We start from the raw sequence: 60,948 nt of genomic DNA on the forward strand, positions 1-60,948 counted from the left end.
GTTTACGCGGGGACGCAAGAGGATCACGTGCATAGAAAGGAAGGCACAGTTTCTGCGCTCATTAACTCGTCCGATTCCCAGTGAAGCTATGCAAATACATTGTCACTTCTACAGATTAGTCCGCATTTGTCTCTTTCTCTTGTTTTCCAGAAATCGCTCACTGCGAAGCGCCAGTAATTTCCGTTACGTCAAGTAAAAGACGAGGGAAGACCGAAAGAGGCGCGCGGTGCGCGTGAGCTCGTAGGAAAGTGAACCGATTCGTGAACCCGTGGCGTGACACGTTCCACCTATTTCTGGCTCGACGGAAGCCCACTTTTGTCCCGCCACGCGAGAACTTTCACCGATTTTCCAGGTTCGTAGATATCCTGCGCGGTCGATCGCCTGTCGACAGGTGATTAAACCTTTTAAGCTGCAGGTGTAATGGGGAATGTGGCAGAGGAACTCGATTTCTACAGAATTTAGAAGCATCTATTCTTGTCTAATTTGTGCAAGGGTGGACGTGCTTCGTAGGTTGTTAAGATAAGGTCACTGATGATCCAACTTAGATATAATCTCAGGCTAAACTCGGGTCTAATCTAGATCCAACAGGGCAGACACAGATCTAGCTCGCACGTAACGTAGATTAAATTCAGACCTGACTCAAGTAGCAAAACCCTGACCTAACTCACATTTAATTCTTGTGTTTCACAACCCCTAGGAATTTTAGAATATCGTTGGTACCCATTGAATACACGTAATGGATAAGCATTGGCTACTTTGTAAGTGACCTAATTCAGATGTATTGCGTAATTGTTATAAACTCTAATAATATTTAGCATAACGTTATCCACCTTGTAAGTTTCTTCTTAAAATATATTTGCTTCTTTAATTATTAACAGGCTAGATTAAATAATATATAGGATCCAGATCTTGATTTGCAAGTAGGGAAATGGTTAGGAATCGTGAAATAAATCAGACTCTCGTATCTTTCAAAAGCGTATATCTTATTGTCACTTTTAGAATGTTTTACGGCTGTAAATGGTAAGTGAAGAATCGCAGTTTCGATAAGTAGGAAGCAGGCAGAGATTGTCGGTCAGCGTGCTTGAAAAATCTGACTGCCGTTACTCCTTTCAAATCAGATCGCGTTGTCTCCGAAAATGCTACGTGCCGCGTGTATGAAGTGGCTAGTCGCGGAATGATGTGGGTCGACCATTACACAGGGTCGATTCTAAACCGTTGATGAAGAACCACACGCGACATCGAGGCACACATTTCGACGGGCAGCTTAATTCTAGCGCGCAGTCACCGTACGATTAATATACGTGTGTACACCTAATTTCAATGCGTACCACTTGCGTGCATTATGGAATCGTCGCCCACCGCTTCTTTCATTCAGGTGAGCTGACTCCCAGCACAACCGAGTTACCTCCGTGCTCCATTGAGATACTTTCCTCCCCTGAGAACATAGTTCCAGACGAAATGAATACAAGTGATTTACGGTGATATGTCAGTCCTGTAGACTGCGGTACAGGAGCATCGGACAACGTACGGCAGAGGCGGTAGCGATTGCACGTCGACAGGCGCACGTCGGTAATGATATTCAAACGCTTCTAACTGCGATATAAGACGTACCATGGGAAAATGCCATTGGGGAAACTTATTCACAAGATGGGCTTGAATTGTATTACCATGGAAATTAATTGCGTTACTTCGACTGTTTCCATAAATTGATATAAATTTCTACATATATGTTTCCATAGCTTGTTACCAATTTAGTATAAGGCATGGGGTGGCAACAGTTTTTCTGCGTGATGTTTTCCTATTCGACGTCCTTTAATAAATCTACGGACTCCTAAATTTTGCAGCCTTTGGGCGCCTGGCAGTAGGCAGTGAGGTATCCACAGTGGTATGTCGCAACCTAGCTTGGCGGGCTGTCTGCGACCAGGAGCGACAAACTCAACGGGTACATTACGTTTCACCAGTTCCACATTGCTTCTGTACCACTTTCGCAGCGCCTTTTCACTACTCGTGCATAGACACCGCACGGCATCTAGACTATTCACGTAATACTTGAATGCTATATGTACAGTATTTGAACTGTGTACAGTGTATTTCAATGTTGCAAATCAATTTCGACTAAATTACGGATTTTGTGGGAAAAAGGCAGTTTTTTTTTAAATTCGATTAGCAACACTGTTGCGATCAGAGGTAAAAAATCGATCTGCAATAATACTACAGTCCGAGATGATGCATGTCAGTTCGGTTGCTCCTGGAAGCACGCTGCCCGTCCAGCTAGGCTGCGACGACGCGCCGCTGTGGTTGCTCGCCGCCTATTGCCAGGCGCCCAAAAGGATTAGGGAAGAAAATAACTTACTGGGAAAAGAACAATGTGTTTCTCTCAATACTAAATTTTATTTGCAAGTTGTACAGTGAAAATGATCGATCCACGAGTTTCTCCAGAAAGATTTCAGCTTCCACGTAGAGAAGAGTCTTCAAGTTCTGATTTACGACCACTTCCATGCACCTCACTGATCAAACTCGATGGTTGAAGCTTCCCTTCGGTAGCTTGCCACTCGTCGCTGTAAATTGGCCGGGGCGCATTAGTGTCGTAGCTATTTGCAATGTAGTTTGTCGAACCAACGTGGTTTACATTATCCACGTGACTGCTAACTGGACTGGACTCGACCACATAGTTTCTTGGGTCCACACTTTGATAGGAGTCTGTGTCGATGGCGTAGGTAGTGGACCCTAAACGCAACAGGGGCTCGGCATCCTTAACATTTTCCACTCTACTTTCATTACTCTTGATATATTGATATCTTTGCAGGTCGTCGTAATTACTCAAGTTCCAGTTCGAAGACGAGAAGTTAGAATTGCTGAGAAGATTCCCATAATTCGGGGTGTCGGTGATGTCTCCATTGGAAACAGATTTTTCTCCTGCAGTGGACGGGTTAATTAAACCAGTGGTCTGATTTCTGTCGTGACTGGAGGTGATGAATCGCCTTCCAAAGCTGCGTCCCCAACCACCGCCACCGGATGGGGGACCATAGCTGCTAGGAGGAGGTGCACCATAACTGTCTGACGGACCGCAACAGCCTCCTCCGCCACCTCCACCACCGCCTCCACCGCCCCCACCACCGCCACCGCCTCCAGACTTCGTGAGGAGGACGATTTCCTTGTATTGACCTGTAGGTAGTAATGCTGTGTTTAATTTCGTTGTATTTTTTTTTATAAATTTAAAAGAGATAAGAAGAAAGTCAGTTTTAGTATTTCTCCATCCTATTATATTAAATGGAACAGTTAGTTAAATTCTATAGGGGCAATTAGTGTCTGCTATTGAGAATAATAATTCATTCTGAATATTACCTCCACCACCACCATGGCCTCCTCCGCCTCCGCCTCCCTTCATCCATTTCTGCATCAGCATCGCCATGGACACCATAAGAGACATGCCTGCCATCATCATCCCCTTCATCGTTGCTATTCCTGTTACGTGAAAGATCGATTAGACATGTTCCAAAGAGTATAGCTTGGTGGGAATACAGTACAAACGGGGGAACAGATAGCAAAGGGGAAATTTTAGTAAACGTCTTACCCATCAGCTTCATTTTCAGCATCATCAGCCCTCCCATCATCATCATCTTGCATTTACCGCCCCCTTTCCCTCCACCGCCTCCTCCGCCACCCTTCTTTCCACGACCTGCAATAAACACAGTTTTTTAATATTCGGAATTACTAATCAGAGCAGTATGGAAGGAAATAAATTTCAAACTGTCCTCCATGTGGACGATTACTTCCTACATCTTTAGCAATTTTTCCTGTCAGAAATAATTTATTAAGAGATAGGGACACAGCTTCTCAGCTTTTTGTATACGAACCTTCAACCAGTGCAGTCTCGTCCAACATAACGTCGATTTGGTTCTTCTCTCTTTTTCCATTCCATCTGGGTAACGTGATCCTCAGGGCGAAAGTGTCGAAGAAGTCATTTACACTACGTTCGATGGTGTAATTAGAGTCGTTGGTAAATTCACGATCGTTGATCACCCTGTTCTTCACTAACTTAATCTCCTGGCCCATCAAATAGATCTCGTTCAGTTCCCTTATAGACTCCAAGAATCTACTGAAACGATTCTTCGCGCAAAGTAGCGAGAAGTTGATGATACACCTTCCTATATCATTCGTTGGGAATTCTGGGAAGCCGTCGCTTTCGTTCTTTGTCGAATCATTTCTTGGCGTTGGCACTACTCTGATGTCCACTCTGACTCCATTCCTCCGGAAGTCGAATATTTGTCTACCGGAGCTGGTGGATAGATTGATCAATGAAAAACAGGATCTTGGCTAATATAATTTAAAGAATAAAGGAACATTTGACACGATATCAATTATCTAAGTGACTGAGAGCACTGTGAAGAACTTTAAGACGCGAGTAAAATCAAGTATTCTCTGCGCAAAAATTTACAGCTCCCCAATATCAATTGCAAAGACAAAAAAAAAAGACGAATCCAGAACGAAAGCACAGTACTATTGTCGAGCGGTGTTCCCAACGAACTTGTAAGGATCCACGTCCACTTTGTTATCCCTGGCGATCACGGTCCCATCGCTGCCACCGCCACGAACAATTGGCAGCAACACGAATCCGACGAACACGAGTTCACGCACGGTTCGAACGATCCTCGAATTCAGCATCGTTCGATACGCGGTTATCGACTACGAATAAGTCGACTTCTCACCAGCTACCGAAGACTGGTCCCTGGCAGCTGGTAATCGTTTATATATAATGAGATTTATGTCATTTATAAGCGTTTTTCAACGCCCGTCACGATTGTCATTTACCGCCGACCGGGCAAACAACTTAATGACAAGCTGTACCACTGAGCTCGTTCCTGCGGTGACCCTGCGCTTCGACGTCCGTGCTTCGGAACAGGATACGGCGTTTCGAGATTTCAGGGACAATTTGGTGACCTGGTGCACGAGAATCGATTGAAATTCGAGCGAAAAAGAGTCCTTTGAGTGAGAAAGTGATGGTCCTCCGAAAGATGGTGTCATTCTTTCAATAACAGTCAGAGTACTGCGTTCCATTTGTCCTTTGACACTTCTTAGAGACAGGAAGAGGGATTGCTACTTGCAATTTTAATAAAAAATTCGATGGGAATAAAATTGATAGCAATAGTAGGAATATAAAATGAATTTGATTTCCATAATTTTTGCAAATCGTAGGGTTTCAACGATTCGGTGACAACTCGACGAGTAGGAGAACGCCTGGCGCATGATCACCCCGGCTACTTGGGCGATGGTTCACCGCGAAGAAGCCTATCGCGCGGCGCTGCGAAGGTGAAGGGGACGACCTTGTTTCGTATCACTCTAATTGACTGCCATACTAATCTCGCAATTACCGTCGCCGCGTATAATTTCCATGGCGGGGAACCGAAGCGAAGCGCAGGCTTGACGTTACGCTGCCTTCTATTTTCTAAAACAGAAATTGATGCCCGAATCGATGGAAAAACGGTTACTTTCCGCGCGCATCGACGCAGCCATTAATTTCCTACACCGTGCTCCCCTTTTCCTGCCGGCAATCGAACCGAGGCGCAGGCTTCTCCTTTAAAATTACAACTGCTCCGAATCACCATCCGAGCAGGCATAGGCGTGACCCCCGATCGCGCGGAGGGCGGCATGAAGCTCGCGGGCACATTCTTAAAAAGTTCGTTTATTAAAAACTTTACAATGCATTAAATACGTAATACATAAATATAAATAACAGGGGAGGGGGGAGGGGAGGTCATGTACATGATTCGAAGATGCAACGACGGGCCAGCTGGAACGGTGGCGCGCGGATTAATGCGATTCGCGATAGGTGCCCGCGAATCTATGGATAACTGTAAGACCGGTGATAATGTGCAAGGACGATGAGAAATGAGAGCAGAGGAGAGGCGACGGGACAAGAAAGCGAGACGAATGTACCGAGAGATGTGGCGTGTACAGATGGAGGATGGGAGGAGCGGAGGAGGCGGCGGAGGAGGCTAGACAGTAGACACACGGGGCGATGGAGGAGATTCGTGAAGTGTGGAAGTAAAGGAAAGAGGAAACGAAGTGTGAAGTGGGTGAGGTAGAGACGTGCGGCTAGATCTCTCTCATGCGTATCCACCAGTCAGCTAGCTGGCGGGGCTCCTTGAGCGAGCAGATTTAATTCAATCGGAGCGATCGACGATCCCGCGCGTTCCCGTACTTCAGAACGGCCTGGTGAATGGTGTCCTGGATGGCGTCCAGCGATCTTCCGTACCCAGAATGACCGTAGCCGTGCCCGTGGTGCTCCTCGGAGCTGTGGGTGTGGGAATTCGAGTAGACGGGCTTGCTGACGATCTCGTAGGTGGTCTTCTTCTCGCCGCCGCCTGCCAGGGACTTCAGTCCGACGATAGCCGAGAGCATCAGGGCCATCAGACCCGTCATCAGGGCTTTACCAGCGAGCAGAGCTAGGGCGCCGAATCCAACAGCGCCCAGGGTACCTTTCATCATCATCAGACCAGCCAGGAGACCACCGTTCCCGCCCTTGTCCTTCTTGCGTCCTAAATATACGATTAGCTTATTCTATTGCTCGGGATTTATCGATTTATTGATTTATCGATGAGTTTGATTGATCCGAAGTCATTACTCACCAGTTCCAACGCTCTGTCCACCACTCAGACCCAGCTGAGCCAGCGTTTCCTCGTTGAAGTTCCTGGCAGCCTCGAAGGTCCTCGGGTCGAACAGCTTGATGGATATCGAGTGGCTGTTCAGGTAGCTTCCTACCTTGTGCACCAGGTACGCGTCCAGCCTCTTCTCCACGTCGTTGGGGAAGTCTCTGGCCAGGTTAGCGACCACTTCTGAGGCCGGCATGCTGGCGGACCCGTTCTCCTTGATTACAGACACCCCGGGCAGGATGTTGATGTCCTCCTGCTCGGACAGCCTGTCCAGGAAGGACACCACGTCCAGTTTCAGGCACGTGGCACTGTAGGACTTGCCGCAGTCCTTGCTGAGATTGGAGGCCAAGGTCTCCGGCGACTCCTCGACCATCTGCTTCGAGGTGCGTCTCTCGATCTCGCCGCTGGCGCAGCCGACCAGCAGAAGCAGAAGGAGGTACGCCTGCTGGCGCGACAATTGACGGTGAGCCGCGAATCCCTTCATCTCGCGATGATCTGCTCTGTCCTGGATCGTTGCGTTATCCTGCTGTACGGCGCGGAACGGAGAGGGCTAAGGCTCGAACGGAAGGACCTCGTATACTCGAAGCTGACGGACGGGACGCGTACCGTGCACTGGACATACCCTCGGATAGTTGCAGTATATATAGAGCGAGCCAGCGGGTAGTCCTTTTTCCTTTTTGCCTTTCGGGCCGCTTCCATACATTCTCCGTAGTCGAGAGCACGCGGGGCGGCGTGCTCTCTTCTTTTGCGGCCTTACAAGAGGAGGCGAGGGGCCCTCTCGCGGCCACCGCCACCGCTGCCGCGCCGGACGCTCGCACGCGGCGAGAGGGAGCGTCAAATAGAGCGGAGAATTCGAATCTCTGTCGAATTTGCCGGGGTAAAAAAGGATACTCTAATGAGAGCGAAGAGCCTGGCCGCCTCCGCGAGGCCCGCAGCAGACCCAACGGGACCCACGCGAATTTGTCTCCACAGGCACGCGACTTTCTTCACCGGCTATTCCGTTTGCTCCAGAAACCATCCAGCGCGTCAACACGGTCCATCGATGGGCGATCTCGCGTTCCAACCGCGAATTATGCTTCGTAGTTCGAACATGCGAGGGACCGATACGCTCGCGGGCTGTAATATTCTATTCAATTACACTCCTTGGGATCGGTATGACATGATTAGTAGCTTCGTAGCTTGTCTTCGGATACCCATTCGCTGAAAAATCTGGCTGGCTATCTTCCATCTACGTTTGCCTATCCGCGGATGCTTGCCATGCTAGTTGTTCGATTCCGTCGATCGAGGGGGCCGTGCCGGAGGAAATCCTCCATGGAGATCGATCGATCGTCGCCGACGGAGTTCACCGTGGCCGAGGCCACCCGCCAGGGAACCACTTTCCATCTCGACGACGAAATCGAGACGGCCACCGACTGGCCACCGTTGGTCCCCGAGATCCGGGTCGGGCAGACAGCGGAAAAGCCGGCGAGATTTCACGAATGCACGCGGGTGAACGCATTACTTCCCTCGGCTGAGCGAAACGTGACGGAGGCCTACTTCGAATCAGCCCAGTTAGCTCGCGGGAGATCGGATTTTCGCGCGTCACGCTCCAACGACCGGCGCTTCAGACGGATCTGACGGCGAGAAAGTGTGCGGCCAATTTTCACGGGCGCCTCTGACTTTGAAAATCGCGTGACGAGCCGCGAATGCGAGAAACTATCGACGCTCCTCCATCCTTCGGCTGCTTCAGCCGGCGGAGAAACAAAGACAGAGCGAAGCTCGCTTAAACGCGAATTTCGAGGCAGTCTCTGCAATTTGTTTCTTTATTTTTCAACGAGAGTTCCAAGCTGTGCTGTTTAGACTTATTTCTATCACGCTTGGTAGTCGCAGAAATTACTACGGGCAACGTTTCTACGTTTTCCACTTTCCATCCACTCTCTGCGCTATTTATTCTTCTAATTTCGACGCGGATTTTAATTTTCACGATATTTTAATTGTAACAGCGCAATGTTTATACTATTGCAGGCTTCGTTACCTGTACTCCATCGAGGGAGATATTTCACGAGAGCAGTCGGACTTCCTCCACTTTTCATCCAGATATTCATACACTAGTTTCACGTGCATTCCAGGCTAACGCATTCCTACGAAATTGCATTTAATTCTCCATCAAAAGGTGCGTACAGTCTTCGGGCGATAAACTCTCGGCGCTTAAGCTCGCGGTGTTTCGCGTGGCCGAGACGATGCGCTCGCATGCTCGGCCAGCAGGTGTGTCGGAGAAGAGCGGATTAGCCTTCTTCTTCAGGTATCTATTTCGCGACTTGTTACTTCCTTTTACCGCAACGCCTTCCTTTCGTTAATAATCGCGCCGATCTCCCGGCCAGCTGCTCCTCTTTCGCCAGAGTCGGCCATTCGCTAGAGAATCGCTCCGACCGCGCTCGATACACCTCGATCGTTAACCACCGAAATGCAGAAACGTTTCATCTGCTAATACCCAGCGCACCCTGCAAAAAGTAGAATATAATTTCAGGTAGGATCACCCAGTTTCTCTGGTAGAAAAAATGCTATCACCTTCGTGGAATGTAACAGAAAGTATTTTATCTCCTTCGTTCCGCGGATTGCGCTGGAATCGACGGGGTTTCGTTGATTCGCAGGCATGCCTTTCCAATCGCCACGATCGATACGAACCGTGTCGCGAGTGAAACGTGAATGGGTGTTGCTGTCGTTGCTCATAACTGCTCCTCCGATACTGTTACCATCTCTCGCTTATGTTTCATACGTGACTCGACCGTGCGTATCGAGCTTGGCCGAATTTCGCGGCCGATCGCCACTGAGCCGCGGCGTGCTTTGGACATATTCGAGGGCGGATCGTTCACGCGGAGCTTGAAGCATCAATGACCGACAGCGTCAGAGGCTACTCTACTTTCCAAGCTGCGAAAGCGAAAATTAAAACTGAGCAGAGGCTGCTTCATGGCCGATTTGCAATTTCATAAGTGTCCTTAATTCCCCTTGCCACGTTTCACCGACGATCAACGGAATGATATAACAGAAACGGGCGAGAACGACGGACGGATCGATCCCCTCGATCGAGGTTAACGCGTGCAGTGCTTTCAGCTTCTAGGAGGCACCAGGGAAACGTTCAATCGATCATCCATTGAGAGGGGAACTACGATTTTACGCGACTGTCCCTGTCCGCGCCGCAATCAGGCCAGGGGCATCGCAGACTTTTCCGTCCATTTTTCCTCTCTACTCCGCGCCGTATCCGCTTCTGTTGCACGCCTGAAACGGCGAAGGTAATTGCACGGCATTAGGCCGAACGATCGCCCGTTCCCTGTACGATCGAACGCCGCGGTTACCCCATTTTCGCTCGAAAATTGAGACGACTGCGAGAAAGTTACAGTCGCCGATCGGTTTAAGAGAATCCCCCGATGATCCATGCTCGCTCGAGGCCGCGCTAGCGATCCTCGGAGGAAACGATCGTATCCTGGGCAGGACGGCTGGTGAACGGCGCGCCATTCGGGAAACCGTGTCGCGAGGAATCAGGAGCGGAGATGTGTCTGACCATGACGTCTGATTCCACTGAGAGACCTACAATCTCTTAGACTTTGGGCGATATTTGAGTTATTCGGGGGTCTATGTTCGACTAAGTACAACATGAGAAGTGCGATTGAGAATGGGGAATAGTGACGTGTCTGACTACGAAGGACGATTCTACTGAAAGTTTTTAAATTTAACGGAAATGAGGTTGTTGTAGTTTGTGTTTGAAAGTCGTATTATATGAATTAGGATATGGAAAGAGTTAGAAGGAAGAGTGGCGGTGTGTCTGACCATGATATCTCATTCCACTGTACGAGCCAAGTTCTTGTAAATTTGCAGATAATAAGATTCATGAGGTAATTATCTTTATTATTACTAGCTCGTGGTAGGATCTTCACTACTGGGGGGTAGTATAAAAATTAAAACGTGAAGAGTGTCGCCGAATAGGAGACATCGACACGTCTGATCAGTGACCATAACGTCCAATTCTACTGCGTCTTACTTGAACTCGATGAAGCTAAGATTCCTGGGATTCCTAAGATTCCTAACAGTCTAGATTATTTGGGGCCTCATTATCTTCGAATTAGTGTACGAGGAGCGCTGCTACGGACGAAGAGCGCCAGCGTGTCTGACCATGACGTCTGGTTCCACTACGGTGCAATAAATTCAGAGAAAATGAGACTCCTGGAATTTGTAGCAGAATTTCAATTGCTTTATGCTTCGTACTACACGAACCAATGTAGGAAGGCTATTAAAAGAACATAGAGCCACGAAACCCTTTGCAGCCAAGGGAAACTTATTTCCCTTCTATAGAGAATCTTACACTCCAATCTCCTGCGATTTCCACTGCCTAGAATAACTACTACATTTCCAATTCCCTTGCGATGGTTTCCCTCCCATGGTATCTAATTTTGCATTCAATCATATTCAAATCTATCAGATCGCACACGATGGAATTAGAAATCCTGCGAGCTCCTGCTCGGTCCAGCGGATGGCCGACCGAGGCTCGCAGAATCAGGTCTGCGTTTTACATATCGGGTGGTGTGCTCGCGGAACGAATTCACGGATATCCATTTGTTCACGGTCGCGTGCATCCGGCCAGTTCACGCGTCTAATGTTCCCGCGACGCATCGCGCCCGGTTCCGTGCAAATGCACCCGCGTTATCGAGCCGTGGGTCCGGTGAAACGAGAAGAATATACCGTGGCGCATCTGAAACGGCTGATCCCGGTCGCTGGCCGAGACTGGCTGCGTAGACCTCGTTAATTCGAGAACGAGCATCCGCTATGCACTCGAAATGCATCCTGCCCATTCGTACTTTCGCATTTTTTTCAGGGTCAGCCCGACGCTAGTGTCGAATGCCTGGAATTCCTCGCCTAATGCCGCTCGAGGCGCTGCCCAAACGCGCTCGTCTTTATCGCTCCCTCCGACTGTTCGGGCACGTTTCAGCTGCTCAACTGCTTGGATGACCTGCTTCTCGGGACGTGGATGCTGCTCCAGAGAGCATTCGATAAGGAAGTCGGACTTTCGTGAAAGGAAACACGCTATCTAGTAGCTTTGCTAGCGGATGTTTGATTTCGAAGCGTCTGGGTTTATAGGATTTCAAGATTTCCTGTGGGTGGTGGATTTGGGCGATGTTGAACATGATTTCTTGGTAACTGGTCATTCTCTTGCAGCAGTACGTGGAATGTTTCATTCGAGAGGGTGTAGTTAAGAATTGCAATGTTTTATTCTATAATAGAAAGGTGACCACTGTCGTGGACAATGGATCTTCTAAGGATCAGATTCGTATCCTTCCAAATTAGCACTAAAATATAGACTTTGGAAACAGAAGTTTCTTATGCTTCCCTGCATACATCCAAATTCACCCTCGCCCCTTAGAAATGAAATAGGAACAAAGAATCAACGTTACAAAGCCTACCCACTTCTATAGTCACAGATTCTAGTGCTCGAAGCCTACTCGACGTTCCAAAATACCCAGTACCCTCAACATTTTAAACAAACCACTACAAATCTGAAACCTATGAAAAATATTGTACTAGGGGTCTCGAGATTTCCATTATTCCAGGGAACCATGGGGGCCTCAGCTTTTAACGAACTTCATGCATCAGTGGGACCTCAGCTGGGACGCGAGCTCCTGCAGCGTTCTTCTGCTCAGAGTTGAGCGGCTCTTGACGGTGCTGTCCTCTCGGTCGGTCTCGTATATACCCGAGGTTTCTGCCCTCTCCAACGCTCTAGGCCCGATCACAACCGATCCCGTTACACCGTCTCCCCGCTCGACGGCGGAGAGAACAGCCGACCAAAGACAGAACGAAGGTGGGAGTCCACGTGGAGGCAATGACCCACTGACCTTGATCCTGTGGATCCAGCAAGGTGGGGACCGAGATCCACCAATCGCTGTCGCGACCGGTTTTCCCACCTTCCTCGTCACAGTGACCCCGATTCCTTCCTCTTCCTACTCCCCCACCTGCTCCTTCCTCTCCCTACCTGTCGCTGCATTCTCCCCCAACCGCTACACCGCTTCTATTTGGGTCGTTAGCCTTCTCCTTCGGCTGCATGGCTAACCTGCTTACCGCCTCATTACGGATTTCCAATTATTTGTTTAATTATTTCACAGCTTGGCAGGTATCACGGGCAGGCCACGCGGTGCAAAAAGAATCAATAATAAGGGAAGTATTTCTGTCTGTCAATAGCTTTAAGGGTGGCCCATGACTGAGAATAAAAATGAAGAAGTATGTCTAATAAAGACGGACCAAAGTATGCAAGGTTGAATAAGTAATGGAGGTGCTAGATTATCCACGAGTCCCAGGTTCCGAATCAACACACAGGGTTGTAAAAAAGAGAACGTGACGTTTTTATTCAGCGTGCTAGTATACCAGAGGAAATAAATAGAATGACGGGATGAGGGGATGAAAGGTGACGAAGGGTTAATCAAGGGATCTCTTGGTAAGGGTACTGCTCAGGATTGTACTCGGGTGCCCAACCTCTGTAGGGTTGGTTCACCTCCTCCTGCGACCTGTGCCAGTGGTCGTGGTGTACCTCAGGCTTCACGATTCCGTAGCTAACCCTGGCAGGATACGGCGGAGGTGGCGTAAGGAGCGCCTTCAGGCCCACTGCTCCCGAGAGAAGAAGGGACAGCGTACCAGCACCAAGTCCAGTAATACCTATCAGTCCTATCAGAGTGATGACGATCGGCAGGACGATCATTGCCTTCAGCTTCAGGGCCAGCAGCAGCGGCAGGAGGATCTTCTTCAACTTCGTGCGGGCTGGAACGAAAGCGAAACGGTGCCGAGTCAAAAATCTGTGTATAATACTGTCGAGTGGAACAACCTCAAGGGCTCCGTGAGATTCGATTAGATCCCGTACAGTAATTTATTAGCAGCTCGTATTTGAAGAAAAAAAGGGGAGAAGTAAGTGTCGGTGCGCCCACGTTCGGAGGGTTCAATGGATTAAGTGAAATTCGTTATGGGGATTGGTTTGGATGGGCGGAGGGGGTTTCTAGGAGCCTCTAATGGCCACTTATCGCCGTGTCTACTTTCTTCGACATGTAGCACTCTCGTTCAAGGTCCTCCTTCGGCCTGTTCTCTCGCCAGCCGTCCCAGAAACCCGGAATCCCAGCGACGACCCACTTTATCCGGATCCCTCTCTCGCACCATCCGCGTTTTCGCGGATGCGGAGGAAGTGGGACGCGTGTTCGATGGCTTTCTATGCTTCGTACGTCTGCGTTCCCCCACCTCGTCCTTCCTACCGTTCAACGCGCTGCTCCCTTCAGGGCTCGCCCGCTGATTCGCCGCTGGAAAATGCGCGGATGATTCGCGCGAGGGAACGCGAAAAAGTTCGCCGGCAATTTAGACGCGCGAAAAGAGGCCGATGAAAGAGGAACGAGGGGCGAGACCAATCGGAAATCGCCCCACCGGAAGTCCCACTTACCGTCCAATCGTTCTTCGGCTTCGTGGCTTACTTCCACGGCATTGGAGAGGCTTTAGAAAGGCGAGGAACTATAAGTTCGGGACCGTTGAGGGATTCATTCACAGCGGGGATCGAGACGTTGAGGATCGAGAGACTTTGATCGCGAGAGGTTCCACCGGGGTACTGATCTTTTACAGCTACGTCGTTGGACGATGTAGAGGCTATGCATAAAATAATCTTCTCTTTCAGAATTATCGCGGAATCTCGTGGCAGCGCGAAGTTTGAATGTTGAATCGTTGAGGAAGGTGGACTGGAATGTAGTGTGCAGTGATTTCCTATTTCTTCTTTTCAGAGAAGTTCCGATGTATAATTTGTAATCAAAAGCTGTCGAAAATTGATTTCTAGAAATGAATAAAAAGAATGACAGTTCTAATAGGGTGTTTCGAATATTACATGTGCAATTCTTTCCCAAATCCAAGTTAATAATCATGATCTAGTTTGTCCATGTTTATAATGAATATTTGGTACTTGATTCTCAGTAGTTTTAAAACTCTAAATATTCTGAATGAATGTGACTATCAAGTGAAATGCTCTGAAAAGAGTTACTTCTATTACAAAAGAATAGTATAAGTTCAGAATCAACCCCCCAAAATTCAACAGCCTCTAGTCCAGACTCTTCCTAAAACCTTACCCTCGCGAAAAATAACTCAATCTCAAGGCTAATCCATCTTGCGAATTAGGCTCTTCCCACAACTCTAGCCTAATTAATGCCCCAACCACCCACGAAATCAAATCTCCACCTATTTGAAACTAAACCCACCTTCAGAAGCTCCTTTCGTGAGCCCCCTAAGCTCGACGCCGACGTCCTTCTGCCCCAGGGCGCGTCCAAAGAAGTCGGCAGAGGAGCCGTCGCTAGGAAAGTGGATGTTGATCCTGCGAGTCCTCAGGAACTTCTCGATTCTGCTCACTAAAGGGTCCTCGCTGGCTCTGGCCACTTCAGCGTCCTCTTCGACGTCCACCTTCTCCAGAGTGATCATGTCGCCGTAGATCTTGACGGTGCCCCCTTGATTCAGATCGTCCATCGTCCTGGACAGCTTGCTCTCCATCTGCTGCATGGTTATGTCTTCGGAGGCCACCATAGACGCCAGGTGCAGCGCCAAGACGATCAGCAACTTCGCGTTCGCCATTGTCATCGATTGGTATCGCGTGGTCGAGGCGAGGATTTTGACTGTTTGCCCTCAGGGGCAATTTTGCTTTTATACGACCGCCCGCGATCGATGGTGGGGCAAGTTTGAACCATTTGGCAAGCAACGTGCAAGGACCGCAGTGTCCAGAATTTTAATTTCGTCGCGTCTGCTCTCTCGGGACTCGCTGCACACTATCGCGGCCCCCTCGTGACGTAGCGTCTGCCGATAGAAACTAATTTTCCTTTTACCCGTGATCACTTTCGAGCGATAGATAATCGTGGACTCGTTAGTAATTTGAATCTCGTTTCTGGCAGATGGGTGGCGGATTCCTTGGCAGCGTGAGTAAATTGCTTTGGGGACAGGTAGAGGGTATTTGAATGGAAAGGATGAATGGTAGTTGGTAGATTATAGGAGGAAGAAATGGGGGAGATGAAAATTGTAGAAATTATATAAAGATACCTGGAGGGTAGAAATAAGGGTAGATGATACTTGAAAGAGGAAGTTTAAAGAGCTGATGGTCACCATGTCTAAGGCGCGCATCGTTTCACTTACGAGATGATAAAAATGAGAGCTTTACATACATTAAATGAATAATCTCTTGAGCAGTGGCTTGAGCCATAATATCATCGAATATATATACTATTCTCTTCTAAAGAGAGGCAATATTATTATACCTAGGCAGGCGGCCAAAAAGAGGCGAATGTTTGTGATTTTATTTCTGAAAAAGCGGAAGCATATATTTTTACAGAACTTCTTGCAATTATAAGAGCAACATTTAAAGAACATTTGGTAATTTTTTTGTCGAAAAATATTCAAATTTAAATAGCCGTCATTTTGTTTTAAATTAATATTTCAGAAATTCCCTCCGGTAATCAGAGGATACATTAATATACTAACGAAATTTGTTTTGTTTTTTGATTTTAGATAATCTGGTTCCGAATGGCAAAAACAAATTTTTAAAAAGGCTTCTTAGATGTCGGTTGTTACTTTATTATAAACATAAATAATTTTATACGAAAAAAATTACCAAATGTTCTCTAAATGTTGCCCTTTTAACTGCAAAAAGTTCTATAAAAATATATGCTGCCGATTTTTAAAAAAAATTCACAAACATTCGCCTCTTTTCGGCCGCCTGACTACTTAGGTATACCTTCTTAAGCAAATCGAATTGCACCACAGCGAGCCTGGAAAAGTGGACCATAGAATCGAACACAGAAGATGAAATAGTACGACGTTCCGTGACACAATAGAGCACTGCGTTTCGATGGAAGGGATGAAGGGAGACATCCGTTGGACAACTAACGCTCTTTTGTCTGCGGTATACAATACCGAGTTTCCACAAAAGTTCGCCTTTTCAAAGAGCCCTCCGCGACAATGGCCAGGAGAAACAGTGGCGCCCGTCGTGTCCATCATATTCACGAGGCTGTCGACGACAAGTTTCTGGTGAAAATTAGATTTCCGTGTGTGTTCGCGTGTGACACGGAATGGCATGCAAAACCGTCGGTGTCCCGAATCTTTCGGCGCACAGGAGCAAGGGAGAGGGACCGATGGAGCGCGTGCGGAATGAAATGGGAAGGAGAACGCGAGAAAAGAGAGTACAGAGCGGTCGGTGGGAGTGCAAACGAAGAGTATGTCCGATCGGAATCGCATATGAGCCTGTAGTAGACCGATCGTCGGCTTAAGCCGCGCGATAAAGGCGTCGATGTTCCCTCGCAGCTCAAACTAATCACGTACGACGTGTTTTCTATGCACCTGAGGCCGGGCCCGTCCCAGGTGCGCATAAATAATTTCTTCAAATTAGAAATCGTCCCTGCTTTCAACGGACAAACATTCGAAGCCAGAGCCACGTGCGGTTATGTCCCTTCGCAGCAAGTCACTCCGAGTCTAATTCCCCAACATTTCAGTGGAAATAATTTATTAATAGCCAGGGTTGTCGAATAATTTACGTGGTCCATAAGTTACATTCACAGTTACGCATAAATACACTAATCTACCAGTCGAGTGAGCCCGGCGGCCCTTAGAGAGGCCCAGAGGCGCGCCAGCCTCGAGAAATATGGCCTCCAGGTATCCTGGATCCTATTGTTCTTCGCGAACAAGGTCGTCCAGGTCGATTTCCTAGTTGGCTTCGTTCGTGGTCGGTGCCTGGGCGGAGTACGCCATCGAATGTGCGTCCATTTTCGAGTTCTCCTCGAAGCTTCTCTTGTAGTAGCCCTGAGGTTGAATAGCAGCTGCTGATCCAGCTGGCCAGCCTTGGCTACCGCTGTCTATCCACCCGGTAACTGGCTGTGCGTTCTTCCCGAAGAAGTTCGCGTACCCTGAGCCGTTGCTGCCGCTGCCGAAGAGCTTCTGGAAGGCCAGCACACCTGCCAGCAGCAGGGCGATCTTGCCTACGAACAGAGCCTTTAGGACCAGGAGGCCTAGACTTCCCAAGAGAATTGGGACCAGGGCGAATAACTTCACTCCTACGGCTGCGATCAGGGGTAGGGCAATTTTCTTGATCTTGGCGCGACCTGCAGAAAGAAGATTAAACGATGGGGTTATATTTAGAGTCATTGGCACTTGGGGATGCAGAGAGGAAGCTCGGGAAATCCATGGAGTTGAGAGGAGCGTCGCTTTTTGGGGTCTACTTTGGTAGACTTTGCTTAGAAGTACTTTCTTTGCTGAAGAAGATCAGCTGATGGAGCATTTGCGCTGAAGTAGAATTTCCTAAGGGTTTCTGAGGGTGAAAAGGAAAGTGGGAATCTCTCGAAGAGATCACTCCACGTATCCTCGAACTGCCTAGGTCTTCGAGAATGAGAAAATCTCAGCGAACACTTTTACCACGGATACCCCGAAGCATATTTACACGCGCGCGTTAGATTCCTACTTAATCCCGAGTTCCGAAGCTAGTCTATTCGTCGCTAGGGACTGAGCGCGCGTTATCATCGAGGCGCACCTTCTATTCTTCGTTTTTCAAACGGGGAGGCGTAATTTCATATGAAAAGGGAATGCGAGGTGAGTAAGAAACGGGTTTACACGGAACAGGTTGCCGCGTCGCGTATAGATATCACGAAGGTGAAAGGCTCGTTGAACCGTTTATTCGTCCATACCGGTGACGCTGCGGTTCCGTGACGTTGGACGTGTCTGGACGTCGTCGAGGAAAGGGAGGGAACGATTACGTAACGGGGACGTCTCTATCATAGCGGAAGATTGAAAGTTACCTTCGCCGAGAGCGCGGGAGATTGATCCATCTTCGGGCATGCTGAGCTTCAGGCTGTGCGACTTCACGAACGACATGGCTGATTCGTACAGCATGCTGACGAGCTTTATTGCCCTGTCCGACGTGTCCGCTGGCAGCTCGTTCATGATGTCCACCTCGGTCTTCAGGTCCTTCCCGCTGCGTTCCACTGGAATGAGTAATGGGACGTGTACACTTTCACGAGCAACAGCACGAGATTAGGATTAGCTATTATTTAAATCGCTGCCCCCTGAAGTTCACGAGCCTCCTGGTTCAAGTCCATAGACTTCTTTCTACTAAGGGGGTATTCTCGTCTAACAGCCCCAAAAGTAACGGGTATTTAAGATTTTTTTTTTAAAAAAACTGTCCGTCATATTGGATTAAACTCTTTTGGGATATAAGGAGGCATCTAGTTTACGCTGGGATTGGTCCACTTTAAAGAAAAAAAAATTAAAATTGAAAAAGTTATAGCGTTTGAAAGAAAAAGCAAGTTTTTTCCTTAGGCAAATTTTTCATATTATTCTTTATATCGACGACAAAAGTATTATAAATAAAAACTAGAATTAAAATTTTAGGTCCAGTCCCAACGTTAATTATTTAACTTTAAGAAAACTTTCTTCTTTTCGCAGTCAGATGACTGCGACAGATGCTACACCTGACGGAGATGCTACATCGTCGGAGAGATTCCACAATAATTAATAAATAATGAGAAGGATCGACATAAAAAAATATATATTCTGCAAGTTTAAAGATGCCTCCTTATATCCCAATAGAGTTTAACGCAATATTAGCAATGGTTTCTTAAAAAAAAATTCATAAATTTCGGGGGTCGTCACCCGAGAATCTGCCCTTAAATCAAGAGGTAGGAAAGAAGAGGCGACTCAAAGAACGACTACTTCCTGCCTCGAATTATAATCCCAAGGTAGTGATCCCAAAGTTAACTGCAAGTTCAAGTCCACGCGAACCCTCGTAAGGGAGTTTCCTGAGGAATTTGGGACTCACTCGGTGTCTCCCGTACAAACTTCACCCCGTCGACGATGTCGAAGTCGCTGGACCTGGCCGCCCTATCCAGCGAGCTGACCGCTTTCACGAAGATGCAGCTAAACAGCGCGTTCTCTTGCTCCAAGCAATCGAGATCCCTGTCCATCTGCGCGCTGCCGTAGTCAGGCGCGGGCACCGCCAACGCGGACGCCGCGAGAAGTCCCAGAATCACCAGCTTGTTCATCTTTCTTGTACCTTAGATCCTCCTTCGACTGACACGGCAGAAGACACGGCTGGTTCGGAAGACTGGCGGAGCACGTCCCTGGGGAGATTTTCGGAGCAAAGTGTGATCTGACCCTCCGTAGCTTCTATCTTTATAGGTGTGCACCAGCTGGGACCCTCCCCAATCTCCCCACTCTGATGACGCGTATGACGGCGACAAACGGACAAGGCACACGAGGTATCGTCATCAGTGGTACAGGTTGCCCACCTCCCCGCGGACAACGCGACTTTCTTCGATAATTTTTTAAACAAACCGCCGACTGTACTGTACCGTGAGTCGCGGAAGGTGTCGAGGCTGGGCGGACCTTAGTCTAGGCGATCCCTGATATTGGTGGTCCACCTTGGCCCCTGGATTTGGGTCAGTAGGGGAGGTAGCCATACCTACAGGCGCCTGGATCATCTGGGACCTCTCGTTGGTCCCTTCTTCGATGCATCTCGAGGTCGTTGCGGTTTAAAGATGCTACGCAAGGGAAGGGGAGTTTTTTCCATGGGCAATGTAGCAGTTGGGTAGTTTGGAAAGTGTTACACAATTTGCCTGAGTTTGAGCGTTGAAGAAAGTAGAGTTGCGTGGAAGGAGAATTAGATCTTATCGTAACTCCACTCGTGGATACCTCCAGATCACTTTCATTCTAGTTTCTGAGCAAGGTATACGGGGTTTCGTAGGGTTTTGGGTATGTTCTCTGTGGAGAAATAGGGGGAAATGGTGTTACTGTAACACAGGTATGAAATGGGAAGAAAATTGATAATGATAAATAACGAAGAAAAAGAGATTCACCTAAGCTGTAGTAATCAGAAGCCACATTTCTTCCCTGGTACACAGTCTAATTCTGTGGTCGAAATCTCTGCGTTTCGCGGCGATTCGTTAGTGAAATTCTTAGGAAGCAGGTTGAGTTTCACGCGACAACGAATTCCCTTTGCGAAGGCAATGGTTTTATGACCGAGTAGGTAAATGTTTGACCACGATTTTAAAAGCTGAAAGCGTGTCTATTACCACCTGACGTTTGCGATAGTTACTGTCTTCCACGACGAAGATATTGGGCAGCTGAGAATGTCGCAGCGTTCAAAGTAGGTTTCGGGAATACAATTCACCTTATTCTTCCCTGGTCTCTGAGGACACTGCTCTCGCCTAATCACGAAGGAGAGTTAGAATCGAAACTCATCCGCGGATGGGGGTCGGTGCATTCAGGTACCTCCACGTGCACCGAGCTGTTCACCTTGACCCACAGACATCGGTAATTTCAAGATGAAGATTACATCGTCGATGAGTTTTCTGATATAACTTCTTAGAACACTGGTGAAATTATTCCTGCCTCGTTCGTTCATAAGGTACATGCAACGTCAGGAAATCTAACGTCTACTTCGTTTAATTTCCACTTCGTGAAAGGGAGTTCAGATAAATAACCTAGTAATTTAAGTTTCAATTACAGCTCTGCGTACAATCTACAAAGCTGAAAATTCTTCTATAAGAATCATTTCATAATACTCTGTAAACCATTTCAGAATTGTGTGAACAGGTGCAGGATAGCCTCTTCGACCACTTTCTCTGGAAACAGGCAAGACTGGCAGTAAGACAGTGCCAGTAACCAGGATTCGAAAGAGTTCTGGTAGCTACTTTTCAATAGGTTCTATGTGAAACATGGACCGTGGAACTTTTTTAAAAATGTTTTCACATTATAAGTTCCCATGAGAACTGATAAAGTAAAAGTTCTTGAAAATAAAAGTTCTAGTTGGAATGGAACTTATAAAATATAAAATATAAATTTCTCTATAACAGGGACAGATATTTTGTTCATCAATATTAAATAAGTATTACAGTTAAATTGATATTCTGAACGTGTTAATTATTTGTAATATTTATCTACGTAGATTATTTCTACGTAGGTATTATAGAATTTCTGCGTATTTCGGTTCATGTAATTTATAAAAAAATGTTGTTTAGGTATTATTCTTGACCAATTCTCTTTTCTGTTCAATACTTCTTAAGAAACTATTAATTACTTATGTTATGACTTTCATACCTTTCATTAAATAACCACGAAGAATATGATATTAAATTGTTAAATAAAACTAGTACCTAATAGTTCAGTACTTTTCTTTATCTTATGGAACCTATTTTAATAAATGTCCTAATATAACTGTTTCCATGAAACTTTTATTATATAGGTTCTACAATATCTGTTCCATGAGAACACTTTCTAAAGAAGTTCCTGAGGGTAACATTTCTTTCAATAAAAATTCCACAGGAAAAGATATGTTCTTAAACGAAACATATAAGTTCTAACAGAATTCTTTTAAAAATAAGAGTTCCAGAACTTTTTACATCCCTGCCAGTAACTCGAAAGAAGTACAAAACAGCCCATTCTTATCACACACGAATCTTCCCCCGTCATTATTTCACCCTGAACTCAATAAACACCACCCACGCATTCGCTTCAACCTTTCAATGCCACTGCATTCGTAACCCAATGCCTAGGAACTACCTCAGCCACCAATTATCCGCAATCCTCTTACGATTCACAATTGATTAATGCATAAAAATGAGCTCATCGAGAGGCCAGTGCGAATACATACATAGCCAATCAGCTTGCCTCCGAACCAGTGTCGAAATGTGGGCCCACATTTCGATTGAAACATTCCACGAGCCACGCGAAGTGGCCCAAAGGCTGTCGTCCGTTCTGACGAACAATGTACAACAATGCGTATCTCATCGGGGACAGTTTTCGTGCGGCAACCGCCTCGGAATGGCAACTGCCTTATTCGCGAGAGCGGCTCCATTGTCTCGGCAGGTCTCTTTAAATATTTAACAGCCGCGGGGAACTTCGTCATCTCGCCGCGTTAACGGTATCCCCGTTCGAACGCAATGGATTTTCGCGATTAATTTTCTAGGTTACGCCCGTCCTCGAGGCTCCGCCACTTCCGACACCCCAGTTGCCTCCGCGCGGCTAACTCGGTTACCGCGGCCGAGGACCCAGCGATTCCGGAAACGGCGAGCGTATTCTCCAAAGAAGGGTACGGCCGTTTGCGGACAGAGAGAAAGGGAGAGACGGATAGAGGAAGAAAGGGAGATCCAGAATGCAAATAGCTAGGCGTTAAGCAGAGAAATTTTTTCGCGGCTACTCACGCTGCTTTCGACGATGATTCAATTCCGACGACTGTTGCGTCCGAATTACTTTCTTCTGATTCCCCTACTCCGGCGACACAGTTTTTCTTCCGTGTATAAGACACTTTTCATAGAGAATTCAGCGCGGTGACTGTATCCTGCTCGCTGGCAGGCTATGGAAATGGAAGAAGTGATTTTTGGGGGCATCTCTGAGTGTGCTGAGTCTTTGAGGATTAGGGTTAGTGACACAGCGGGCCTATTCTATTTCGTACTGACGCATTTTAGTCTTGGCTTCATTCGTATCTGACTTTGTTACGCCGCTATTCTTTTCCTGTTCCCTTTTGTGTGATAACAAAAATGCAGGATGGGTGGTATTTAATTAGTGTTACTGGATAATGCTTTATTTTTTTAGTAAATTGGATTTAATAATGTAATTAGGATACCGTACCACGATTTCTTTCTGTCAACGTTAATAAAGGTGCGGTAAATTGTTATGCCAAATTCAGAATCAATTTGGAACTGAAACTGCTCGTACATTTGCAAGGAAATGTTGGTTTGATAGCTTGGCGTTATGAGGTGGCTTCGTTACTTTCTAATTTTTACAGCAATTATTCATTTCCCGTGAATTCAGAAGCCAATTAGATCGAGGAATTTAGTAACGTTAACAGGTGACTGCTACTAAAAGAATATCGGTCCCGTTGACAAGAGAAATTCAGTGTTTTAGTCAACAACAATGAGAGCACGTCGCCGACAGTAGAATGAAGTTCAAGGCCCCTGATACTCGCCGCGCGAGTTCCTTATGTAGTTCATAATACCGGGTATTCGAAATGAACTTTCTCTCCGCGAAGTAGCGACGCAATTACGTAACCCGATGTCAAACTAGACGCGGTTCGAAGCAATTAACCACACACATCCCACGCTGCTCCTGCACGGTCACTTAAATTACTCCCAAAGAAACTGATCGCTAATTGTTGGAAACACTTTCTACAATCCACCCCGCCCTTCCTTTGCTCGCTGTATCCAAGCTCGATCGTTTCGCTTGCCGAAGCAATTAGCAGTTCCACCACCGTCGTGAATTTCACTGACGCTAATCTGAAAGATGAAACGAGTTTCGCAACGCCACTGTAACGTCGAAGCAATTAGAAGGATCTTCCTGAATGAAGAATCACTTCGCTAAGCTCTTCAGCTGAAGATCCATTTGCGATATTACAGTTTCAGAGCAGGAGTTCTTTAAACTGCCCTCTTCAATTTCCCGAGCTGAAAATTTGAAAACTAAATGTAGAAACGCTTCGAGCTTTCTATATTAAAAATTCATTTCCTACAATTTCACTTGTTTGAGAGTTAAAAGAGATGGGAATGGTGGGTAGGTAGAAGCCGAATGAAACGTTTACAATAGAGCCACAGATCTTTACTTCCTTTTACGCCGTTCTCTATAAAATTTGTAAGGTTCAGACTCCGGCGTGTCCTCCGCCATCTCGAACATATCCTGCCTCCTGTATTTACCGGCAGGCACGTTCACCACCTCGTAGCCCCCAGACGGGCTCTGCGCGACCTTCTTCAGGCCGACGATGGCTGCCAGGATCAAGCTCATCAGACTGAGGACCACTGCCTTGCCGCTGAGGATGGCTAGGGTCTTCAACGCGATGGGCAACAGGATGGACTTGATCAGCATGAATCCCACGATCAGGGGGATCAGGTACCTGTTCAGCTTCTGCTTCTTCTTCATGCGTGCTGTAACAGAGCGGTAACGATCCTTCACTAGTAGGAAGTCGTTAAATCTAACGCTTCTCTATTCGCGGAGAGTGCTGCCACGTATCCAGGTCAAATTCGTGTTCACATTGTTAACTCTTGCTGGATTAGCCTAGGAATCTGATTTCCCGCCAGTCCATCCTGGGATCTGCTCCAGTTAAAATCATCCAGGTTCATGAAAAATACAAGAGACTCGATTCCGAAAACGCCAGAAATGAAAAGACACCCGCGTCGAGCGATAAATCAGGCGCGCGCGTGGCAGAGCTTTTTGGAGCGAGGCTTGTCGTGTTAATTGCACGCGAGGTATTGCAGGACATCGGGAAGGAAATGGAAGCGCTCCTTATTAGACGCGTCCGCGAAATGAACAAGGAAATAGAGTGAACTGGAGTGGAAAGCACTTATGGTTTTTGTGCTGGGCGGGCACGTGCCGTGAACGATCAAGTATCGTGTCGCGATATGCATCAAACGTGGTTAGCCAGTGTAATTACACGGTTCTTTAACGCGCTTTATGATCTTCGATCGCTAGTGGGTCAGGGGAAATTTGACAGGTACTTTTGGTTGCACGAGAAACAGACGATGGAGAAGTGTTAACAATCTTCAAAGGTGCCGCGAAATATAGGTAAGTTTGCTAATAATATTTAAGGTACGAAGGTAAACTCCGCTTACCTTCGACTGAAGACTGCGACACAGGAAGAACACTGTCAACCACGCTCAGAATCCCCTCACTGATCCACTCCGCGGAGCTTCTCGTGTTCTCGAGCTGCAGCTTCCATCCTGGCTGCATGACCGCGGGCTGCACGGTCTCCGTCGCCGTCAACAGTGGCAGGAAGATCAACGGGTACAGCAGCAACATCCTCCTGTCGCATTTGACGCTGTCGTTCGCCAGCGTCACGCCAAGGCATCAATCCTCGATGAAGCAATTAGAGGGTACGTCTCAGGACTGGATGCTAGTTGCTCGCAGTTGCAGAAGGTGCACAGTGACGAGCGGTGTGTATCTATCGAGTCACTGGTTGAATGTGTCTATAGAGAATATCCTGGGCTGCGCACCTCCTCGCCGTCAACCGAGGAATGCTCCTTGGGCGAGGTGGACGTGGTGGTGAATAGACGAAACACAGAGGTGGACTGATTACACGGTCGACGTGGCTGCTTGTTGGGGAATAAACTGTCAACTGACATTGGTCTTAGGCCGGACCATTAGTTTATATAGCTGGATCGCGAAAAGCCCAGAGAAGGAGACCACCATCTAAGCTCGGTACTGACGCGTGACGAAGGATTCGCCGACCATCCCCGTCCGCCACGGTCTTCTGTTCTCTCCGATCATTGGACGACGTCGTTAGCGGGGCACTGCGGGTCCCGGCGAGCAGTTTCCTCTGGGGGGCGGCTGCTGCATCAACGTCGACGTAGACGACCATGGAAAGCTGCGAGAGTGTGCTCGCCGTCTCGATCATTGATCGTGGTTCGTTTCACACTCGAGTAATCGGCTGGAGCTCGCGGCTACCTGGGCCGAACGTGGCCTGCTTGCAGCGATGGGTTATGTTGTGGATTAAATGAAAACGGAGCAGAGGGTGACCGTCACGGGGCACGAGAGCGAGGTGGCTCGATAGGAATCGTACTGAGAATCGAGGGTGTTTAAAGTTAGTGGGGTGCTTTTAGATTTGGGAATGGAAGGGTCGTGTTGTTTGGGGAGTCTATGACGGGGGAAATATTTCGAGTTTGGGGGGTAGGAGTGCCTCGTGGGTTCGCATTGAGTATTCAGTGAAAGAGGGAGAGAGGTGTAGAGAGGGAGAGAGGATATTCTTTAGAGGAGTCACTTAAGGGTTTATTCTAATTTGATCGGCCGAAAAATGAAGCTATTTGTCAAGATATTTTTCTCAGTAAATGCAACATATAATGAATTAAATGTTGTTGGAATTTATTAAGCTACTCTTATATTATAAAAAAAATTAAGAATTTTTTAATTTGTTTTAATGTTTTTTTTACAGAGGCAATATTACACCTAAAAAAAGAAATAACCGAGATTTTTCTCATGGAACTTTTTTTCAAACCGGCGCCATTTTGTTTCTTTTCAACAAAAATTGTTGATTGAGGTAGGGGCTGTAGCGATACTCATACAGATTAAGAATTTTTTGGAATTTTTTGTTTCGGATAAGCCTGAGCCGGGACATCACCTACGCCATGAACATACTTCTTTTTTAGGTGCCATATTGACAGCAAATTGCGAAAATTCTTTTTAATTTTTTTTTGGTATAATATAAGAGTAGCTTAAGAAATACCAAAAAGATTTATTGCAGTATATGTTGCATTTACTGAGAAAAATATCTTTAAAAATAGCTTAATTTTTCAGCAGTACAAAGTAGAATGACACCTTAAATCATCTTTTCACAAGAGGGTAGATTCGGGGGTAGGTATTCTTTTGAATAGCACAGTAGAATTGGATTCATTTGCTGCACAAAATAAAATTCCAATTCTAGAAGATTAAACTCGACTCAATTGAAGATTCGATGTATCCACTAAGTTCGCGAGAAACTTAACCAGGGGTTTGTCTCGTGGATAATAAGGGGGTTCCACCTCAATCCCGTTATTACAAGCATATCTCGCGGAAAAATATAGAGAACAGCTCTGTCGTCGCACGCTGTGGATTGTTGTTAATTACTCGGCGCATCTCCGTTTTCACGGTGCACGTTCCTCGTGAACGTTTCAATTAACATACGCGAAACGTTCTTTTAATTGCATGCGCTCTGTTGATGAGAGGTTTCCATAAACCTATGCGTCGGAGAATAATCGCCTGAATGCCGTGTTCGTGATTCTGGCGATAAAGCGCGATTAGTTTAAGGTATAGCATGTTTCAATAAGCTAAGTGGTGCACTGTAATTTGAGTATTTATTGCTGGACACGATATGGTCACGGTGACTGCGATTGGCGAGGAGTTTGCTCGTTGGAAGAGCTCCATTCTTACGATTGAAGCCTGTAAGTAAGCTGCAATTGATGAAAAGACCTAAGCAAAATGATGGAGAACATTGGTGGGAAGATTAATGCTCCTCAATTCTAGATTTTATGTTTCTTGGGTCTTCGTTTTTAAGTTCCTAGATTTTTGGACTTCTTCGTTCCCCATTTCCTAATTCCTAATTTGCCCACATTCTACAATTCTAAAATCCACTCCCGAGGGCTAAGTTCTTACGATTCTGTGTTACCACTTTCTCAAATTCGAAATCCGAGGAAAACCAGCGAGCCGAAGTGCTTCTACGCGGACAAATAAGTTCAATACCTTTTCGCAGAAGTGTCCACGCTCCCTTCCCAACTGAGGTGGTCAAGACCGGACCGTTACCTTCTTTGAAAACGAAATAGCAGCGACATGCGATGCTCCAGTGTCGAAACAAAGCAACGAAACAGGCCTGCGATGATCATAGTGATTCTACAGTACTAGACTTTCCGTCTTTCTCTTCTTTATTCCAGCCGCGGCTGACCGTGCCCGTTTCTCTTGCAATTATTCCCGTCCCGTGTTCGCGCAGGAAGCCGCGAAATTGTCCTCCGTTTCCTCGAGGAACGACACAATGCTCTTTCTAGCTGGCACATGAATAAAACTGCTCGACAACCGGGTTCCTCGCTTCATACGCGAGGGAATCGAATAATACCCTAAGCGTCATCCTTTTCGAATAAATCACGGCAATTTCATTAATTTCGCTGCTTTGATTTCGTTGGAAATTCAGGGAAATTCGTCGCCGCGTTCATAGAATGAGAATCTAAACAGGAAATGCAGGGATCGACGCAAATCTGGCTCAAAATCTGTTAACATCAGATATCTGTGTAACTTCTAGGAATTCTTAATGAACTTCGAATCAACATGCGTCACTAATATTTTCCTTAACGGTTCTCCAGACGCCACGGTTTGGAAACAATTGGTGCATGGTTTATAACTAGAATATTAGATTCCACGTGCAATTTGAAAGGCAGTCGAGAAAGTACCTGTGTCAATGTAAACGCATAAATGAGTCCAGAAATGTATGACGATCTCCAATTAGCGGGCCTCGATACACATGACACCGAAGTGCACTTGAAAAGCGAGCATCGCCTTTGCCACGAAACCATCGTGGTATTCACGCACACGCGAATGATGAAGGAATTCAGTATTCATAAAATGCAGGTAGTTCAAAACACGATTACAGTCCAAGTCGACAGTTTTTAACAAGGGAACATCCCGAACTCGGAAGTTCAAAAAATTCTGAAACTTTGTGAATATGTAGGGGATTTCCTGCTGATTACAACACAATTTTTGTTTGCTACCGATATTCACACGAAGGAGGTGAAATTAACCCCTGGAAATTCGGCTATTTTCCGATTTTGTGTTATAACTCGCGAACTGTAAGAGATAGGAAAAATGTTTCAAGACAAAAGTTACGTCTTTTAATTAGATCTATCATTTGGCAAAAAAATATTTTACAGTTCACGAGTTACACTTATTTAATTCCACGACTAATCCCTTATTCTCTAAATTAACATCCCAACTTTTACCGTCTCTACGCTCTCCAAAGCAGAAAGAAACTCGAATAACTCTAGCAGATTCTCAGCCCTTCAACCTAAACCCTTGATCATCTACCCTACAGCTTCGACCCCTTGAAATACCGAGAAACCCTCTCCGATCGACCCAAATCCAATTGACGATCGATCGCCGCAGCGGACAATTGTCATCGGCACGAATGCCAGCGCAGCGTAACTCAAAAATCAGCGTGCTCGCCGGCGTACGTCTCCTATGTAATTACGTCCCTCCAGGGCCCCGTGTGTCCCACCCCCGTTCGACCGGCCGGAGAACCCGCAGCACGACGAATCCACGGCGACGAGTTGTACCGTTCGACAATATAACCTGACACATATATCGCCGTCGACAATTTGGATCATAGTGCTTGCTGCACGCATATATTGCCGGCTCGTCGCGCGGTGCTCATTTTTCACGGACTGTCGATCTTGCTGGCAACTGAAGCGTGCCCGACGCGGTACCCCGGCCAGCCCCCCTCGGGTCGTTGTCGAGGAATCAAGAGCGCATCAGTTAGTTCGCGGTCGCTCGCTGTTCAGTTCGTTCCGAACACCTGTCTCTTCGTCATTTGCATTTGCTAGCTGGAACTCGCGCAACTATAGGGATCCGCTCGACGAGGGAGGACGATCCTTGGTAATTCGCTGGGGTACCAGTCCGAGGGCCGCGAGAAGGGTCTGCGGTTTCCTTGAGTGACAGCAGCTGGAGTCTCTGTAGCATCGTGAGTTGGTTTTTGTAGAGATACTGACTGCTTGTGGTAGCTGCTGGTTCTTTGGGAGATCTCTGTCAGGAGTTGGTGCAGGCTTGGAACTTGTTCGTTGAAAGGATAGTTCTGCAGTAGCTTCAGACTCGTGTATCGTAGAATGCTGTGTTTGAAGGGTGTAGCTTTGAATAATTCTTTGTACATTCGTGAGAGTTTGATTGTTCGGATGGTGGGAGATCAGATATTTCTTCCTTTGGTGCCCCTTTCTTTTATTTCTGCTTCTCTTTGCGGTGTCTGTTTACTGTTACTTCTTCTCTTGTTATCTCTTCCACTTTTTGTCCTTTACGTTTTATTTATTTCTGGATTTCATTGAAACCGTGTTATCGTATACCGCAGCTGACGTTTTCCATTGTTTCACCCTTTCAGGGAGATCTGAAGGGAAACTCCCAAGAAGCTATGCCGCGACTATCAGCAAAAGGAGCAACCTACTCGTAATTACCAAGAAAGGGTACCGAATACCCAGAGGGGCGGATGAGTTTAGGGCTCGTGGAGTCTGACGGGTGCTCCGCTACCTGGAGACCACGTGAGAACCTCGAGGATGTAATTGGTAATCGTGGATAATCGTGGAAAGAATTCAGGTGACCTCGCGAGACGAGAAGATGAGATCGAGAGTGAATCTAGTCGTGATTCTGTTAACCCTGTTCTGTGTGGTCCGTGTGCTGGAAAGTTCGAGGTCCCATCAAAAGCAGGCGGTCCAGAAAGTGTATCCTCTCGGGAAGAAGGTCTTCAAGGATGCTTACACCAAGGCCGTGTCGCAGAACGCAATCGCTGTACGCGGAGAAGACAAGACGAAGATCGTCAAGACACAGGCGAAGAACAAAGTTCTGGCTCTGTCCAAGGACTACGGAATGGAACATGGTAACGTGACATGGAGGATACAGAAAGCAGCGAACACTTACGATACTCGGTTGCTCTATTCGCTAATTTTAATTTGCTGTCCCGTCGACTCCGATTTAGAATAATAGAATAGGATTCTCAGAGTCCCAAGAACTTCAGAGACATTTCCACTGCATTGCACTCGTTAAATACATTTTATTGAATTCAAGAGAGACACAAGTGTACAAGAAGCATCGAAGGATAGGCAGGAATCACCTTTTCAATTATTTCTAGAGCGTCCAAGGCGAAGGAGGCGAAAAATGGACCGCACGATGATAGCCCTGCTGATGGCCTACAAGATGAAGTTCATCGCTCTGATTCCGACGATGGTCGGAGGGCTGATCCTCCTCAAAGCCACCGCCCTTCTCGCGGGCTTCTTCTTCGCCCTGTTCGCAGCAGTTTTGGGGCTGAAAGTGCACTGACGAAACGAGCATCGTCCCGACAATCTCCGCGACACTTGCAAGAGGGAAATGCGAGGCTGATGCGTCGACTTCTCTCGCCTCTGCTTGCACAATCGCGAGAAATTGCGCGGGTATAGTCGATCAGTCGGATCTCTGATCCCTTCTCTGATCCAGCATCACAAAACCAGCGCGTAAGATTGTAACATATAATGTATCATTGCTGTAGCGGGTGAATGAGCGATAATCATGAAATCATTAAACGACCCTTGCCTTCCTTTTCTCGTGTACGCTCCTTTATTCGATCAGTCTTCGCCTGCGTACGAAACCAGAGGCGTCAGGCTCAGGGGTGAGCTGGTAGCGATAAATACATGGCGTTCGAGAATAAATACTTTCCCACCGTGCTTAAGTGACTAACAATAAGTTACAGGTATGTAGAAGGTGGGAGAGGAAGGAACGACTGCAAGTTTGTCCCGTGGATCTTCCCCTAGATCGTTCTCCTCTCTGCCAGTCGTTCCGATCAACGCGAAAACGCTTCGTCTCGGGTTCCGTTAGAAACTTGCGTGCGTGAAAACAGCCTGCGTCCCTATTATCCTGTCGAACTGCTCTCTTCAGGAGCGAGGAATATAAACGAGTGACGGTTCAGGTACCCAGCTCGATCTTACGTGACGTAGATATCCTCCTATCGACGTGTACGCTATTTAGTTGCTAATGATTGCACTTATTCGACGCATTCTTGGCACACCTTTCGCGGAATGGGACGGCAATTACGTACGCGGTAAGTTTTGCTATCCGCTCCCTTTGCTGATGTTCGAGGCTATCAGATTTATAGACAAGGCAAACACAGATTAATAACAAAATTTCCAGTGTAATAATACCATTTTAGCTTCAAGAGTCTCAACAATTCGAGTTCCTAATCCTAAACTGGGAATTGGCAACTAACCGTTGTGAATATTCTTCGAAACAAGGTTTGGAGTCACAATATCCTTAAAGTTCCCTCGTGGAAAGCTATGGAAGCTAATAATCGATCCTTAGGATCGCTTTAGACTACTTTAACGACTCAGTCTACTAGAACTAGAATACCAACAGTCGTAGGTATCAATAAATATTCCTTTCCACGAAGAACTCCTCCATACCCTGCGATCAACGAACACCCAATTTCCTAGCGAAGGAAAAATCGTCGCCACTATAAAATATCAGTCCAATAAATCTACTCAAGAAGTCCTCCGTCTGAAAGGTTGATAGCTGGCCCTCGATATCCACAGACGTCGTTTGCGAACAGAACCCGAGATTCTTCCTCTTCCATCCCCAGGCGTCAGCATCAGTGCTGGTGTCGCGCGGAGTAAGCTAAGCTCTGCGCGTACTCCTGCGTTTGCTCCGTCGTGGTCGACTCCAGGGGTCCGAAGCCGTTCTTCAGGCTCCTGTCCCAGCCGCCGCCACCGCCCTGCTGCCAGCCGCCATGGTCGTGGCTCTGCTTCTGACTCAGAAGCTTCTTCAGCCCTATGATCAGCGACAGCACGAGAGCGATCTTGCTGATGATCAGCGCCTTTCCAGCCAGTAGAAACAGCACTCCTAGCCCGATAGGCACCAAGGCCGCCATCTTCATGGCTACTCCCATCATCATCATGCCCATCATCTTCTTCATCTTGCCGCGGCCCTCCTCCATGCCCCTCTTCAGCTCACCGGAGCTCGTCCTAGGCAGGCGGATCTGTATATTGAAGCTGTTCAGCAGCGAGGCGACTCTGTCGAACAGGATCTCGGTAAGGATCTCGTCCTTGCTCGCGGCGTTCCTGCCCATGCTGTTCTCCAACTCGGACAATGAGCTCTTCGGCGCCTCGTCGGTGGTTCTGATCAGCTCCAAGTTGTCCGACAGCGGCAGAGTGCGCATTCTACCGAGCCTCTCGAAGAACGCGATGGCTTTCTTCTTCAGGCAAGGTGATATCGCGATGTTCCTGTGCTGGCAGTCCTCGTAGACCCGGTACATCGCCCTGAACCCCCTGTCCACTAGGCTGTCGTCCTCCTTCGTCGCCGTGGACGCGTGGCCGACCGCACTGCACGCCAACAGGACCAACACACACTTGGACAGACCCATCTTCGATCCCCTCAGGTAGCCTGCACGGTAATCCAGACTACGGGCGGTGGGCAAACGTGAAACTGGTCACTGGAACGTTGATCTGAACACTACCGCGAGCTTCAGGATCCTCGACTAGAGAGAACTGGCGCCAGGACCTGGTCCCCGTGCTGATATATACCATCGACCTATCCACCGTCCTTCGCGAACGGGGGTGAACCGTCTCCCACGTAAGCAACTGTACCAACGAAACGCAAGCGGCGGTGCATGTCCCCCGCGCACCTTGCTTCATCCAGCGCCTAAACGAGCGTTCTCTGTCCTCTATAGCTCCGCAAGGCTCCGCGACAGCGATCCTTTACCCTTCCCGCCCGCCCCCCGAGTCGAGGCTGCCGTAGGATTCTCTCATAGCGCGAGCATGTGACCCATCCTGACACACAGACCCACTGAGGATCGAGGCAGAAGGCTGGCGGCCCCGGGTCGTTAAGTTTCACTGATGCTAGCTGGGATTCGCCTGGGAAACGAGGGGAGGAGAACGATGCACCAGGAAGCATCCCATTGGCGTACCTGGCACCGTGACCCAGCCTGACCTTTCCGATGCATTCGTGACAGTGGCAAGTAGTTTTAGGTCGCGGACGGTCCGCGTCCTTACTCTCGCGAGCCCTCCTACTCCCCCACTAGCGATCCACGATCCAGATTAGATCGAGCGTAAATCCATCGGCGTTAAATTGACGGCCGCGGTGGGATCTCATGAAAACCTACCCGTGTTTGGGGAACAGATCAGAGTTTCTCCGATGGTATCGATCCGCTCGCGTTGCTTTCTGTGCTGATGCTGCGATGTCTTCGGCGAAGCAATTCAATTTCGTTGGATTTTTTTAGCCCACTCGAAGAGAGGCTGGTGAAATTGTCTAGGTTTCTTCCGATGTTCTTCTGTTTCGAGGCGGGATGATTGGAATGGTTCGCACACCGTGACCAATGAATTCAGATTTTGTTTAGATGGCTACGGATATAATCGCCGACTCATTTCTTCTCATTCAAATGGCTCGCGGGCACTCGAGCAATTTCGAGGCGTACACACCGCGACGGAACACGTAACAGAACAGGAGATTACGTCCGCTAAAAGTGAACCGCATCGGTTGCACCTTTTTTGCCCGTTGCACCAGGCTGCAGCTCCTCACCTTCACTTCCGCGGACTTCTTCTTTTTCCGAAGCCTGCTGGGCGTGTCCACGCCGATGAAAACGAACGCCTCGCGCGGCTCTAGGAGTTATTAGGTCGAAACGTGTCAGAGGAAGATTCGATGGTAACCGTCAGATCTCAGCGCGGAATATTTCACGAGGATGAAGCTGGTGCTCGTGAGAGAAGAGCGGAACCCTTCGACTCTCCTAGTACCTGGAGCTCCAAGGTCCCACACATTTAGGATTTAGAGTTCAAAGGAATTTTAAATCTAATTCCTCGACGACTGTCAGAATGTGGCATTTAACTCTGCGCCAAAAATGCATAACAGTTAACACTTGTTGTACCCTTCTGCATCCATCAAATGGAATATGTCACTATGCCGATCTCACGAGCGGCTTAACGCTGGCACAAGCTCGATCGAGGTTAACGCATCTCTAATGCGACGACGATGCATCCTCCATGCTGGCTCACCTACTTCGCGGTTATCACATAGCCAGGCCCGCGACGGACGGAGTTGAACAGTGTTAAAGCGCGTGCCACATTCACGGCACGATGCAGCATTCACACGAGCGCCGCGAGGAACGGATTCCACGGTGAACAATGCGCGTGAATTACGTCGGAAGCTGAATCGGTTGGGCAGGTATACGCGCGAACGAGGAAGATTCACGAAACCTCTGAAATTATGTTTGAAACCTCATGTACCTATGTGGTTGAAGGTACACGGTAAGACGAAGTTGGGACAAAGTTGCGGGGAGTATAATGGCTAAGAATATGTAATCAAGAAATCTCATCTCCGAAGATGGAGACACATATGAACGTTTCTGAAATTGGGTGGCCACGTTTCAGGGCAAGTTTCCCATTGTTACAAGAGAAAGTTGATTTGTTGTCCAACGAGGGCAGCGCGAAGACATGGATGAATGTATTAGTGTCAGAATGTGAATACCTAAGTAGGATACTTTTCGACCCTCCCTGGTGTAATCAAGTTTTATCTCAGACGATTGGAAACGAACAAGTCCCATTCAGAAATTGCACCAAAATCTTCGTAGAAGTCACAGGACACTTAACAAGCCAGCTTGAAAGGCAAGACGCGTCGTGCAAATGGGAACTCGTTTCCATGGAACCCGCGCCTCTCATTCACCGATAAACTCCCCTAAAGTGACACTTTCGGTCTTCCGCTCGTTTGCATTGCCACTTTGCGCGGCTTTACGCAGCGCACGTGCCGCGCAGGCTAACGAGCCTACGGAAAAGTGTTTCCACCTTACGCAATTGGATGCACCGCGCGGAAACGTGACCAGCAGAAGGCGGTTTCAGGGATAACGTTTCAGGGAAGCGTGGCAATGGGTTAGAGAACAGGAGATGCTCGGCTGAGATGAATCTCGATAAGAAGCTGGCTCGTTTCACTTTGTTATTAGATTCAGGTCACCGATCCGCGACAGGTGGCCGCGGCTCTGACCTAGCTCATTACCGCAGCTCAGAGCCGGGTAAAAAGTTTGTTTAAATGAAAAATTCAAGTGACGAATAAAAGATACAAACAATTTATTCGGTATTCAAGGCTCGAATAATTCAAGTTATCTTTATTACGAAGAACAACGAATAAATAAGTTTATACGATGAATGAAGATAATTTTTTTATTCGAAGAGCGTTTCATCCGTAGCGCAGAATAAATTTTGTATTATATATATTTTATATTTTTTAATTCTATAACGAATAAAGATAAAGCATCTTTTACTCGACTCGTTATTTAAATAATTTTTTACCTAGATAATGCCCGACTTTGGCGCAGCTACAGACGCACGAATTTATGCGCGTCGTTTTAACAAATTACTGTTCGGTTTCGCCTCAGGAACACTGGTGGCACGATGCACGCTTGATCTTAGTTGCAGTGCCCTCGTTTGAGGAACACCTCTTAGAAGCAGCAGAGAATTTCACATGGAAGGCTTTCACCAAGGATTGGCCATCATCTGTGATAAATGTGATGGATTTGTCCCTTGATGGGAGTGAATCTTCTGCTGCTTGGTTTCGGATAGGATATTTGTAAAGGGTGCTGAAAAGCAGACGAATGGAAAGCTTCAGGATTAATGGTCTCTGACAGTTCAAGTATCTTCTGTGAAGTTTGCCAATGAGAAGAAGATTACAGAGACGGCTTTTTCGGGTTGCCATCGTCGCAAAAATGTTAAGAACAGTAAGGAGCGTCGAAGATAGCGTTCACAATGGCGCAGAAGCTTGTTCCCGCAGTTTCCAGTGCGATTGTCGACCTTCGGAGGCTGCGATCCTGCAACGAAACAGTGAATCGAGGATGCTCGATCGGCCCAGTGGCACACAAAGCGGTGGCAGAAAAATACTCAGCCTTTTAAACCTTATTCTCCACTTCCCAGCGTATGAGCAGCAGGGGAGGCGGAGCTAGGAGAGCATCCAGGTACCTTCGGTTTGTGACAATGTTTTATTCAACCTGCAGAGGCTTCTGTTGCTTTCTATCCGCGACTTATTCATCCTCACCCGAGTTAGTAAGTGTTACGCGTGGCTCGTACGAGTCGTCCTTAGGAGATCCTGAAAACTCATGCTCAGAATTATGTAATTCCTCGAAGAAATTAAAGGGTAGAGCTGAAAAGAAACTCACCAGTCCATGATCACATGCACAGTTACTCCTTCCGCAAAAAAAGAACCCAAGTAAATCTGAAAACATTCACCAACGATCTTCCGTAACAGGACATTACCCTGAATCGGGAAAACTCCGAAGCAAAGCTACACTTTTTCACCGCTTCTTCCTCAACAAAGTGCATCCATAAAAAAACAGTGCAACTCTTTTTTATCACAGCGATCATCATGCTTCCGAGTACACGTAAACGATTCACAGCTGCCTGGGCCCGCAATTAGCCCAATTCCTTTTCATTTCAATGCGCGTTTCACACTCGCCGCGCACACCGGCAATTAACAGGCACCGTAGACCATGATCGAGACGCGAACGCGGGCAATACGTTTCGTCCGCGAACGCCTTAGGATGCCCCCGTGATCCACGACGATGGATCGGCCGATCCCGCAAAACACACCACGGGAAGGATGCACCGCGGCTGGATTCACGCTCTGTATGGCGTAACCGCTAATTGCTTCTGCCCCTATAAAAATGGCCGTCTGTCCAGCCGGCCAGTCTGCGTCGAACATGTTTCGACGTACCTTGGCAGCTCTGCAGCTTTGCGGCCTTTTAGCCGCCTGTGGCTGCGTGGTTATCCGCAGGGACGCGTACCCCGGCCCGTCGATCTCGATCGATTGCAGCAGGCATGGCAATTCGACCGCGTGCGGGACCAGCAGCGCGCAGGGGATTCGGTCGACAAGTGGTCAGACGGCGCTGAGAGTGGCGAGGCAGGTGGAGGGAGGGTCGTTCGGGAGTGGTGGGGATGTTGACGAGGGTGAGTTTTGGGAGGTTCGAAGGTGGGGATTGGTGTTTGGATCTTCAGGGGAATTGGCAGGTTTTGGGCAGACGCAGTGCAGGGACTTGGTTTCGGCATCTCGTGTGTATGAATGATAAGGGGAAGATTGTGGGCAGTGGATATTGTGGAAGGAATGGGAATTACGTGGGAAGTTTCACTTCAAGGGGAATTGGCAAGTGCAGGTCAGACGACGTACCAGTGTCATCCTTGTGAACACCTTGTGATTTTTTACTGATACCTTCATTGAATAAGAATCTCCAGTCATTTATCGAGGCACTGTGGAGTTTAATTCTAATTTCTCTACTGCCGGCATCTCTACTTAACATCTATTAAAAAGGAAAAGGAAAAAAATTGGATTTGCATTTTCACACTTGTAGCACAATCACAAACGATGCAATGTTATAATAGGTTACCTAAACCAAATTTAAAACTGCATTGAACATAAAAAGAAAGAAATTTAAGTGTTAATCTAAGTTCAAATGTGGTAAAACTTTAACTTTTTAGTGCTATTTATATATGATGTTTCCGGGTAACATTGGCAGATATTTAACATGTATCAAAGAAGGATAAGGATTAAAATTGGATGCATTTTGACACTTGTACTGCATTCGCAACAGATGCAACGTTGTGATAGGATACTCAAAGCAAATGTAAAAATGTTAATCTTTATATTATATAGCAAAATATTCCAAAAACATGCCAACGTTCCCCTGTGTGCAGGTCAGGCGGCTAACAAGTGGAGTTTCGATTAATTAACTGTGTAGCATTTAGGTAGCTTACATCTGAATCGTCTTAACACTCTCGAACAAGGAGCGTACATCCTCGATAATGTGGAGTACGGTTTCGTGGGAACGCTTCTACGGAGTTGCTCGCGTTAGCCGGTAATTATTAAATTACTCGGTGAACGCCACAAATTAGCGCCACTTTGTGTTTCCTTTCGACGCAATCTTCGCGAACGATCTTGATTCATTTTCTAGCGGGGACTCAGGTTTCCAGCTGCATATCGCGTGACAAGGCAGCTCTTTTATTATCTGCTGCTTATATCTTGCAATAACTGAATTGAAGCTTACATTAAACGGTGCTGCTAATTGCATTAACGCGGAGAATAACAAAACGCGGCTTCTATTTACAGTCACCTCGAGGAAGAAGAAGGACAAAGGTTATGGGAAATTGTTGCTGTACTTCCTGGGAGCTGGAAAAGTGACGATGCTTTACGTTATGATGAATGCCGTCGCCGCGATTGCTGGCAAGGCTCTGATCGTTGCTAAAGTCGCCCTTACCATCGCTACTGCGATTGCGTTGAAGAAAGCCTTTGGTGAGTGTGCTTCTTCCATCTACCTGCGTACTTCAATTATTCTATGCGTACGAATTTAATTTCTCGGTATGTAACTACTTAGCATTTCGTTGGGGGGCCTTTATGAATTCTCATAAGTTTAAGAGTAGGAAAGAAGTGGAAGTAACTGATACCTTGAAACTTCTTTTTCAGAGCACAAAGATAAGGTGTCGTACGAGATAATCAAGCACCCATATCACAGCTACGACAACACGCACAGTTCGAGCATCGATTTCGATTCTCACGGTGGTTTCGGAGAGAACGATGTCGCTTATCGGAAACGGCGGAGGATGTACCAGTAGAGAAGTGTCTCGTTGCGGAAAATTTCATGTAATTCAGGGACCACTCGTGAACTCTGGGTTATACACTCTCGAAGTACAAATGTATACCTGAAAAAATATGTGACTGTTAATAAATAAGATAAATAGTGAGAATACGAGCCTCGAATTTATATCCAGACTGCTGTGAATCTTACACATTTCACGAATGCAAAATGCATCACCAGGAATGATGTTTCAAGTTTCTCTGAAAACAGGCAGTCTTTCATTTGACAATCTTTATTCTTCAGTCAAGGTGCATCGTTTTTACAGAATGTACATGAAAATGAAGCGAACATTACATTCCCTGCACGCCGCACTCTCGTGGATGAAAATAAATACAAGTATCGTTAATTTTTGGTAGAGTACGCTTCGTTGACCATCAAAAACGAATGAAGATCAATTTATACAGCCACCGACGCGGGAACGATCCAAGTCGGCAGAATCGGTGGGCGCTCACTGATTTTCCACCGTGCAAGCATCAAATCGACTCGAATTGTTTTCCATATCGGTGGCTGTATAAATTCACCTTAAGTGACCAATTACCACTAATTAAATTAAACGTGCCTCCATTTGTTTGGGATTTATAATCAGCAACGCTGTGATACCCGCGTCACGTACCCTCCAATTATTTCAGCAAAGTCATTCGCAATTTTATGCATCTGATTTAACTACGAATGTCCTCGTACTTTATTTTACAAATAAATAATTAGAAAATTGTATTGACTGTTCTTAAATATCGTACACTTTACGTCTCGCCGTTTCATACATAAATACTCGCATTCGTCGTTTTATACAATAAGACTAAGTTTCCTATCGTCCGTTCGATTCAAGTGGGAGGAAGCGAAGCGTCGAGAGTCCTCTGCCAGCCTCCGTTGTACCCGCCACCATAGCTCCCATGGTGTTCAGATCCCGTAGCGTAAATCACTTCATGGCCACCTCCTCCCTGGTTGGAGACCAGCTTCTTCAAACCGACGATGGCGCTCAGTACCAGCGCTATTTTGGCAGTGAGCAAAGCTGTACCCGCGATCATTGCGATTTTTCCATAGGCCAGCTGCGCCATCATTGCTGCAAAACAGATTACCCGTGAGCACCTTGAGATTCAGACTCTAGGAGAAGTTCCCTCGAAGTTGCAAAGTACTTGAGGCTTACCTCCAACAGCGAGGGCTCCCATCATCAGCGCCCCGTATCCCTTGTCCTTCTTCTTTCGACCTGAAACGATGAAAATCGCGAGACTTTATCAGTTATTCAATTTCGATGTGGATGCTTATTGCACCAAATCTTAAGGAGGTCTCTAAAGATCTTTCTCCTTAAATCCAATCGAGTGCAGTGTTCCATACCTTGGAAGGTATCGCCGGGAATAGTAAGCTTGAAGCTCCTAGAGGCCAGATACTCGTGGAACTTGTTATCCAATTTCTGGTCCAGGCTCAGCTCGGTCCCATTGCTGTCTTGGAGCGATCTGTCTGTGCCCCCAGCTGCTGCGGCGTTGTCCCTAGCGATGGACACGTAATCGTTGATCACGTACACTGAATCGTCCTTGATCGCCGTGTCCAGGATCTCCAGGGCCCTCTGCTTCAGACAATCGAACGCGTTCTTCTCCCTGGAGCATCTGTCGAACAGTTTCGTGTACTCGTTTCTGCTCTGCACCAGGTGGGCCATCAACACCAGATGAAGGAGACACGTAATCCCCGTGGCTCTAGTCCTTCTCATCCTGTCCAAAGCTGAATGATACTCCTCTGTTACGGGCTCGCGGCTTCCAGCACTGATCGATTTCGCGGCACGCTGACCGCTCGTAAAATCCCGCGGACTAATTCGAACCGTTCCGTGGCAGCTCTTTTATAAGGGTATTTCGCGTTCTCCTACCATCAGCCTCTGCTCGTCCTTACGGCCGTCGGCTCACACCTGATCCACGCGCTGTTTAACGCCTCCTCCTTTCGGAGGAGGGACTCCTGAACCAAAACAATGTCGTACAGCCCCGTAAGTAAGTATCCCTCCGACCTGGTTGCCAAGTGAAGCTGAAACCACCTCGGAACTGGCCGCTGAATGGGAATCAGAGGCCTGCTCTAAAGAGAATCGGTGGCTCTAGCTCTGGAATGTTTGTGTGCCTTGTTTCCTACTTCCTCAACTTTTCTAGCATTCCTCGAAACAGCCACGGTGTACGGTGAAGTAGAGTTTGGATCGTTTTCAAATGATTTTTTACTTGCAATTAGCTTCGATCCTCTGTATGTGTGTTTGGTGTATCGTTCAAATCTGGCAACTCAATTTTCAACCACTTCCACCAATACAATTGTTTTGAAACTTTGCAGGCGAGCATTGGATGACAATACAATTTAAAAAGAATGTCTGAAATAAAAAAGTATAAAAAGAAATGTATAAAAAAATCCACAAACACTAAAAAGCAGAAAAAAAATTTTAAAAAACATTAAAACAATTAAAAAAATCCACAAGTACAAAAACTAGAAATTAAAAAAAAATGATGTTAAAAGATTTTACAAGAAATGCACTAAACACTAAAAAATACTTATTTTCTTGTGCTACAAATTCGATGGCGTTTTCTCACTTTAAATAAAATCGTGGCGCTGTTTTAAATCGATTCATATTCTGTTATGAAATAACCCGCGCCACGATTTTATTTAAAGTGAGAAAGCACCATCGAAATCGTAGTATAAGAAAATAATCATTTTTTAATTTTTAGTGCATTCTTTGTAAAATCGTTTAACATACAAATTTTCTTATATATTTTTTTATTGGATGATATTGAAAAATTCCTCCAAAGGAAAACAATATTCCTTGAGGAATTCTTTGAAAAAGTTTTATCTATCTCATACCAGAATCAAAATTTGGTCTAAGAAGAGCAGTAGATAAAGATTGCACTTCTTCGAGGTGAACTGATTAAGAGGCTTAATGAGGATTTTTTTTTAAATAGAATGAAGGTGAAATTCAGCAGCCTGAGACCCGTGGAAACCCGTGGCTCGAAGGCATTCTATTTTACAGCGAAAGTCCGCGTCTGCATTCGTTAATATCGACGTTGAAGCCGCCGTGCATTGTTCTCCTTAATGGCGCGCAGAGGATGGTGAAACGAATGGCTGTTGGGTACGCATTAATTAATACCGTGGAGATACTGTTAATCCGACACGGATTACAGACCGTGACGCGCCACATCCGACAAACGACCGGGACAACAACGAATTTTATTAAAAATTGTCCACTGGCTCATGGTGACTCGAGGTCCGTCTGAAAATCCAGGCCGCTCTTCTCCGCGCTCATCGTTCCTGTGACCAGGTAGCCATCGCAATTACCCTACTTCGGACAAAAAACAGGATGCACATTAATATCATTTCCCCGGGAAGCTGCATAATTGCGCTTGATAGCAGCAGAAAAATTTCAAAACTGTTCCTAATTGGGAAACTATGCCTGAATATGCAGGGCGATGCTAACAACGTTAATCGCAATAACAATTCAAACGCTAATACGATTTGTACCGCAACAGCGTTTAAAATAGTAAAAGATCAGCCTCCAAGATGCATTCGTGTGAAATAATTGCAGCCCAAGGAAGAAGAGCCGATAGTCGCCATTCACGCGACAAATTCCACGAGAAAGAAAACCGAACCGTTACGTTGTAACGAATCCGACGGTCACGCATGTCCGACGTCGGCCAGGCGAGCGCAGAAACTCAAACAGCGCTCGTGCGGGCTTAGGGGCCGTGAAACAAGGAACTTTTACGGTCGACCGTCTCCCCGTTGTAATATATGCTCACCTTGATTGTTACACTTGACATAAGGAGTTAGGAGCACGTGGCGTTACCGGGGCGATCACGGGACCATGAACGCTGTTACGAGCAGCGGCGTTTCCCGGACGCCAGTTTTACGCTCGCCACGGTTCCACCTTCTTCCGTACGAAGGAACCGGTACAGTTAGGCGACCGGAAGAGAGGGCGTCGCGATAATGGAGTGAGACTAATGCATTCGTCGAGTGAAAACAGCCGGGGGATGCGCAGGGCGACGCTTCCTGCGAAGCTGACGCGCGAAACTGACAGTGACTGAGAGAGACCTGCTGTTTCAGGAAGAATTTCATGATTGGTTTAAGTTTGTCGAAGGATTTTAGTGACTCTTAGTCGGGCAGACACAATAATGTGCATTGGATTGGGTAGCTCATTTGGTTTCGATTGGCTGCATCCCTTCGTTGTAGCTCAATGTCCGAGATATCGGTTGCTTGTACTACTTTGAAGACACGAGGATCTTTTCTCGGTTAATTCGAAGAAAGTGGATGTAAGTTGACATTCTCTTTCTTACGAATTAATACATAATTAACGATTACAGCTGTAAATTGCAAGTAAAATGATTGAAGAAGGAAGGGTGAAGAAGAAGATTGCTCTGTGGTTGTGGTCTCTCCTCGAGGTCCAGTTTTATTCGATGGGATATGATAGAAGCAATATCACGATCGTAAATTTCTGTGCCATTCTAATTCCTATAAAAAGTCATCTGTCACTTGCTATAAATCTACATCTTTGGATTATAAGAAGAATCTACCACCTTAAAGGTACACGTTGCCGCAGTTCAACAAGCTCGATACCCCAATCACAGTTGATTGTAACGTTCACAGGCAAATTAGCTACTCTTCGCCCAGACGAAATTCTTCCCACTTCGTTTGTTCTTCGCGCCCTCCTCCGTGTTGTCATAAACGTCGACGACTTCTCTGATCACGTGCTGACTGTAGGGCCCGAAATCGCTGCTCTGGTAGCCTCTGTAGGGTCGATGCTGGTAATTGTGATGATCGTAATAAGGGAATCCTCCGATTGGTGGCTCCTGACCGTACGTATGGAATCCATTAAATCCACCCCCTGGATAAGGCGCCGAAGCAGTGGAAAATAACGTGTTCCAGCCTAGGAGACCGCTGACGATCAGAGCTAGCTTCGTGAGTAGCAATGCTTTCTTCGTTAGAAGCAGCAGGAACCCAAAAAGTAGTGGAATGAGGGAAGCCAGGTTGAACTTGAACCCCAGGAGGAAAGGTAGCAGCAGTTGCCTCGTCAATTGTCTTCCTGGAATAAAGAAACATCAGCACGAGTCATTTCCAATGGACTCTGAAGCAAAAATAGTATCAGAATTGCAAACTAATCATCAATGAATGATATTAGATATTAGGTAAAAAAAAAGTAGATCTAGATCGTGCTAGACGTACGACACGATCGTAAGCCTTCGAGCGATGCAGTCCCCATAGCTTCGTAACTATGCTAGGCCTCGAGACTTCAAGGTCTCGAGTCTGCATCGCGAGTGGCCTTGACCGTGCTGCCTACTGGAGGTAGTTCCAGAAAGTAGCTCGTGGCGAACGCCGCCTCAGCAAAGATGCGAACCCTGGAGACCGGTGGGTTCGTTTCCATGCTGACGCTACAGTTTGACGATACCTTTGTAGCCTCGATTTCACGAGGCAGGTATCTTGAACCCACCATTCGTCGCAAGATCGAACAAATTTAATATTAATCTACTTGGAATCAACCAGCTCTATCAGATCCTAGAATTTGATCCCCCACCTTCACGAATCACTAATGGATACATTCATCAATGAAATCCTTCGAGAACACCCCTCACTCACCTGCTCCAGCCTGTCTGTCGCCGAAAGTCGTCGGTCTCTCATTCACCACGAATTCCAGCATCCCATTTCCGTTCAACATCGGCCCAGCCCTGAGCTGCAGTCCAGGATACAAGTTGTCCAGGTTCCACTTGAGGCTTCTGCGTTCCATTAACCTGGTCGCCGCTTTCACGATGTTCCCGAAATCCTTTGGGTCGTAGTCCCAATCGAGAAGCTCCCTCCCATAGCCGTCAGCTCTCTCCAGGTGCACTTCGTCGAAGTCCAGGTCGTCCTTGTGGTTCAGGGACTGAAGAGCGCTCAGAGCGCCACGATTCACGCACTCCAGGGTGCCGAACTCTTTTCTGGCTAGACAGGCGCCGAAGGCTTCGTTGAAGCTCATTGGATCCTCACTGTTCAAGATTGGATCCTCCGCTGGCTCCATCATCACCGTGATCCCCGTCGAAACGAAGATCAATAGGCACAAGCTACGGAGTTTGCGCTTCATAGCGACGTAGCGAGGCTCTCGGGCGATGATCGATGCACAGCGGATGGAAATAAAGTTGGAGGAAGATCGTGGAGAAAGTTGATAAGCTTCGGCGCGATGAAAGTTCCACGAGAAAGAGGAATTGCTAATTAAGCTCCGCTCTGGGAAAAGAGAAGTCGCGTCGAGGTGACTGGGTTGAAGAGAAGATTGCTTTGAGTGGACGAGATCTTGGAATTTGCGTACCGGCAATGGGAAACGCAAATGCACCAGAATTTCGTTTCCCCTTCTTGCCTGGAAAGAAAGAAACTAATATTTATTTAAAATTTGTGAAACTGGGTCAAGATCCTTTAAACCATCCCTGAGGCTTCCCGAACTCTTCATACTTCTAAGAACCACCTTGTCACTATCACGATCAACATCCCCTTCCCTGTATTCTCACCTAACCACCCCTCGTTATTCACCCTCCATCGTGTCGCACGCACAATCGGACTCGCTCCGTTTCGACATCGAATCACGACTCTGTAAAGCGCTCCACGAAAGCCGTACGAAATGTGGCGGAAGAAAAGTGCCCGACTTCTGAAACAATACTGTTGATCCAGCACCCACGATCAGCCGGCTATATAGGCGTCAAGGGGGCGTTCACACACGACGGAACAATCGGTCTCACTCGACGGATCTTACAAGCAGCGAAAGTACAGGTCGCCTGTATTTCGCGCTGGATGTACGTGGCCCCTCGATACACCGGATGCACCCGTGGAGAGCAATTTCCATTGGCCAGGGAAGGGCCCGGAGCCTGGGCTCGTTACACTGTCAAAACGTCGGGGCAACGTCTCCCGACCGAAGAGAAACTCCAGCAAGCTGGCCTGCGATAAGAAGAATCCAAAGAGGACGAGGAGAAGCGACGATGTTTGCCGTGACGAGAGCTACCAAGTGACAGTAAACAGGCTGTCCAAAGAAAGCAGTGGGCTAACCGGGCAAACATCGGCGCAGCGTTAACGTAGTTATGATCAATTAGCGTGCTCTACGGGGAGCCAGCACTAGGTGCGTCAGCGGGATGTAGGATAAAGTTGGCGTGGTGGGCGGCCTTTCATATAAAATTACGATTTATTTATAAATAATGCGATAAGTTACATGGCGACACCCGGTCAGGGTGGTATATAAATAATCATTGGATTGAATCTGGTGGCCCAGTGACCAGGTACTGACTAAGAGGCCGAGCGCTGTCGACCTCCGGAAGCCTCGGCTTCGACGAGATCGCTACGGAACGTCGACCCCTGAAGGGATACCGCACTGGATGGCCAAGGGTGCGCGACTACCACCTGTTCACTTCTTCCTGCTAGAGTCTGTTCGATGTCTCGGTCACCGTGAGCAAACCGAATCTACGCACATTAGTTCTGCTATGTCGGGGCTGAAGAGTCTCGTCAGTGAATCGGTCCGCGGTCACAGTTCGTCACGTTCAGTCACTAGTCACGTACAGTACATTCTGTTCGACGAAACGGGTCCTGTGGTGGGTTAGCTACTGGGTTAGGTTCGACACGGTCTGCACACGGTTCTCGGGGGCTCGAGTCGCGCAGCCCCTGTGTGATCGTCAGCGGCTGGACGATCACTTTGGCGAACGAAGGTGGAGAATTGAGGCGAGGTGATGCTGGATGAGGCGTTCAAACTATTCGGGGGGCTTGTACGCGTTGTAGGCGAGATCAGAGCCAGCCGATCTTGCCCAGCCGTGGTGGTCGTGGTGCTCCTCGTGGCCGTACGAGTGGACAGGGTGAGCCACCACCTCGTAGCTTTGGTGGTGCTTGTTGGCGAACAGCTTCTGCAGGCCGATGATGGCGCTGACGATCAGGGCGATCTTGCCGATCACGAGAGCCTTCAGGGCGAGGAGGGCCAGGGCACCGAGGGCGATGGGGATCAGAGCAGCAGCCTTCAGTTTCAGCAGCAGGAGGATCGGTATCAGGGATTTCACGATCTTCTTCTTCTTTCCACGAGCTAGAATAGAAACGGACAGTTATGGTTAACACCTTCTGTTCTGTGGATAAATCAAGTAAAGTGTCAATGAGCTGGGCATTAATTCCGGGGGGTTACCTTCGTCGAAGCTGCGAGAGACTTCCTCAGGAAGGCTGAGCTCAACGGTATGCGTGGAAAGGAACTTGGCAGCCCTGTCGTAGAGAGCCTCGTTGATAGCCGTTTCCTTGGCTTCGATCTCGGTTGGCAGGGTACTTTCGATATCGTTGAGGGACCTGGCATTGTCAGCGCGGCTGGAAAGTAAAATCCCCGTGTCAGGTCGGCCCAGCTGTTCGCGATTCCCTTTTCATCGACGCTAGCTAAGCCCACGTAATCACCGACGGCATCACGCGGCGCGGTTCGCATTTCACTGAATCAACCCCCAACGCGTAGCAGTCACTTTCCCCTGACGATTCCTTACCTGTTCTTTGCCTCCTCGGTCTGCACGATCTTGAACCCGTCGACGACCTCTATGTCGGCCGAGCGAGCCGCCCTGTCGACGAAACGCAGCGCCTTCAGCTTCAAGCACACAGCGAGATCCTCCTCGCCGGAGCACGAGGCGTACACGTCGAGGGCCTCCTCGAGGATAGACGGCTGGCTCGCGTCCTGCGCCGCAGGGGCGGCTAGAGCGGACGCGACCAGGAGCGTAGCGATTACCACGTACTTGAACATCTCCGTAAACGGTTCACCAAAGATGCAACTCGACGAATCAAACGGAATTACGTAGCCTCCTGGATATTCGACACTCCCTACGAACCGGACTGCTTACTCGCACCGTGCTACTCGAACTACTGCGGCGATCGTATCGACACTGGCCGAAAGAATCACGATTGCTGCCTTTTATCCTCGTCGCGAAAGGGGCCCGCGTACGTTTTTGAAATTTTGATGGCCCCCACCGGCCAGGCCCCCGCCCGCCGCCGGGTTACAACCCGTACGAGCTATTGGTTCTCCTCCGGGCGGTCGTCCAGCGCGCTTCTCTCTGTCGTCCTCGTCTCCCGTTGACGCGCCTCCACACGCTCGCACACGCGTCCTTCTCGCTTTTCTCCTCTCCTGTGCGAGGCTGCTTCGCTCCTCACGGGCCCATGTTCGTTCCCGCGGGGCACGCACACGTGCACGGGCCCCCTCGATCATCCGACACACGGCCCGGGAGGGAGAGTGGAAATCGCAGAGTGGAAGACGCTTGCCCACGCGTCGATGCCCTTTTCCATCCTCGCGGAGGTTCCACCGCCTTGGACCAGCGAGACCAGACGCAGGTCAAAGTGGATTCGAGTTTCACGCCTTTACTACTCAAATGGATCAGAACATCTCTGCTACCAGGCATTTTTTCTCATTTTGTCTTTGCTTGCAGGGAAAATGTATTAACGAGTAGGGACGTTTCTTCAAGTACTTCCACCACCCTCTGTGTCCCCTCTGATAAAGCTTAATAGACTTTCGCGTTCTATCGTACCCGGATCACCATTGGAATCCAGCGGAAAGTCGCGACGATAAAGTCAGACACGTTATCCGCCGCGGTTTCGCTTTCAACAAGCCGTATAATACCGCGCATTATGTAGAAGATACTTCAATCTCACGCCTCCGCAACTTTCATCGTCGCGTTACAGCCTCCCATCAAACAGGACGCGCGTTTTCGAGCCGCGGAGCTTTCAATCGACACACATACTTGAGATTCCTGAAACATCGTCGAATCCTCATTCCTCGAGGACCACGTGCGCTATCTGGACGAATTGTTCGTCCAATCATCGGTCCCGAGCAGCTCGACGAGTTTTCACGCTAACTGTAATTTGCAATTTAATCGAGTCCCCGGCGTTTCCCTGCCAATTTCTCCCATCCGTTGCCACCGTGCCCTCTCGCTCTCTCTCTCTCTCTGCATTTCTTTTTCTCTCTTTCAGTGGAATCGAATCGTGGCGGCACGCGGGTTAAAGTCATCTTCATTCAGCTTAAAATTAATATATGCCCGCTAGTGTCGCGAGCGACGCGTTTAACGGTTTTTCGTGGAATGTTCACGCGAACGAGTCGTGTGCGGACGAGTTGGGTCCGCGCCAGACCTCCTCGAGGAGGCCTGGCCGCGCCTCGGCTTGACCCCGAAGACTTCTCGCCTAGAAAACCGTGGAGAAAGAGGAAGAAGAAGAAGGAAGAAGGAAAGATGAGAGGGCAGAACGGCGCGAGTCGGTTTCCGATCACGGCGGGGAAGGATCGCGCGACTTTCTCCGCGGGTTTGAAGATGCTTACACTAGTGTTACTTCGAATTCTTCGCTCCTCGGTCCTGGTCCTCTTTCGCGTCTCAATTTTTATACTAGCTGGAAGTTAATTCTACCATGGATTTTTTAATTGAATGGCATAATTAACAACCCTTGAATAAACATTATCTTCTCTGATCCTTCCTACTGACCACAGTACCCCAAATAAATGACTAGATAAACAGTCTTTCGATATCTCTACTATGAAAACACACCTCGACGTCCAAAAGAAGATCACCGCCACCGCAAACGAGTTCTAGAAGATCGCCTAACCGACAAAACGAAAGTGTCTACGAGCTGTCCCGTGCATCGATCTCTCGGACCAAAAAAACAGGAGAGGAGAAGAAAAGAACCGTCTGCGTTACACCCCGCAGAAAACTTTCACTTTATCTCCATCCGTGGAGCGAGTAACGAATGCCAATTTTAATTCCTTTTTCGACGGTCGCTGCCGCGAAGCGCTCCTCGTCGATCAACCGATCGCGATCATCGATCCGTGTCACGATCGCCGAGTGTGTTGGCGCGTGACACCCCGATGGAATTACGAGGAGTCGGGCCACGAGCTATTCCCGTGGACCAAAACGCTAATCCACGGTGGCAGAGGGAGGCGGGCACGAGGTGCGCGCGGCTGGTAATGGAACACTTTCCTCTCGACGACGCCGGCGAGAGTGAACTCGCCTCAGGATCGAGGTCAGGTCAAGGCCCCCACGGATCGAAGCCTCAGGATTCTCCTTCCTCTCTTTTCTTCCCTCTTCCCGCGTCTCTCTTCCTTCGCGATGCTCCAGCATGAATTCCTGCTCGACCTGTCGGCGAATTTCGCTGGATGCGACGAAGTGCTTCTCGGTGAATGAATATCATCTGTGGTCGCAGATATTCATGGTCGAGTAGCTGAGGTTCGTGCTCGTTGAATCTCTGTTTGGTCGGCTCTCTGAAATCGCGTGTCCCCAGGTGTATTTTTGGCGAAGTTTGCTTGACCCACTACTCGTCAGTCGCTGAATTCAACTTCCCTCGGTCATCGGTGAAATTATGCTTGACCTTCCACTTCCTTCTCATTGAATTTCACTGAAGCCTATCGCGTTTCGCCGTGACAATTTGTTTAAGTTTCGCAAGTGGGTCAGAAGAGGCCTCGCGAGATTGGCCAGCGAACAGGTGCGCGGTACACCTCTGGAGCATCTTCGGCGCTGTTAACGCTGCTGCGAGACTGCTCGAGGATCTAGCTCACGGCAACGGAGCAGAAGCATCGTATACAGGAGCGAGTGAACGCGATTCGCAAGGATCTATTTCCGTTTTGCTCGCGAAAGGAAGATTGCTCCCTTTACGAAAGATTCGGTGGGCAAGTAGTACGGGTCAACGGATTAATCCACGAGACACGCGCATTCCGCGACTCCCCTACAGGCCTACAAAAGGAAAACGCAGCCATCGTCCACCACATATTTCCATCCCACCGATAATCACCACTATACCCACTCTGTCCCACATAAAAACTCCTGACCCACATTCTATAAATCCCAAGCAACTCATCGATCATACCCGACCCTCAAACTACACCTGCATCCACGCTGAACCAGATAATTATTCCTTCCCCAGCATCTCCTACGAACCCGTCAAAGTAGCCTCGTCGAAACGCATTCGAGCAGATTGAGTGGTTTGGGTGGACAGTGTAGAAAGAGTCGAAGGATTCGAGGAGTCTCGAGACGACTTTCGGAAGTCGGGAAGGGCGGCATCTCTACAGGAACCGGACCACCTGACCCGAGGATCGATGAACCACGACGCCTCGGGTAGGGAGAGATCGTGGCGATCGTCGGTGGGGAAACACGGACGGGGGCACAGGGGGGAGGAGACGCGGCTTTTCTCTCGTGGATGGTAGAGAGTGTTAGGCGCACCTTGAAAAGGCTCAGCGCGGATGCTGACCGGCCTGGTCGGTCTGGTCGGCCTGGTTTACTTCCCGACCAGACGTGTGTGGCCGCCCGTACGTGGCTCACGCGCACGCGTGCAGCCGAGCTTCCAGGTCCCCGACAAGTGCGTAAAGGTGGCCGACGCGTTTCCAGTATGTAGGTAACGCGACTCTGCCTCCCTTCGTCTCCTCTCGGCGGCTTCTGCGCCGCGGAGAAGAGGAAGAAGCCGGAAGCGCGCTCGCTCTGCTGGCCTGCATCGGCCGGCGCACGCGTGATCGACACGGCGATCGCCCGTGGACCCGACCGATCCGACGATAAACTCCAGACGATCTCCTCTAATTGCTCAGCCCCGTAGTGTTTCATCGAGCGTTACTTTCGATGGAGGCTCGCGATTCGAAGCTGGTCGATCGTCGAGCTCTGTCTCTTCTGCGCGCTATGGGCCGCGAAGACACGAATTCCTCTGACCTTATCTTCGTTGGTTGTCGTTAGAATTAGAATGCCCGAATCTTGCGTTAGGCAGACACAGAGCTTCGGACGTATTAGGCGAGGGAATTCTGCGGGGTGGTGCAAGAAGAACTCCTCGACGACGGTACAAACGTTTGTCTTAATATATTTCCATATCTATAAATACACATAGCTGACTTGCAGCATCGCGCGGGATAATAAATACTGAGGATGATACGGTCGAATGAGCGTTCGTGATTCTCGGTTGAAAGAAGCATGGACAGGTGACTCGTTGGTGAACCGGAAGACCGGCGGAGAAAGGCGCGAGGGACGTATGGGTGGGGAACGAAGTTCGAAAGAGTCGCGAGGATGAAGGACGATCGAGGAGGAAAGCGACGCTCGGCGTGAGCCGCGATACGTGAAAGCGAAGCTTGATGAGACTGAGGGCACGACCCCGTGGGGTGATCTGTTCCCTGTTTTCCTAGGTGGACGAAGGTTTGTAGGCGGAGTAGGCGAGGTCGTGCCTCGATCTCGCCCATCCGCTGGACCCGTGGCCTCCAGCTACTTGGACGACCTCGTGGCCGTGATCGCCGCCGCCACCGCCGGAGACTAGCTTCTTCAGGCCGATGATGGAGGCGAGGACCAGCGCCAGCTTGCTCACGATCAGCGCCTTGCCGGCTAGAAGGGCCAGCGCGCCCAGAGCCAAGGGCACCAGCGTTCCGCCGATCAACAGGGGAATAGCCAGCAGGCCGCTCATGTTCTTCTTCTTCTTGCGACCTGGGAACGGCATGCAATTGATTACCTTAATCAAATTCGCTCGACGGACCAAGGATAATGGAGTAATGGCTCTATAGAGAAAAAGAGTGGGCCACTCGGTCTAGCGGACCGGAAAATCGAATACGGAACTTCGTCTTTCGGACGGATGCTTGAACGAGTTACTTTAACCGAATCTATCCACCCCTCTCTTTCGTCCTAACCCAGACTGTGGATTCCTTAACTTCAGAGATATGCTTCTCACCTTCCTCCACCAGACTGCGTTGCAGGTCTTCGACGTTCGGTAACTTCAGCTTCAGAGTGCGACTCTGGAAGAACTTCACGACCTTGTCGAAGATCATGGTGTTCAGGGCGTCCTCCTTGTCGTCCAAGGCTCGGGGCAGGCTGGCCTCGATCTCCTGGAACGACTTGGGCGGCTCGCTCTCCTCGCTAGCCACCGGGTCGTCTCGGACGAACGTCACACCGTCGGCCAAGTTCAACTGAGAGCTCCTGTACATCCTGTCTATCGCTGAGAGGAGTCTCACTTTCAGGCAGGGACTCAGCTCGTCGTCGGCGCACTCTTTGTAGACCTGGTATATCTGTCGCAGGTCACCGAGCACGTTGCTGCTGCCGCTGCTCGACCTTGCTGTCTCCTCGTCGATGGAGTTGGTCGTCGGGTTGGTCTCGGCTGACCTTGACGAGGCCGTCGCCAGCAGGACGGCCAGGTACGCGTAACAGTGGGCGAAGTGTCTCATCTTCTGAGCAGGGCAGCCTGGAAGCATCGAAACAATAGTAATGTGATTTCTGCACGTGGACCCACGGGCATCGTTACTTAGTTCACGATCCTAATTTGCATCGAAAAGTCAATGAATTTTGTACGTGAGCTCAGTGCAGGACACCATGCTCCGAATAATCAACTTCGAACAACGAAAACATCTACGGATCATCGTTTGTTTAAATCGCGAAGGATGCCAGGAAATTGCACCACTCATCTAAGATTCTCATCTTAATAAACACCCTTCAGGACCCTAAGCTCCTAGACGTTTCCCAGCTCACTCGCAGCTCACTATACCTAGCAAGTGGACGTCGATCACGCGACTCAGAACAACGAAGCTCCTGTTCCTCCTTCTCTTCTTTGGCAATCGGCTATCGGTATCTAATCAAGGTTGACCGCCGCAACTAGCTAGATGACGTGTGTACGCGAGATGCGTGCGTACTGAAGAGCACTGTAACTAGACTGTCCGCAACGGAAGCCCTGCCCTAGCTCTATATATCTGGTCAGGTGTACCACCGTGGCGATATTCCTCCCCACCCACGGCCGCGGTACGTACACCACCATCGCGGGAGCATTTTCATTGCCAAGGATCACTTGAGGCCGCGATATCCCGCGATCCACCTGGGGGACGGTGAATAGAGAGCAGAATTCCTAGGAACCAGCCCGGGGGATTCGTCCCTACCTTTTCGTCGCACCCCACCAGAGCAGCGGATCGTTTCGCCAGCTCCTCCGACTAACGCTGTGCTATTCGATCAGACCGGTCTAACCAGATCGCGAACAACGCCTCCGACGCGTCCGAACGTTTGCTGCCGTTCAATCTGTACCCACGTGGCCGCGCGCGTCTCGCCGGATGCACGCGTCCAGTCCTTTTGTTGCGTTTCCCCTCGCCGTCTTATCGGCGAATCTCGATGAACCTGAAATCGAAAGGATCCGCGGCTAGATGGATGAGTAAGATGGGCACAGCATCGCGCGAACGCTGCTGGTGCGGATTCCTGATCGGCACAGACACGGTGGCTGGAAGTAAGAGAGGAAGAAGACTGTAGAGCACTTAGCTGTCGAGATTTAAGAACCTAGAAAGCCACTAAGTGTGGTGGACAGGTGTTCGAAGGACGGAAGCTGCATATAATTGCAGTACTTGAATCCATCTGACTTGATTCAATCGCGATATCAGTCGACTGATTAGAATCCTTGAAATCTTTACCAAAGCCTGTTTACTTGGCCCAGAAACAAGTGCCTCACTATATCCATTCCACCCACTTCAGCCTTGTACCAATCCAAAGATCGACTCCCCCCAGCGCGGATAAAAATAGAAGGCCACGAGTTCGCCGATCCAAGCATACCGTTAACCGATTGACGCTATCGGCCGGCCCAGTTAGCCCGCGCAGCTTTTTCCTCTTATCCTGGTCGCCTCCCTCGCATCCTTGTCGTTTTCGTCCTGGTCGATATCGCGCCGGTCTAGGTAACTGGGTCGCGCCAAGTGAAAACGCATTACACGTAGATAGTCGCGCAGGCCTTGACGATCGAGGAGGGGGACATATCATTCTCCTGATGCTCGGGTTCCTGGGCGCAGTGAAGCGTGACGGAAGCACCGAGGCAAGACCGAAATTTCGGAGGGAGCAGTGGCCCTGTTCGGTCGCGATTTCTTTCCACCAAGCGCCCTCTGTCTCTCTTCCGTCCAAACCGATTTCCTTCGGATCACGATGATTCAGCGGGATCCATCGCGCCAGGTGGACGATCCGGCTGTCAGGACGATCGTCGGGAGCATTCGAACGAGGTTGGCTCGTCGTCAGGCTGCCGGAACTGCGTTACCTACGTCGCCGTCGCCGATTTCTCGGCCGCGTACGTGCCGTGAAAATGATCTCTCCGCGGCCACGGCGAAAGCGACGAGGATCTCTCGCCTCTCCGTTGCCCCGGCTCCTCGGGTTTCCGGTTCGTCGGCCGATCCTGGGACACCGCTCGTCATTTTCTGCATGGTGATCCTGGTTGATGGACGAGCGTCACGCGTCGCTCGGTCGCCGATGAAATCGTCGTTATTGCGGGCCGACGCAGCGGGGCCACGGCGCGCGTAACGTTACGTCTGGTATGCAGGTTAGCGGTCTCGTAGTTCGCGTATCCGGCTTCGATGGACGGTAATCTATGCGACCGGTAATGAGGGTGCTCCGCGAGGAATGAAAGAAGCTCGGCCAGGTTTTACGAGCCATTAAGCGACCGATCGACGGAGGTGGGTCAGTGGTGGCATCGCCGGGAGATTCCTCGCTGATATTTACGACGTGCTTCGCGGCAGAGGCATAAATATTCACCGGAATGCCCGACGCGCGGCGGGAGAATCGTGCGAGCAACGCGCGAGCACTTCCTACGGGATCGAGCTCGTCCCCGTTCGCTGGATCTTCCAGATGTTTTCCAGAGGTTGTCTTTCGGTGGAAAGAGGAGCGCGACGAGCGTATCCCATGCACTTTCTACTCGGTCGATGCAGGAATCCCAACCCGCGTCGCGGTTGTGTTTACACGCAGCTCGTTAAGCCGTATCTGGTTCATGTACCAGTGGATGCACCGGCGTGTTATTATACTACTTTCACTCGTTTTCATAAATATCAGCACGGAAGGCTGTCTGCGCGGCAGCAGGGTTTATCCCCTGTGTCACGCTCGCGAGCAGGATAAACGAGCGCGCTCGGCCGTCGCCGCTTCCCGTCTTCCCAAGGGTGGACCTCGATCACTGACACGACTCACAGGCATCTTGCATTTTGGTTTTTCTTTTCTTTGGGACAAGACGCCAACGCGCCGTTCGCCACATCTCTTTATTATAAAAAGAACAACGGAGGCATTATAACAATAGCACACGTGGATGGTCGGGTACAATTAAATAAATACTAGGTTTTTGTTAGGCGCGATGAATAAATAACAAGGCCCGGGCAACGCTATACAATTGAACGAGTATCTATGCGGAGGTACTGGTTCGCAGTTGGAAATGGGAAGGAGGAGCAGAATAAGAGTAATAGGAGAGGTAGGAGGGGATGGAAGAATGGATGAGTCCAAGAATCGAGGGTGATAGGAACAATAAATATAAATATAAAGGATAGTCGCGAGGAGTAGAGAGGATCAAGGGGCGCGGAAGGAAGAGAAGGCAGATGAAAGGAGAGAGTGCTGGAAGGGATAGAAAAGAGGGGAAAGTGGAGGGTTGAAGGAACGAAAGTTTCTATCGGACGCTTCATGCTTGCTGTTGAGGCTGATGGGCGCGGTATGCCAGTTCGTGGGCATCTTGGGGTAAACTTCTGGCCCATCCGTGGCCACTGCCGCCGGAGTAGCCGCCACCACCGTAGTCCGCGCCACCACCACCGTAACCACCGCCACCACCGTGGCCTTCGTCGTGGCTGACAACGTGGCTGTTGCTGTGATGGGGGTGCGACACCACCTCGTAGGTCACGTGCTTTCCGCTCGAGCTCAGCAGCTTCTTCAGTCCAATGATCGCTGAGATCACGAGGGCTATCTTGCCGACCAAAAGGGCCTTGCCAGCGATAGCGGCGATCGCGCCGAGAGCCAGCGGTAAAAGGGCTGCAGCCTTCAGGGCCAGGGCCATCATCAGCGGGCCAAGAATCTTCTGGGCCTTCTCTGTAATTTCGTATTGTGTTTGTTAAATTCAGTGTTTATAAGATTCCCTCCACTGGAACATTATTTAATGTGGGGAGCGATGTAGGACTCTTCGAGTAGTAGACGTCTACTCTTTAATCTGAGAAAACAGGTGCTCGAGAATCCTCGAATCGGTTTTGAAACGGTAAATAGCAGTTTGTACGACGGGAAAATGTTCAGTCACTGAATTCGACCGTTACTGTAATAAATCCACGCTAGATGCTACAATGGACTCGCTGCCCGGAACCCAACGATCTCTTATTGCTAATTTACCGGTTAGTCGCGCAGAGACCCGGTACCCAGCGTAGCGTGGCCACGGTTTCTCAGCGATTACTATCCCGCACCGTGTGCAGCGCACACTTCCATTCGGGACAATGTTCGAGCGAGGAACATTTCCCACGAAACAGCGGCTGGAGGACACGGCAGGGACGCGACGGTCCCAAGGAACGCGACCCGACCTTTCTCAGGATCACGCACGGAGGAGCGAAGGAGATCTCGAAGTGGAATAGGCGAAGGTCAAGGCGATGTACCCCGCGCAGGATGGAAAGTATGTCAAAAATCTCGCGCGGCGGGATCTATCTGCCTCTTGCTCGCCCAGCGTGGGTAACCCTCTCCTCGTTTCACGACGATGCTTCAAGGGGAAGCGGAACCAGTTCCTCAGTGGGTCAACGTCTCGATGCCAGCTTCCCCAGCATCGTCATCGTCGCCCGTTGAATAGAGCCGCGACGAGGCTGAGGAACTCGCGCGATGCAGCTGACACCGTAGAGGCCCGAATCCCGGTTAACCACTTGTCGCGTTAATTACCGCCAGCGAGCACGTAATTAGGCGATTCGTCCGGCGAGAGATTAGAAACGATTCAACGGCGCCCCGGGCCTCGTTAGTCGTTGTATAATTAACGACGGGGGAACAGGCTCGTAGATACTTCAGCAACTAATTAACTGGCTTGGGAACGAGGTGTGTACATGCCGAAGAAGTTGAAATGGGACTGATTGCGCGCGATAAAGATGGAGGATTCGAGAAGATCCTTTTGTTCTCTGGTTTCGAGTACACGAGAATTTGATTGACGACGAGGCTTGAATTAATGAGGCTTTTGAATGAATAAGGATGCTCTATACTCACTCTTCTTGCCGCGGCTCTCCACAGCATTGTCAGCGAAGTCCTCGAAGCTTCGTCCAGCCGATTCAATCGCGCCAAGGATATCGGTACCTTTGAGATCTACTTTAACAGTGTGGGTCCTCAGGAATCTTCCCAATCGATCGAACAACAGCGTCTCCAGGTCGCTGGACTCGATGGACCTGCGAAGACACAACAGTACTATCAGCCCTGTCACTCAAGCTACCAAAAATATACGAAGAATACTTTAATAAAGATACATAGGAATTATCCGTCCCGAAGGATTTCTAAATCACATCCCTCCCATTAATCCCAGCTCGATCTACTACCAAAACTGACCTAGGTGCGCCCTCCTCGGCGTTGGAGGTCTTGACGACGGTGATCCCGTCCGTCAGCGTGATATCCTCTTTGTCGGCCAGCATCTTGTCCACGTAGGAGAATACTTTGTACTTGATGCAGCTGATGGACTCCTTCTTCAGGCAGTCGCTGTAGATGGTGGCCATCAGGTCGTTCTCGGTGGCGGGCTTGTCGTTGGCCGGCAGAGCGACGGCCACGGCCAGCACCGGTAGTAGCCACAGAACGGTCACTGAGTACTTGCTCATGATTTCTGGAGTTGGACGTCAAACGATTCACCAACCCGTGGAGCGTGCACGTCGGCTGCTATAACAACGGAGGACGGATGGTTTATTGTCCTACGTCGCGTGGTCTGCGTCGACTAACTGTTGCGCTGGCAGCTGGTGAACGTGGACGCCAGGATGCGTCGATCGGATCCCGTGTGTTACATCCAAAAGAGGTTGCATTGCTTTTATACCGAAGTATCGCACGAGGGGAGACCTCGCGCGGCACGGGCCACCGAGAGTTCGCGTTCGCCTGCTGCCCTCTCTCTCTCTCTCTCCTTCCCCGTTCCCCCGTATGTCGCTCTGATCGTCTCCCTGCTCCTCTCTCCTACACCCCCCTCCGTGGCAACGAGTCCTACGGGGGCCACGCTATCGAGGACCTCCTCTCCCTTTCGGCATCCCTCTCCTCGCAACGTTTAATTCGGCAGGGCAAAAAGCGCGCACCTCCGCGAGGAGACGGAGCGGGCGCACAGGGGAAATACGAGAGGGACACACTTGCATTTTCTTCCTCGTGCTCCCCCTGGCGAACGCCTCGTTTCCGTCGTTCTTACCGCCTGCAGCAGACCTACTTCGGCCACCATTAAGGTCCCACGGTAGAAGGGAGAGAGCCCCCTCTGCACGCCGCAGCGTCGCGATGAGAGATTCAATGAGGGAAATCTACGGGTAGAGGTCGTGGGGAAAGGTACCACTGGCTCCCTTGTGATTTCTCGCACGACTTCGCGTGCCTCTCCGACGATTTTTCGCCTATTATTAATTCGAACGCTCGCTCGTCGCGGGCCAGGAGTGCCAGGACCCCTTTTGCATTCGATGGGCGTCCACTTGGACGTAAATCCCTGTGCTTGACAGGAGAGCTACTGGATCGTGACCCAGCAGAGGACTCTCCTCTCGTTCGAGCGTAGATAAAACGAGGGGTGCATCGATGTCCTCGAGAAAGGATCGAGTAGCCTACTTAGAATTGTTAAAAAGAGGAATTTAGGTTACTAGCTGCTGATGTTAATTAAATTACGAAGCTTGAAATGCAAAATATTGTGTGTTGAATAAAATTTTCTTAGGGAGAACTACCTTGCACTTATTCCCTTGAATCTTTATCCTTGGTGTCTTAGACTCATTCATCATTGACATCTTTCCCTTATTTCCTCTGATAATTGTCCTTAATTCAGAAGGAAGTCAGAACGGTGGACTTTTTGGCATCCATAGTTGAAGGAGTGAAGGAAACGGGCGCATGATATTTTATACAGTCCGGAGATTGTAGAAGGCAGAGTCATCAGAGAGTGTCCGGAAGATATTTCATGGTGCCTGCTTGACACTGTTTCAGAATCATTTGGAACCACCTAGACCGGTCCAACGTTGCTTACAGTTATTTGGGACGTAGCATCGTTAAATTCTTCTTCCGCGAAGGACATTCGAAACTATTCCGGGCTACTTAAAATTCCGCGGCGACTACTTTGAGCCTGCCTAGAGTTGCAGAAAGTTGATTGGGATTATCCAAAGTATCGGAAGATTTACATCCTGATGTATTCGTACAATTCCCCATATTTTAGTCTGGGGGTGTTAGCAACGCCACCTGAAGCCTCCACTAACTTCTCAGTAGTGTCCCAATTTCTCCACAGTCCCATAAATGCCACAAGTTAATCACCTTATCAAAAACCATGCCAAATCATCCCTCATCTCGACAATCAATATCCAAGTTCTGCAAGTTCATTCAAAGCTCCCCAAGCGTCTCCGGCAACGAAGTCGCCGCTTGAATTTTCCCCGCCGAAAAGAAAAACCCTCGCAGGGCCGGGTCATTAGGAGCAACGGGAAATACCGTTCGTCGCCGGTACCCGGTCCAAGATCTACCAGCCGCGCTCCTCCCATCGTAGGCAACCGTTAATTGTCGCAGGTGATGTCGATACAGCGTCGAAGTATACATCGGTAGATGATGGACGCGAGATATTATCTTGGGAACGGGGTCAGTCACCCATTTACAACTG

General features: G+C 48.7%; 12 protein-coding genes across 12 annotated transcripts; 2 read left to right on the plus strand and 10 right to left on the minus strand.

Moving 5' to 3' along the window:
- Positions 1–6,159: 6,159 nt before the first annotated feature.
- On the minus strand, positions 6,160–7,137 carry Osi16 (DUF1676 domain-containing protein Osi16). The gene is made up of 2 exons (XM_076822314.1): positions 6,630–7,137; positions 6,160–6,539 (listed from the first exon to the last, which is right to left on the minus strand). Exons 1-2 carry the CDS (start codon positions 7,135–7,137, stop codon positions 6,160–6,162), a joined length of 888 nt encoding a protein of 295 aa, XP_076678429.1.
- A 5,884-nt stretch (positions 7,138–13,021) lies between these two features.
- Positions 13,022–15,287, minus strand: Osi15 (DUF1676 domain-containing protein Osi15). The gene is made up of 2 exons (XM_076822496.1): positions 14,894–15,287; positions 13,022–13,430 (listed from the first exon to the last, which is right to left on the minus strand). The coding sequence occupies exons 1-2, from the start codon at positions 15,264–15,266 to the stop codon at positions 13,096–13,098; spliced, it is 708 nt and encodes a 235-aa protein (XP_076678611.1). The 5' UTR covers positions 15,267–15,287; the 3' UTR covers positions 13,022–13,095.
- A 1,887-nt stretch (positions 15,288–17,174) lies between these two features.
- Positions 17,175–19,788, minus strand: Osi14 (DUF1676 domain-containing protein Osi14). The gene is made up of 3 exons (XM_076821543.1): positions 19,480–19,788; positions 18,461–18,646; positions 17,175–17,770 (listed from the first exon to the last, which is right to left on the minus strand). Exons 1-3 carry the CDS (start codon positions 19,700–19,702, stop codon positions 17,376–17,378), a joined length of 804 nt encoding a protein of 267 aa, XP_076677658.1. The 5' UTR covers positions 19,703–19,788; the 3' UTR covers positions 17,175–17,375.
- Positions 19,789–24,248: 4,460 nt separating this feature from the next.
- Positions 24,249–25,442, minus strand: Osi13 (Protein). The gene is made up of 2 exons (XM_076821486.1): positions 25,247–25,442; positions 24,249–24,571 (listed from the first exon to the last, which is right to left on the minus strand). Exons 1-2 carry the CDS (start codon positions 25,440–25,442, stop codon positions 24,249–24,251), a joined length of 519 nt encoding a protein of 172 aa, XP_076677601.1.
- Positions 25,443–30,476: 5,034 nt separating this feature from the next.
- Positions 30,477–31,374, plus strand: LOC143373682 (uncharacterized). Its single transcript, XM_076821146.1, has 2 exons — positions 30,477–30,735; positions 30,988–31,374. The coding sequence occupies exons 1-2, from the start codon at positions 30,477–30,479 to the stop codon at positions 31,173–31,175; spliced, it is 447 nt and encodes a 148-aa protein (XP_076677261.1). The 3' UTR covers positions 31,176–31,374.
- A 1,098-nt stretch (positions 31,375–32,472) lies between these two features.
- Positions 32,473–34,633, minus strand: Osi12 (DUF1676 domain-containing protein Osi12). Its single transcript, XM_076822088.1, has 3 exons — positions 34,591–34,633; positions 34,331–34,477; positions 32,473–33,263 (listed from the first exon to the last, which is right to left on the minus strand). Exons 1-3 carry the CDS (start codon positions 34,631–34,633, stop codon positions 32,473–32,475), a joined length of 981 nt encoding a protein of 326 aa, XP_076678203.1.
- A 2,885-nt stretch (positions 34,634–37,518) lies between these two features.
- Positions 37,519–39,522, plus strand: LOC143373880 (uncharacterized). Its single transcript, XM_076821500.1, has 3 exons — positions 37,519–37,801; positions 38,955–39,137; positions 39,309–39,522. Exons 1-3 carry the CDS (start codon positions 37,519–37,521, stop codon positions 39,455–39,457), a joined length of 615 nt encoding a protein of 204 aa, XP_076677615.1. The 3' UTR covers positions 39,458–39,522.
- Positions 39,523–40,050: 528 nt separating this feature from the next.
- Positions 40,051–41,265, minus strand: LOC143373879 (uncharacterized). The gene is made up of 3 exons (XM_076821499.1): positions 40,813–41,265; positions 40,625–40,684; positions 40,051–40,540 (listed from the first exon to the last, which is right to left on the minus strand). The coding sequence occupies exons 1-3, from the start codon at positions 41,180–41,182 to the stop codon at positions 40,302–40,304; spliced, it is 669 nt and encodes a 222-aa protein (XP_076677614.1). The 5' UTR covers positions 41,183–41,265; the 3' UTR covers positions 40,051–40,301.
- A 2,598-nt stretch (positions 41,266–43,863) lies between these two features.
- LOC143374422 (uncharacterized) lies at positions 43,864–46,334 on the minus strand. Its single transcript, XM_076822586.1, has 3 exons — positions 45,960–46,334; positions 45,061–45,811; positions 43,864–44,509 (listed from the first exon to the last, which is right to left on the minus strand). Exons 2-3 carry the CDS (start codon positions 45,539–45,541, stop codon positions 44,079–44,081), a joined length of 912 nt encoding a protein of 303 aa, XP_076678701.1. The 5' UTR covers positions 45,542–45,811; positions 45,960–46,334; the 3' UTR covers positions 43,864–44,078.
- Positions 46,335–46,705: 371 nt separating this feature from the next.
- Osi9 (DUF1676 domain-containing protein Osi9) lies at positions 46,706–48,295 on the minus strand. Its single transcript, XM_076821498.1, has 3 exons — positions 47,943–48,295; positions 47,603–47,775; positions 46,706–47,506 (listed from the first exon to the last, which is right to left on the minus strand). The coding sequence occupies exons 1-3, from the start codon at positions 48,191–48,193 to the stop codon at positions 47,184–47,186; spliced, it is 747 nt and encodes a 248-aa protein (XP_076677613.1). The 5' UTR covers positions 48,194–48,295; the 3' UTR covers positions 46,706–47,183.
- A 4,280-nt stretch (positions 48,296–52,575) lies between these two features.
- LOC143374285 (uncharacterized) lies at positions 52,576–53,602 on the minus strand. Its single transcript, XM_076822289.1, has 2 exons — positions 53,113–53,602; positions 52,576–52,871 (listed from the first exon to the last, which is right to left on the minus strand). The coding sequence occupies exons 1-2, from the start codon at positions 53,600–53,602 to the stop codon at positions 52,576–52,578; spliced, it is 786 nt and encodes a 261-aa protein (XP_076678404.1).
- A 3,224-nt stretch (positions 53,603–56,826) lies between these two features.
- Positions 56,827–58,960, minus strand: LOC143374081 (uncharacterized). Its single transcript, XM_076821935.1, has 3 exons — positions 58,698–58,960; positions 58,365–58,540; positions 56,827–57,227 (listed from the first exon to the last, which is right to left on the minus strand). The coding sequence occupies exons 1-3, from the start codon at positions 58,958–58,960 to the stop codon at positions 56,827–56,829; spliced, it is 840 nt and encodes a 279-aa protein (XP_076678050.1).
- Between the last annotated feature and the right edge of the window lie 1,988 nt (positions 58,961–60,948).

This window comes from Andrena cerasifolii, chromosome 10 (assembly GCF_050908995.1).
Source record: "Andrena cerasifolii isolate SP2316 chromosome 10, iyAndCera1_principal, whole genome shotgun sequence".
In the NCBI taxonomy this organism is placed as follows: domain Eukaryota; kingdom Metazoa; phylum Arthropoda; class Insecta; order Hymenoptera; family Andrenidae; genus Andrena; species Andrena cerasifolii.

Excerpts from the sequence above, each read along its gene's own strand:
- Osi12 (XM_076822088.1), bottom strand. The coding sequence starts at position 34,633 with ATGTGTGGGACCTTGGAGCTCCAGGTACTAGGAGAGTCGAAGG. Across the intron at positions 34,478-34,590 it reads GGTACTAGGAGAGTCGAAGG|AGCCGCGCGAGGCGTTCGTT; the intron begins GTTCCGCTCTTC and ends AATAACTCCTAG. Across the intron at positions 33,264-34,330 it reads GCGGTTCACTTTTAGCGGAC|GCTACCTGAGGGGATCGAAG; the intron begins GTAATCTCCTGT and ends ATTACCGTGCAG.
- Osi14 (XM_076821543.1), bottom strand. The coding sequence starts at position 19,702 with ATGAACAAGCTGGTGATTCTGGGACTTCTCGCGGCGTCCGCGTTGGCG. Across the intron at positions 18,647-19,479 it reads GTTTGTACGGGAGACACCGA|TGGAACGCAGCGGGAAGGAC; the intron begins GTGAGTCCCAAA and ends TACTCATTCCAG. Across the intron at positions 17,771-18,460 it reads CTCCCGCGCTCTCGGCGAAG|GTCGCGCCAAGATCAAGAAA; the intron begins GTAACTTTCAAT and ends TTCTTTCTGCAG.
- LOC143374422 (XM_076822586.1), bottom strand. The coding sequence starts at position 45,541 with ATGAAGCGCAAACTCCGTAGCTTGTGCCTATTGATCTTCGTTTCGACG. Across the intron at positions 44,510-45,060 it reads CGACAGACAGGCTGGAGCAG|GAAGACAATTGACGAGGCAA; the intron begins GTGAGTGAGGGG and ends TCTTTATTCCAG.
- LOC143373880 (XM_076821500.1), top strand. The coding sequence starts at position 37,519 with ATGGCCGTCTGTCCAGCCGGCCAGTCTGCGTCGAACATGTTTCGACGT. Across the intron at positions 37,802-38,954 it reads TGGTGGGGATGTTGACGAGG|TCACCTCGAGGAAGAAGAAG; the intron begins GTGAGTTTTGGG and ends TTCTATTTACAG. Across the intron at positions 39,138-39,308 it reads TGCGTTGAAGAAAGCCTTTG|AGCACAAAGATAAGGTGTCG; the intron begins GTGAGTGTGCTT and ends CTTCTTTTTCAG.
- LOC143373682 (XM_076821146.1), top strand. The coding sequence starts at position 30,477 with ATGAGATCGAGAGTGAATCTAGTCGTGATTCTGTTAACCCTGTTCTGT. Across the intron at positions 30,736-30,987 it reads GGACTACGGAATGGAACATG|AGCGTCCAAGGCGAAGGAGG; the intron begins GTAACGTGACAT and ends AATTATTTCTAG.
- Osi16 (XM_076822314.1), bottom strand. The coding sequence starts at position 7,137 with ATGAAGGGATTCGCGGCTCACCGTCAATTGTCGCGCCAGCAGGCGTAC. Across the intron at positions 6,540-6,629 it reads TGGACAGAGCGTTGGAACTG|GACGCAAGAAGGACAAGGGC; the intron begins GTGAGTAATGAC and ends TCGTATATTTAG.
- LOC143374081 (XM_076821935.1), bottom strand. The coding sequence starts at position 58,960 with ATGAGCAAGTACTCAGTGACCGTTCTGTGGCTACTACCGGTGCTGGCC. Across the intron at positions 58,541-58,697 it reads GCCGAGGAGGGCGCACCTAG|GTCCATCGAGTCCAGCGACC; the intron begins GTCAGTTTTGGT and ends GTGTCTTCGCAG. Across the intron at positions 57,228-58,364 it reads GGAGAGCCGCGGCAAGAAGA|AGAAGGCCCAGAAGATTCTT; the intron begins GTGAGTATAGAG and ends ACGAAATTACAG.
- Osi13 (XM_076821486.1), bottom strand. The coding sequence starts at position 25,442 with ATGTTGCTGCTGTACCCGTTGATCTTCCTGCCACTGTTGACGGCGACG. Across the intron at positions 24,572-25,246 it reads TTCAGTCGAAGGTAAGCGGA|CACGCATGAAGAAGAAGCAG; the intron begins GTTTACCTTCGT and ends GCTCTGTTACAG.
- Osi9 (XM_076821498.1), bottom strand. The coding sequence starts at position 48,193 with ATGTTCAAGTACGTGGTAATCGCTACGCTCCTGGTCGCGTCCGCTCTA. Across the intron at positions 47,776-47,942 it reads ACCGAGGAGGCAAAGAACAG|CCGCGCTGACAATGCCAGGT; the intron begins GTAAGGAATCGT and ends TTTACTTTCCAG. Across the intron at positions 47,507-47,602 it reads CTCTCGCAGCTTCGACGAAG|CTCGTGGAAAGAAGAAGAAG; the intron begins GTAACCCCCCGG and ends TTTCTATTCTAG.
- LOC143374285 (XM_076822289.1), bottom strand. The coding sequence starts at position 53,602 with ATGAGACACTTCGCCCACTGTTACGCGTACCTGGCCGTCCTGCTGGCG. Across the intron at positions 52,872-53,112 it reads ACGCAGTCTGGTGGAGGAAG|GTCGCAAGAAGAAGAAGAAC; the intron begins GTGAGAAGCATA and ends TGCCGTTCCCAG.
- LOC143373879 (XM_076821499.1), bottom strand. The coding sequence starts at position 41,182 with ATGAGAAGGACTAGAGCCACGGGGATTACGTGTCTCCTTCATCTGGTG. Across the intron at positions 40,685-40,812 it reads TCCCGGCGATACCTTCCAAG|GTCGAAAGAAGAAGGACAAG; the intron begins GTATGGAACACT and ends TCATCGTTTCAG. Across the intron at positions 40,541-40,624 it reads GGGAGCCCTCGCTGTTGGAG|CAATGATGGCGCAGCTGGCC; the intron begins GTAAGCCTCAAG and ends TCTGTTTTGCAG.
- Osi15 (XM_076822496.1), bottom strand. The coding sequence starts at position 15,266 with ATGACAATGGCGAACGCGAAGTTGCTGATCGTCTTGGCGCTGCACCTG. Across the intron at positions 13,431-14,893 it reads CACGAAAGGAGCTTCTGAAG|CCCGCACGAAGTTGAAGAAG; the intron begins GTGGGTTTAGTT and ends CTTTCGTTCCAG.